The sequence below is a fragment of the Cricetulus griseus genome (assembly GCF_003668045.3).
Source record: "Cricetulus griseus strain 17A/GY chromosome 1 unlocalized genomic scaffold, alternate assembly CriGri-PICRH-1.0 chr1_0, whole genome shotgun sequence".
Lineage (NCBI taxonomy): Eukaryota > Metazoa > Chordata > Mammalia > Rodentia > Cricetidae > Cricetulus > Cricetulus griseus.
This window is the reverse complement of record NW_023276806.1, coordinates 259,547,139-259,617,290: the sequence shown is the minus strand read 5'-3', so window position 1 is coordinate 259,617,290 and position 70,152 is coordinate 259,547,139. Positions and strand designations below refer to the sequence as shown.

Here is a 70,152-nt window from a genome sequence, read left to right as displayed (position 1 = left end):
GTAAAGTTCCATCTACAACTGTTCCCACCCATGTCCATGAGGTTTTGCAGACTTATTAGGTTGAAGTTTTGATCTCTAGAACTTTTAAAAATCTACAGAATTGAAGAGTTGACACACGTCTGAAAAATAAAATTTACTATTGCAGCCCAGATACAGCAAGGAGGGCCTAGGCCCTCCCCCAAATGATACGACAGACTCTGAAGGTCCCTGATGGAGGGCCTCACTATCCCTGGGGAGGAGTTGTGGGATGGGTTGGGGGGGTTGGAACATGGGAGGATGGGAGGGCAAGGGAATGGGGGGATGGATACGTAGATATGAGTAATAATTAAAGAATTTAAATGAAATAAAATTGACGCATGTTGGCTCCAATCCCTGGAGAAATTATATGTTTGTGAATGTTGACCTCACAGTCCACTTTTGTTGAATTTGATCTCTGTACCCATGTCGGGAGAGCCCCCGTGTTTGTGCATTTCCCTGCCATCATGTGGACATCTTAGGACTTTAAGTGGGTGTTACTTTATGATTTACATGCAAGAGCTTGGGACTGGAGAGTAGTAAGGTTTGAAACCCTTGTCTCCTCCATCATCCTCAGCTTCTGAGGGACATGAGGAGCCTGAGAGCCGCCCCCCGCCCCACAGTGTCTTGGCTCTGCTCTGTGGCTTCCCATCTTGTCTGGCTCGTGTCAGATCTGTCTTCAGCTCTTAGATGATGCCACCGGTAGTCACAATTGTTCTGGTCAGGAATGGTGTCACCGAAAGGCTCAAGCCCCAGTTCAGAACCCATCTATTTCCTGTGGGCATTTAACATTCCAGACCAGATAATAGCAGTATTGATGACTTTGTCTTTTTGTACTTAAAATAGGAAAGAGGAGAAGAGGAGGAGGAGGAGGAGGCATTAGTGAGTATTGTTCCAAAATGGAAAGCTATCAAGATCACAGAATTGGCGCTGTGGACTCCGACCCTCTCTGAGGAGCAACCTCCTGCTGAGGGAGCAGGCCAGGAAGAAGCACCTGGAGCTGCTGGTACAGAACGCCCCGGGGTTGTCAGGGCAGGCATCCAGGGTTGTGAGGGCAAGTGCTCCTGGGTTGTTAGGGCAAACACCTTGGGGTTGTTAGGGACATGCCCACCTGTCCTCAGCCCTGATGTAGCTAGTCTCTCTGGGAAATGGCCTCTGGGTCAGTTTGAGTGGAGGATGCACTAAGGGCAAGTGTTTGGGGTGGGAGTCTCCCAAGGAATAGAGGGGAAGAATGCAGACCAGCTGGATGGAGGATGTGTCCAGCTATGAGGTAGACCTCAGCAACCTTGGAGGATTCCCCAGCAGCCAGAGTTCACTTGGCAGTGCTTCTCTGTGGGTGTGACTTGGGTTGGGCAGCCAATAGCAAATAGGGCCACATATCCCTGTTGGAAGAAGGATGGGGGCAGCATTTCTCTGTATCCATTTTACAGTGGTCTTGGGGAGAAAGTTGGGAGATGGGGCAGGGTGATCTGATGGCCAGGCCTGGGCTGGAGCCTGGGGGCTGGGAAAGGAGGCCCCATTCTCAGGAGCAGGAGACATTGCTGGGCAGACGAGGGGGCCCACTTGACACACATCTGCACTCATGTTCCCTGGTGACCTCACTTGACCATCCATCACTGTCTTCATCCCAGGTGCGGGTGAACCCTCAGATGAAGCCCAGGGTGTAACAGAAGGTTTTGAGGGCGAGATGGAGATGAGGACCACCGAGGAAGACTTAGACACGTTCAGAGAGGAGGGCCGAGAGAACAATTACGACATTGACCAGGGTAAGAATGTTTGCCCTGCAGAGTGGGCGAGCCTGTGTGAGGCCAGACACACACCTCAGGAGGAGCAGGCTTCTCCTTCCTCCACTGCACTATCCTCAGGCCAGGGCAAGGGGCATGAATGAGCCTGGGGAGACCAGCATAAGTCCACCTGAAGTCCAGCTTGTCTCCCAGTTGAGCCCGGCCACGGCAGGAACTGGCCTGGTGTGACCAGTTCTTAATGCTTTCCCCAGAGGGGGAAAATTAGATGTGGTTGGGAATAGTTCTGTCAAAGTGGTTTAGAGAGAGAGACAATCTAGAAACTTAAACCTCCACAGTCCACAGGGGGTGGGGGGGTGGGGGGAGTCCCACCTTGGGTTCCTTGGAATCTTTGCAAAATCTTTCCCCACCGGGGTTCCTTTGATTGAATCAGATGGACCTCTCATCTCCTAGGGTAAATCTGGTCTTGTTCTCAGGAGAGGGCTTAGGGACAGCCTGTGTACCCGAGGCTGCCAACTCCCCTGGCTACAGGGAGCAGCCTGGGTAGAGTTTCTATTGCTGTGAAGAGACACCATGACCATAGCACTCAATTGGGGCTGGCTTACAGTTCAGAGGTTTAGTCTGTGATCATCGTGGTGGGGAACAGGTGCTGGAGTAGGAATTCTACAATTGAACCAAGAATTCTACATCCAAATTGGCAGGTAGGCAGCAAGAAGAGTGAGCCACTGGGCCGGCCTTGAGCTTGTGAAACCTAAAAGCAGCTCTCCCCCCCCACTCCCTCCAACAAGGCCACACCTCCTAATAGTGACACTCCCTATGGGTCTATGGGGCCATTTTCATTCAAACCACCACTGGGCTCCTTTTGATTTGAATTTGGCTGTAAATTAAGAATGAGCATATTTCCCATTCTTTAAAAAATATTGGAAACAAAATCAGGCAAAACTAGTTTTCTATGTAACGCGTGGACTTAGACTTTTCCCAGCAATAACTAATGTGAACACTGTAATACCTAAGAGGCAGCATCCGTTGAGCAGGCTCTGACAGGTTACACCTGCACAATTGCATACACCCCTGGGTGGTTGGCACACACAGTGTGGGGTGGAGGGGCAGAGAGGGCATCCAGAGCTGTCCCTGTCCACGATTTCACTATGGAGTGTTAAGGACCGTCACCATGTTTCGAGGAGAGGTGACAAATCATCCAGGACAAGAACTGGAAATATTTCCAGGAGGGATCAGCTCCAGATGATGGAGAGGCTGAGAGGCAGTGAGAAAGAGCAGAATGGGGGTGGGAGGAGATTCCTGAAGTCTGGGGGAGGGGGTCCTGGGGGAAGGGGTCGGGGTCTTCTCCTGCATCCTCTCTCGACTTCTCATGGTGGACTTTGGACCGGATCCTCAGATCTGGGCGTGTGACTGAGGGGCCTTGGGGAGCATTCAGGCTCGAGAACCAGGGGGACCAGTGGAAGATGAGCAACCCAAAAACCAATGTAGGAGTAAGAAAGAAGGGGTGGAAATAAAGATGAAGAATGCTTAGGACCAGGTCCCGGGAGGCTGAGTTTAGTGGATGATGTCTGGTCTCTGATAGGAGGAGGAGCCTTAGCTCAGGAGCTTGTCCCTGAGTCCTTTGCCCAGGGACCCGAATGCCTGCAGGAAACAGGGCTAACTGCTTAAACAGCTGTAATCGTTTTGTTTGTTTGTTTTGTTTTGTTTTTAATCATTAACTTTTATGTTTCTCTTGCGTTTTCCTTTCTTCCCAGGAAATGTGACCCTTGACGAAGAACAGTCAGACCTCCAGGACTAAGATGGAGGGGGTGAAGAACACAAACACACCAGCCGTGCCTTAGTTAATCCAGTCAGCTGGGGTTAGCACCCGACCAGCTGGCAACCTTTCTTTCTCAGTTGTTAGTTTTGTTGTTGTTGGAAATAAATCTCCCAGTGTTCAGTGTTTGCGAAGGAGCCTCCGCCACAGCTTCCGTGGACTGGTTTCCAGCGGCTTGTGGGCATCCTCCTCGGAGGGGGTGAAGGGGTGTGGACTTCCGGCGTGCCCCTCTCTCCCGTGTGCATCCAGAGTGTGCCCCAGACTCTGTAAGAAGGCCATCTGCCTACATCCTCAGGCTCTCTCCTTCCCAGGATGGTCCCTGCCATAGGCTGAGCAAGCCACTCACAGGCATTGGTGGTGAGCGCCCCCTTCAGGTTCAATGGCAAAGTGCAGTTCCCTGCCTAGTTCATCTTGGTCAAGGGCCTTATAAACTCACACGTGGTGTCTCCCTTCCCTCCCTTGAACTGTTGTTCTGTTTCCTCAGCATTGTTCCTGGGGCTAAAGCAGAAACCTCGAATCGCATCCCACACAGTTTCACCTCCTCTTCCCTCCAGTTGCTCAGAAGTGCTTCATCTCGCCCAGTGAGATGGAGACAGTCAGCTCCAACACTGAGCCGTGGCTCTACGCACAGCAGGCTCCGAGCTCTCCGGACTGCCCAGCACATTTCTTCTCATTGTCCCCTAGACTCTGCGGGACAGGGTGCTAGGGAATGGCAGCATCTGCTGCAAACAATCCATCCATTCCCGCATCTCTCATTTCCTGGAGACATTGCTGCAGAAGTGTGAAGCATTCTGGGTTCACCAGGGTTGACTCATCCTTGCTCAGACCTCAGTCAGTAAAATGGTGACTGATTATTGGAGTCTCTCAGTATTGGAGTCACACAGTAAGTCTTAAATCCCAGGTGAGGACGCCACCTCAGAATAGCCTACCCCCTAGCTCCTCAGGTCCTCAGCCTCCTAAAATCACCCCACCTTGCCTCCTCATAGTGTCTCATGGAGCATCTGCTGGATAAAAGATTTATTGCAGAGGAATTTTCTACTATTTGGGTTTTTAGGAATATAGAGAAACAGATTACACAAATTTCTGGATTTTATGACCTTTATGAAAAATGCAAGACCGATTTTTTTCATAAGTTCAAGAAAGTTGTGGACTTAACAAATTGCAGGCTGTGTTATCAACATCATAAAGCGTGTTGTAACTGGGCTACAGGAGTTTCATTACCACATTAAAAACAGCAGCTGAGACCATACATTGTGCAACGATACTCAGGGATTATCCCTATTTGCTTATTCTATGAACACGGTTATTAGATGGGCTGCCATTAGAAGACTGTTTGGAGTTGGGGCAGAGGGCAGACAATCCAACAAGGTCAGCACGGGGCATCCTGAGACTGTGCCCTGGAGAAAAGGAAGGAGGGCAGAACGATGGGAGGAGGGAGGTGGGTGGGGGCCCAGGAGTTACTGACAAGAACTGAAGAGAGGGGATGACTCACCTGGAACTCGTGGAATGACAGCCCTGGACTTCTGGTGCCACAGCAGAACCTGGCTCCCGTGAAGGAATCTGGCTAACAACACCTTTCCCAACTGCTCCTCCAAATAGCCCTTAAGCAGGGAGTCAGTCATTCAAATACTGTAATAGTCACGTGTGCCGTTTTACTTTTTGGCTTTTTGGCAGGCGCAACAACCAGCTCCCAAATAAATCACACGTGGAGGCTTATTCTTAGTTATGAATGCTTGTTTCTTGCCAGCTTTTAACTTAAATTATCCCATCTGTCTTTGGCCTTGGAGCTTTTCTCTCTCTCTTTTCTGGTATACCTTTTCGTTCCTTCTTACTCCATGTCTGGCTGGGTGGCTGGGTAGCTGGGTGACTAGCTCCTGAAGTCCTCCTCCTTCCCTCTCATTCCCAGATCCCTTTCTCCAAGATTGCTCTTCCTCTCTGCCTGCCAGCCCCGCCCATTCCTCTCTCCTGTGTCGCTATTGGCCGTACAGCGCTTTATTAGACCATTAGGTGTTTTAGACAGGCACAGTAACACAGCCTCACAGAGTTAAACAAATGCAGCATAAACAAAAGCAGTACACCTTAAAATAATATTCCCCATCAGTCATGGACACAGCTGAGGAGCTCCATCACTGCTGTTGGTCATGGGACCATGGAATAAACCTCTCTGTGCTTCTTCTAGTCAGAGGCATGGATCATGCTAAAAGCTGCCCTCTGCTGGACGCACAGGGAGACTTGGGTCAGTTACCACCTGTCCTCCCCCTCAGGTACCTGGTTTCACAAAAACATCACTGTACTGCCCCTTTGTCTCTGCCCCCAAGCTCTGATTGGCAAGCATATGTATGGTCCATACCTGCCCTCCAGTTATTTCCCTCTGTGAATGTGGTTAGCTGTGTCCTTAGAGTTATGATAAAGCATGTGGGGGACCTTGGCAGAGGTCATGGCACCAACGTTAAGATAAAGCTTAAAGGGAAACTTGCATGGATTCCATGGTGGGGAGGATGACCAAGACAGGGACAGACAGGCCAGGCAGACAGAACTTAAGTAAGAAGTTTATTAGAAAGGAGACAGAAGAGAGAAGGAAAGAGAAAAGACGTAAAGAGACATAGAGGACAGAAGAGAAGAGGGAGACAAGAAAAGTTCTGTCTGTCCCAGGGGAACAGTGGGGAAGAGAGCGGGAAAGAGAAGAGTGGAAAAAGAGAATTGGAAAAGAGAGCATATGTGGGCAGGTGTGTGTGTGTGTGTGTGTGTGTGTGTGTGTGTGTGTGTGTGTGTGTGTCTTTCTTTTAAAGGGGTCCTTTGCACCTGTGTGCAGACTGTGAAATCATGGAACCCTGGGCTGACCAAGGCACTGCCTGAGTACATTCTGCCAGGTGACGGGGCAGGCCAGCATAATGCCTGAGTCCTTACACTTAGGGGACTGCCTGTCTCACTCAAGTGCCTGGTTTCTGTTCAGTGTTATATTTTCACATCTGTGATCTCAATGGCGATGCCCCTCCCTGGTTTTGATGATTTGGGCCATGTCTCTTTAGCTCTGATTAGACTGGCTGGGGTCTGGAAGTTTTCTTGATCTTTTTGAAAGCACTAGCTTTTGTGTTGTTTGATTTTAACCTTTTTTTTTTTCTGTTTTCTATTTCAGCCCTGGTCTTTGAGAATCCCTTTCTTTTGCTCATATTGAATTACTATGTTTTGCATGTTATTTCTAGTTAGGGTAAGGCCAAATATTTCCGGTTTCTTTCCAATAATGACCTCAGTGTGGTATGAATTTCTGTCTAATCTGTCTATGAATTTCTGTGGCATCCTGCAGATTCTGATAGGTTGTATTCCTATTCTTGATCAGTTCAAAAACCTCGCCAGATGAAACAAAAAGATTTATTTATAGTGTGTGACTGCAAATGTGTGTTCACACCATGGCATGCCTGCAGAGGTCATAGGACAACGTGGGAGGCGGTTCTCTGCTTCCACCAGGTGGGTTTCCGAGATGGAACTCAGGCTGTTAGTGCCGCTGGCAAGCACTTTAGTCCTGCTGGCAAGCACGGCTGACGGCTGATGGCTGATGTATTTTACCCACCCCTTTTGCCCCTTTGGTTTGGCCTCTGACCCAGGAATTAGCTAGAGATGTGTCATTAGCTTGCAAATATGTGGGTCTTATTTTTAAGTTTTCTGTCGTCATTTCTAACCTAGTTCTTTTGTGGGCAGAAAATATATATCCCACAGTTCAAATGCTTTTACATTTATTACCATTTGCTTTATAGCCCAGAATGCGGTCATTCTGGCGAACAGGCCGTATTGTGCTAGAAAAGAAAGTGAATTACACTGCTGTGTGGTGCGGTTCTCCCTAAGTATTGATTAGGTCAAGTTGATTGGTAGTACTGCCGGGTCTTTTATGTATTTATCGATTTTCTTTCTGTGTTTAGTGACTTCTGAGAGCTATGAAAACCCATGAAACACAACTGCAGATTTTTCTACAGGTGGTTACAGGGTTTAGCGTCTTCTATTGCCCGTTGCACATTTCTTGAAGACTGTGATGGATGCCCTACTTAGCATTAGCCATCATCTGGACACAGCGCAGAATCACTGAAGAAGGGGTCTTGGCTGAGTAACTGAGTTTATCGAGTTGGTCTGTGGGCCTGTCTGGGTGGGGATTGTCTTGATTGCTAATTGATGTAAGAGGGCTCCACCCACTTTGGCTGGTACAATCCCAGGCAGGTGCTCCTGGGCTGTGTAAGAAAGCTAAGTGTGAGCCAGCAAGCAGTGTCCCTCCAGGTTTCTGCCTCAGGTTCCAATCCTGACTTCCATCAGTGATGGGCTGTGACCCAAAAGTGTAAGTCAAACACCACTCTTCTCCTCAAGGAGGAGCTATCAAGTGTTCAGACACAGCCTGAGGGGGCTCATTCTAGAGTCAAACCTTCCAGCATGTGTGGCAGAGAAAGGGTTTCCCTTCTAGATCACTGAAGAGTTGGAGGGACATTGGCATGGAACATGAGGATCCAAAAATGTTAAATATCTGAACAAGGGTGGAGAAATGCAAACAGAACGAGAAATGGATAAATAGTTCAGAATTCAAAACACCAAGGGCTAGGAGTGTTTTCTCACAGCAACAGAAAAGTAACAGCCGCAGGGAGCATGTCTCGTCTTACTTGCTTTATTGCTGCCCACAGAAAATGGCAGTGGGTTTGCGTTATGTTTCCCCTCAGGGTTTGTGGCAATTTCACAACAGCACAAATCTATTGAAATCTACGGACACCATTTCCCCAACAGCTCAGATGGTTGTTACTGTTTCCTTTTCAGCAATACTTTAAAGTATATACATTGTGTTTTAAAACACCTCGCTATCATACACTTAATAGAGGACAGCATGGCATAGCCTTTGTGTATGGAGGGGAACCAGAAATTCTGTGTGGTTCACTTTATTGCTTTATGGTGGTGGTGCGAGAGTGAACCTGTAACAGCTTGAAGTCCCTGCCTACTGTTGCTGGTTTGATACCCAGTGTTGCATTGTAACACTTTGAAAAGTGTTGGGGGCTTTTTGTGGTTGTTTTTCCTATACTTAAAGTTTGATGTGTGTATGTTGTACATGCTTGCATTCATGTATTTGGCAGGCTTAAAGTACATTTTACTTCAGGGTGACTCAGTTTCTTGGCATTCATCCTCCTTTGAAACTAGGTACTACTTTTTCCTTCTAACAGTAATGTTATTTATGTATTGCTTTTATTTTTTAAATTAGCATGTGCGTATGCGCACTCGCGCCTGTGTGTGTGTGTGTGTGTGTGTGTGTGTGTGTGTGTGTGTGTGTGTAGACGTGTGTATGTGTGCGTGTGTGGATTCCAAGGGCATTTTCCTTAAATGCCACCTACCTTATATCTTGAACCTGGAACTCACCGATTACTAACGTGAGGTGCTCTTGTCTCACGGGTAAGGGTTCTGGGTGGAACTCAGGCCATCATACTTATATGGTTGGTGCTCTCCCCATCTCTATAAATCAGATATTTTTAATCAGCCTGCAAAAGTGGACTTCAGTACATTTTCAAGCATAATCTGTGTGTATTACCTCTCCCCTTCTCTCTTCTTTCTTCTCCCCTCTCACCACCTCCCTGTCCTCCTTCACTCCCAGCAGCCCCCTTTCCACTCTGGTGACACACAGCCTCATCACTCTGTCCCCCTCTTGTGATCCCTTTCTATGGATATTAGACATGTTTCTTTCTCCCAAGCAGCCAGCTTTGCACCAACCAGTGGTTGGTGCAGGCTGTTTCTGCTCCCAGCCATTGCAGCAGTGTGACTGAGGTCCGGCCTGCTGCTCCCATTTCATGAGGAGCTAAAAGCATGATTGGAGAAAAGCAACACCAGGACACCAGGACCTAGAAAAGTCATCCTTGGTATCCGCCTCTTTTCAGGAACCATTGCTGAATTTCCTTTCTTTTCCTTTCCTTGCCCTGACCTTCTGACGTCAACAAAATCGTTATTTTATTTTATTTTTTGATATATGATCTTCTTGCACCCCAAGATGTAGAAAAATCTATTTTAGTCGATTTTCTCAAATCCCAGGTGGTACAGCCTTTGCCCTCCACAGAATTCATACCGCATGCTGGCGTTTGGTCACACTAGACTTGACGCACCTGTGCGTGGGCCAGAGAGGCACTCTGGAAAGTTCCGGGTAATCCAGCTGCTACACGAACAGCAATCGAGCTGTTACTGCAGCTAGACCCATCCCACGGCTGGCTGATCACTACTCTGCAGCAACCCACTGAGAAGCTTCTGATGTTGGCCCATTTTACAGACAAGAAAGTGGAGTTCAGGGGATCAACAAGTGTAGGTGAGGGCCAGGCTCAGAGCTTTCTGATGTTGACATGTCTATTCTTATGGCAGTAGAAGACCATGTGTTCAGGTATAACCACTTCCTGTTCTCAGAATAGCCTTTGCTCTCTCTAGTCAGTAACTGGACAGGTTTCCCTGACTCCAGTGTCTGCTCTGTGCTCTCTCATCACTTTTTGATATTTGTTATGCACAGGCTCTTGGATCCTTATAGATATCAAGGCCCTGGGATGCACAAGATCTTTATATAGAATGGCACCATCTTTGCATACAATCAGCACGCATCCTCCACGCAATGCAGATTGTTTCTACAATGTTTACAATGCTTAACACAACCCGAACACTGTGTAGACTGATGGCACTGCTCCATATGGAGCTGTATAACCTGCCCAGTGTCCAGCTCCTGGGCGGGACAGGTTTGGTGCTGTTGGCAATGGTCTTCATGTAGTGTAGCTGTTATTTGCAGCTCCAATACAATGTACATAGACTAGATGGCTTAATCCAAAGGAAATCCAATATCAAGATGCCACAGCCCGCTTCCTCCTGAGGCCTCTCTCCTTGGCTTGCAGAAGGTGTCTTGCCGAAGCCGTGTCTTCACAGGCTTACCCATCTGTATGCGTATCTTAGTCAATGTTCTATTGCTGTGAAGGGACACCACAACATGGTAACTCTTATTTTTTTTAAAAAAAGTATTTAGTTAGGGCTTGCTTATAGTTTCAGAGGTTTAGTCCACCATCCTCATGGTGGGAACAAGGCGGTACCCAGGCCAACAGAGTAGCTGAGATTTCTACTTCTGGATCTGAAGGCATCGGGAAGAGAGAAAGCCGCTGGGCCTGGCTTGGGCATCACACTTCCTCCAACAAGGCCACTCCTCCTAATCCTTCTCAAGTAGTGGCGTTTCCTGATGAGTAGTGGCACTTGATGACTCCCTGATGACCAAACATTCAATTATATGAGCCTATGAGGGCCATTCTTTTTTTTTTTTTTTTTTAGATTGTTTCTCTTTGAATCTTTTATTTTATTTTTATTTTTTTTTAGTTTTTATATATGTGAATTACAAACAAGATTGAATTACATGATGATCCCAGTTCCCTTCTCCCTCCCTTCCTCCTCTACCAGCTCCCCAACTAAAATCCTACCTATCATATGTCCTTTCTTCTAATCTACACCTGACTCAAAATTTCTGCTTCCTCATGACCTCTGCATCCTTCCTTTTCTTCCCTTCTCACTCTCGTGGCTTCCTCCCCCCTCTTCCCTTGTTCTATGAGGGCCATTCTTACTCAACTGCCACAATGTGTCTGTGTTTGTATCTCGGCTTCCTTTTGTTATACAGTCAGATCAGATTGGGCCCATCCTGATGACCTCACCTCAGGTGCCTCTTTCAAGATTCTGTCTCCAGGTCAGCAAATGGCTCAGGAGGTAAAGATGCTTGCTGCTCAAGGCTGGCCATCTGACTTCAATCTCCAGAGCCCATGTGTCCTGGTCTGAATGAGAATGGCCCCATAGGCTCACATGTTTGAACGCTTGGTCTGCAGTTGGGAAGGACTACTTGGGAAGGACTAGGCGGTTGGAGGAGGGTGAGCTCTCAATAGCCTCGTGCCATTCCCAGTGTGCACACTCTCTGATTCACGCTTATGGATTGAGCTGTGATCTCTCTCAGCTATCCCCGATATAACACCTTTGCCTCTGCCATAAAACTCTCTGAAACTGCAAGTCCAATCCAGTGCTTTCTAAATTGCCTTGATCATAGTGTTTTGTCAAGAGCAATAGAAATATAGCCAAGGCACTATATAAAGCTGGCTGAAGAGAACCAACTCCACAAAGTTGCCTCTGACACCCACACATTCCCTGTAGCCTGTAAATGCTTACACATAATTCTCTCTCTCTCTCTCTCTCTCTCTCTCTCTCTCTCTCTCTCTCTCTCTCTCTCTCTCTCTCACACACACACACACACACACTTTTTTTTTTCTTTTCTAAAGATCCTGTCTCCAGATGCCGTCTTACACTGAAGTAGGATCAGGACTTCTGTGTGATTGAAGGACTGATTCAGCCTTCAGCAGTGAGACTGTGCAGCTCTTCAGGTGGCCCAGCCCCCAAGTTACCCCCCAGCCTTTCCCAGGAACTGGGGGTTGGGGTGGGGTAGGGGAGCGCCTGGAGCTTTTGAGCTGCCCACTGATGGGGTCATTTTCTTTGTTTGCACCTCTGAACCCTACAGAACTGTCTACTGGTTGAACTCTGGAGGAAAGAACATAGCTATGTCCATGACACATGCTTTAGGAATCCTATTTAACAAAAAAACCTCAAATTGGCTCTGAAATGAAAAAGTCAAAAGACTATGGATTGAAAGGTGGGCCCAGGCAGTGCCCAGGGGAAGGTGTCCTTCCCAGATGTTGCCAGCAGGGGTCAGATGAGCTCAGAAACATCAAGGACCAGCCCTGGAGAGGAAGGAAAAGAGCCCTAGGACGTCTCCTCCCTATTCTCTCCCTTTCTCCCTCCCTGAACCCCCCTTCCAGATCCTCCCTGTCTTCAACCACAGACCACAGCCCAACAGTGAAAAGTAATGACAATGTTGCAACAGGGTGATAAAAAGAAAGACCCTTTTAAAAAATGATCATGGTGTGGGGATGGCTGCAGTGTAGGACACTTGTGCATGGGCTTTGGGGATGAGGTGGCCTCTGTAGTGTGAGGTGGAAAGACACTACACAGAATCTCACTTACAGTTGGACCAAGATTTCCCAAGCCAAGGACCCCCCCCCCAGTGCTGGTGAAGCCAAGGGCCCTGTTTGTTGAGAATAAAGCAGAAGCCAAAAATGACCACACAAAGTGTGAGTATAGGGTTCAGATCTTTATGTCTAAACCCGTGTACAATAGCCATGATGTGCTTGAAGGACAGAGGCTGAGGCAGGCTGAAAAATAACTTCAAAGACATCCTAATTCTGGGACCATGAACATGTGACTCCGTGGCTCAAGGACATTGCAGGCACGGTTGTCAGAATCTTGAGACGGGAGAAGATTCCTGGTCACTGAGAACAATTTGTCGTAGGGTCTCTTCGAGGAGGAGGCAGGAGGCTTGGGGCAGGGGCTGTGTGACCATGCCTCAGAACCTCCTCAAAATGATCGATCGCAATAGGACAGCATAAATATGATGGCAGGAAGTAGAAATGCCTCTTGATTCTGGAAATGGCCGGGCAGGGGTCTTCTAGGATCTGTGGCAGAACACAGCCCACGCTGATGTCCAGAACCACACACCAGTCCGTGTGCATTAGGAATTTTGTGTTGCTTCAGTTGCCACTATGTTTTCGGCAACGCGTCCCCGAAGCAGCACAGAGCCAATACACTAGTGCAGGTGGCAGCAGCTGACCTGGTTTTCATCTGGCGAGCTGTTTCTTTTATTGACTACTGTTCCTCTTTCAGCTGGTGTGGCCCTGACTAACGAGGGATTGCTATAGAAGGAAGGAGGGTTCCTTCTTCATACAAAATAGGAGGGTGGCATCTTCCAGGGTGGGGGTGGGGGGGTCTTTAGTTCCTGGAAGTGAGGCAGTTCCTCCGTTCTCTCCAGTCCCGCACACATGTTGCAACGTGGTGTCCTAATCCAGACCTCTGCTCTGGCTTCCACAGTCAGGCTGGCAGGGCAGCAGACCCACAGTGACGAAGGCATGAGCTGTGGCAGTACCCTGAATGTCAAGTGTATTTTATGCTTCTCCAAGTCATGGCCGAGAGGGGCTAGGATGCCTTTGTATTCATATTCACAGCCCCTCATGCCTTGGCACGGGGCAGTCACTTCTTGCTGACAAGCCGAGGTTGGGCTCAGTTGCTCGAGATCCAGTTCTTCCAGTTAAAGGCAGAGTTGGCCCCATGTGTGAGCGTCTTCACTGGCGGGTTCACCAGCTCCCACTTCCCCTCCTCTTTGTTTTCTTCACAGAAGCACATTCCCAGAGATGGGATCTGGAAGAGGGTTTAGAATGTTTACAGTACTCTGTCACATGTCAATCAACATTGGAGTACTTCATAAGCCTACCGACAACGCTTCTACATAATGGAGGGGACCAGATGGTCCCAGGCTGCCAGGGCACCATGGAACCAATGCCAACCTCTACCATGTTACTTCCACCTGGGATGACCCTGCATCTGCTTTCCTCTGGGGTAAAAGAGGAATAACAGGGACACATACCTTTCTTACCAGTTGGGCAAAATCACCACATTCCCTGGGTGGGAGCCTGAGGAGTGGCCTAGTACAGGAGTCGAGCGCTGAGCTGTGGCTCACGATGAGGGTGATGCCCACTGTAGACAAAATACCCCAAGGTCAGAGCAGGCACACAGAGCATTTTGCAAGATAGAGGGTCTCCTCAAAGTCTTGAAGGCCCAGCTACCATGCCCCTGTCAGGTGGTGGCATGGGAAGATCCAGACATTTGTTCATGATTCGGAATGCATCACTTCCCACCTGGGGCCTGCGGTTAGGCTACAGCATCTGTGTGCCAACTTCGAGGATGGCATAAGGGTGATCTGAGCCACTATCCTCTTGTGGCTGGCTGCCTAGGTTCTGTCAACCACAGGTGGGGTGTGTGATGGCTGTCACCTAGACCCGATCCAATCACTTTAGCTGGCTTATCACTGTGAGCCTGAGATGGTGCCTACTTTAGATAAGGGTTTGTAGTGTCCGTGGGCTCAGGGAGCCTCCTCAGGTGATGTGATGGGCTCCAGACAGCTGGAGAGTGGTATGGGATCCAGCACCTCTGTGTGAGCTTTGTGCTGGGCAAGAGGAGGCTGGGAGAGCTGGGAGGGTTTGGGAGCATGGTTGGTGGTTATGGGTCAGCCTCACTTTCCTTAGACATTGGCTGCCCCATCTTTCTGTCATTCTGAGTTTCTCTTGTTTGGTTCAAATTAACTCTAGTCTTTTGGACAAGAATAGTTTGTGAAGACTCTGATGTCTTCAGGGCCCATCAGTGATCAGCACCAGGGCGCGCAGGCCTGGGATACGTGTGTGTGTGTGTGTGTGTGTGTGTGTGTGTGTGTGATGCATCCATTCCCTGCCATGGTGGAGATGAGATAACGTCTTGGCCAAAGTGTGGGGGTGGGGAGGAGGGAACATTAACAGTTCAGAATCAGCCAATCCCATCAGAGAGAAACCTGAGGCTGTTCCTCCTCAAATCTGGGGGACACTCACTGTCCTGTGGGCATGTGGTGATGATCTGCCCCATGCTCACGGCGCACCTTTCCACGTACTGGTCATAACTCTCGGCTGGCATGAGGGAGCAGCGGGGGAACGCAGGTCTGGAAGAAGGATGGAGAGAGACATGACTGCTGTCCTAGAGTCTTTCTGGTGACCAAGAGTGTGTGTACTGGAGCATCTGAGAAGCACCATGATCCTCAGATGTCTTGCCAGGCAAGGCTCATGGATTCACGGCCAGCAGGGACTCCTGGATGTGCTCCACACCAGCAGAGGGCTATGGTACCCCCAGCACGGATGCTGACTGAGCAACAGGAAAGCTGTACATCTCAGTTGCCACCCAGGGAAGGACAAAGGCATGCCCCTTCATAAGGACCATTTTCTGGATGAGGTCCATCTATGTGCATCCTTTCAGGGCCAGTTTTAGCAGGAGCATCCCCTCTCCCATGTGTGGTCAGGTTCCCCAGCCTCCATCGTCTCTAGGTGATGTGTGTAGCTGTAGCTGCCTTCACCAGGAGTCTTGTCGGTTTGGCTGAGCAAGACCACAACCCTCAAGCCATTTCCCATTGCCTCCCTCCTGCTCGTGCTATATCCACAGCTCAGTTTACCTCCCTGACTAGATGTTCTTAGACAAGAACCAGAGACCCCTCCATAGTAGAGAATCGCAAGGTGCCTACCTGTAATCGGGGTCAACATTGAAGTTTGCCTCCTTCAGCTCCTCCAAGGTCAGGAAGGTTGGAGTGGCCTTGCCGGCTTCCCACTTCATCCATTCAAAGACTCCAGGCTCAACTCGTATCTTCAGCTTCTTCTCCAGTTTGAGTTCTGGGGTCAGTGGGAAGCAAGCATGAATGCTACCTAAAGAAGTTTCTTCCTAGCTACATCCCCTATGCTAGTTAGCGTTTTTTTGTCAACTCGACACAAGGTGGACATCTGGGTAGAGGGAACCTCAGTTGAGAAAGTGCCTCTGTTAGACTTGCCTGTAGGCAGGTCACTAGCTGTCCTGCAACTCACTGTGCAGAGTCCCTGAACTTACAGAGATTTGCCTGCCTCTGTATCCAGAGTGCTGAGACTAAAGGCGTGCACCATTATACTCATGTCCTTGATTAATTACTGGTGTGGGAGGGCCAAAGGCACCGTGGGTGGTGCCATGCTTGCACAGGTGGCCCTGGGAGCTATAAGAAAGCAGACTGAGCAAGCCTCGGGCAAGTGGCGGGGGGCAAGCCAGGAGTAAGCATTGCTCCTTCATGGCCTCAGCTCCTGCCCCCAGGTTCTACTTCAAGTTCCTACCACACCTCTCTGACTGACGGACATTGATATGAAAGTGTAAGTCAAATATGACTCTTCCTTCCCCAGTTGGTTTTGGTCAGTAATGGAAAAGCAAACTAGGACACCAACCTATACATGAGTCCAGGGAAACCCTTCACAAATGGAACTCTTCCCTGACAAACGCTATCTTGGGATTTAACCACAGACTGCTGTCTCTTGAGACCCAAACCACCAGGCAGCTGCAGAAATCCAAGGATTGACATCATGCTGCCCACCAGGGGGGACAACGCTGCCTTGTTAGGGGGACACCATACTCAGCAGGCCCACCCTAGGGTGTCACTCTAACTTCAAGTACAGCTCACTCAACCCATGGCACAGCCTCATCCTTGATAAAATGATATGGTGATAGTGACAGGCAGTCCTAATAGGATAGGAGGTAAAGAGTTGGAGAGAAACATCTGGACCATTCTGATTCCTTACAGCTCAAGGAATTGTATATCTTGACTCATCAAGTAAGGCTGTGAATGGGATGAAAGTATAATTGAGAGGGGTTCAGATGGGGGCAGGGCCCCTGCCTCCTAACTGCTGACCTTTGACAGGACAAAGGGGATTTCCATGACCCCCTAAGTATGGGCAGAATCCGTGTGACCACCAGCTGCCCACATGGCTATATCATCTTGCATAGCTGAGAGGATCCACTAATGGCTTCCTGACAGCCAGGTAATGCAGGACAGCTCCCTTCAAGCACCCACCCTGCTCTGGGATGTCATGCATGTTGGATCTAGAAGGGTCCACAGCCCCAGCTCTCCAGGCTTGTGAATGCTCCTTGCTAAGTACTGAGATACCTGGCAGAAAGGAACCACAGGGACAAAGTATGACGACAGACGTGACACCAGTTCCCATAGGTCCTACAACCCTAGTAGTTATGGGATGTTAGTGGCTCATTTCTTCCAGCAGCTCCTAGAAGGCAGTTTCTAACTGCCTTTTGGCTTAGATGTGGCCATTCCCTGCCCATCATCTCATTCACCCCACCCCTCTGTGCACCCCATGGAGAGTGGCCTCAAGATCAAGGCAAAAGGTAAGGGCTGCTGAGCTTCTCACCCACCTTCCAGGATGTGTTTGGCTGTCTGCACACAGCGCAGGGCTGGAGACACAAAGACGGCGGTGACTCTGATGCCACTGTCCAGCAGAGCCTCTCCTGGAAAATGACAGGTAGGAAACACCCTTCATGCATCAGCTCAGGGTGAGGGCTTGCCTTGGTGGCAGGGTTGTATGAGGTTCCTACCCACTGCTGTACACACCTGTGGGATTCCCCCACCAGGTTAGTGTAGAAACTGCAACTGTGACCAGCAATTCGTCTTGGGACTACATTATATTGTAAGGTGGAGGGAGGTGGCCTGGGGCCAGTGAGCCTGTAGGTAGTGGAGGTTCCTCCCAGCTGGCCACAAAGCATGAATGAAAGGAAACCATGACATGTCCCCATATTCCTGGGCTGTGTTGAAAGATGGAGGGGCCCATGTTACAAGGCATGTTCTTGGCCTCAGAAGCAGAGAGTGGCCAATGGCAGCCTGGGAAGGCCCCAGTTTTTCATCCCTGAGGACCTGAGTTCTGCTTATAGCCTGGATGAGTCTGGAAGGAGGCCTGGGCTCCAGATAAAAATGACACTGTGGTCTAAGAGCCCACCTTGTCCTGAGAACCCACCATGTTCCTTCTCAAGTCAAATCCGCACTGAAGGCTTATCATGGGTATTGCTCTACACCTCCATGGTCATTTAGTTGGTCACTTCAAGGCCAGCCATGGCTTACAGAATGGCAAGCTGCAATCCAACTGTGTTATCTTAGTAACACCAGAAGCCCAGTTGGTGGCAAAGGAAACTCCATGGCACAAGAGTGACCTGACATGAAGGCCAGGAAGCTTGGGGGTTGTCACAGCCAGTTTTCCCAGATAGGTTCTGAGGAGACAGGGTTTCTCTGTGTAGCTTTGGAGCCTATCCTGGCACTCGCTCTGGAGGCCAGGCTGGCCTCAAACTCACAGAGATCTGCTTGCCTCTGCCTCCCGAGTGCTGGGATTAAAGGCATGCACCACCAACGCCCGGCTGAGGATCAAGCTTTTGTTTGCATAGTAAACACTTGGCCGACTGAGCCACCTCTCCAGCCCAGCTTTAATTTTGTAAGTGACACTCTTGGTGCATACAGTGTTTATTGATTTTTCCTCTCCCTACAGTGCCCCGCCCCTTCTACATTCCCTTGCTTGCATCACCAACCATCTGTTACTAGATCAGACTGCTCTACTTTTGGTCACTAGCTGTGTGACCCTGGGTAAGTCATCTAACATCTCTGTGGTGATTTGAATGAGAACGCCCCCGCCCTCAAACAGGCTCATATATTTGAATATCTGGTCCCCAGTTATTGGAACTGTTTGGGAATGACTAGGAGGCATGGCCTTGTTGGAGGAGGTGTGTCACTGGGAGTATGCTTTGAGGTTCCAAAAGTTCATGTCAAGCCCAGGCTCCCTCTGCCCCCTGCCTGTGGATCAGATATAAGCTCTCAGCTTTTGCTCCAGTGCCATGCCTGACTGCCTGCTGGCATGCACCCTGCCATGATGCTCAAGAGCTAACCTTCTGAAACTGCAAGCCAGCCCTCAATTAAATGCTTCCTTTTATAAGTTGCCTTGGTCACATCTCTTCATAACAATAGAACAGTAACTCTAAGACAATCTCTGTGCCTCTGTATGGGCAGATTATGGAAGATGCCAGTACCAATGTCAAAGGATGCATGGCAGGGGCTCAGTGTGCACAGCTATGATCATTATTGTCACTGTAACTCTTCGCTGGGAACACTTTTAAACATACCAGCAAGTCTGGCCTGGAAAATTCCACAGGATGATAAGGGCGGATCGTTTTCAAAGTCTTTGATGCCATTGCTCCTCTTGGGCAGGCTGTGGGGGAAGTTTAGGTCTGGCCTGTAGTATTTTCCTAAGGTAGAAACAAGTAGCAGACATCTGGGATCATTGAGTCAGTTCCATTTGTCCCTCAAGACCCCATAACCAAGATCCACACAGGAAGATTATTGTCTAAGTCCTTGACAGTGTTGTCTTTTCTAGAATGTTCTCTGTGATATGGACTCAATTCATGGAGCAGATATTGCTTTGCAGGCCTGTAACATGTTCTCAGATGAAAAGCACATGGGCTAGAGCCCCAGGGACTAGGAGCCCACTTCATCTTCTCAGCCCTCATCACTCACACAAGGGAGAGGAAGTGTGTCTCTCCAGGATAGGCTTCTGAGTGGGTATCAGTAGGTGGGTAGGGTGTGAAGCCTTTCATGTGTATTGCTGCTACAGGGACAGTACATACTTGGCTGGAAGTACCTTAGCTTGGGAACTCATCAGTCAGGTGCTTAAATGTAGGACCAGACAACAGGGGCTGCATGACAACCTTGAGTTTGACATTGAGCTCTAAGATCTGTCGATGTGTTAGAAATTCTAACCCTTAACCCTTAGCTGTGGGACCGGAAACAAGTGGTTTAACCTCTCTCATCAGAGAAAAGGGGAAACCAGAATTGTTACAAGTCACTGAACTGATGCCAAGGGCCTGGCTCAGATATGTGACCAGCGTGTGTGTGTGTGTGTGTGTGTGTGTGTGTGTGTGTGTGTGTGTGTGTGTTTTCATATCCACACAAGTGACACCAAAGCCTTGGGGCACTGGCATCTCCCAGCAGTGGGTATATCATGGTTGCTCAAAAGGACAGTACTGTTGGGACCCAGGGTCCCTCAAAGACACAGAGACAGTCTGCCTAGAGTCATTTGGACTCAACTTACCATCGGTGGTAGTGCACTGCTGTAGCCAAGACTTCCCAAAGACCTGGTCCACTCTCTCCCCATGGCGTACTACCAACACGCCTCTCCTCATGATGGTAGCCTGGGGTGGGAGCAAAATGGGACACAGGGTTATTAATCAGACTCACTCTACAGTATCCACAAGTCATTGCCTAGAGACAGAGCCTCTCCCAAGTTGTTCAGCAACTGGGGTCAGGCTGCTAGTCTTCACAGGGATGAGGCTGGGGGATTACTTCCATTTTTCCTTAATTTTCTGGGCACCATGACATCATAACAGATGAAAAGAGGACTTATCCCATCACAAACATGTACATTTCAACTAACTTGTTTGTCTCTTCCAAGTATATATGTATCTATCTTCCAAATATATATTCCCACCTGTCAGACTGTCTAAATTTGTATTATTTGTCTGACTTCCTTCCTTTCTTTCATATATGTATCTATATATCTTTCTATGCATCTATTTTATCATCTATCTATCCATGTTCTAAATCTATCTATCTATCTATCTATCTATCTATCTATCTATCTATCTATCTATCCATCCACCTACCTACCTACCTTTGGTGGTTGTATAAGCCTATAGGGGGGCACTTGGTCCCCAGTTGGTAGTGCTGTTTGGGGGAGGGTTTAATAAGTGCGCCCTTGTTGGAGGAAGTACATCATTGGACTTAGAGGGATGAGGGCCTTGCCTCACTCCCAGTTTGTGTTCTATATTTCATGCTTGCATTTGAAGATGTGAGCCGTCGGCTTCTAGTTCTTGACAACCATGCCACTGCTTGCTGCCACGCCTTCCCACCATGATGGACTGAAGACCAGCAACTCTCTAGGAATCCTCTGAGACTCCAGCACCAGCTCGAGACTGCTGGACATCCAGCCTCCTGGACTGAATACCTACTGGACTCTTGAGCTTTCCACTGGGAGATAGCCATTGTTGGACTAGCTGGACCACAGCCTGTGACCCACCCTAGTAACTCCCCTTTTAATACATAGATATTTATTCTATTAGTTCTGTTTCTCTAGAGAAATCTGACTAAATTGTAAGCCAAATAAACTTTCTTTTGTAAGTTGCCTTGGTTGTAATGTTTTATTACAGCAATAGAAAGGTAAACTATTACATAATCACTTATCTACCCATGTACTATCTACCATCTATTATCTATCTATTCACCTATTACCTTCCAATAATCTACCTACAAACCCACCATCTATCTACTTATCTATCTATCTGTCTGTCTGTCTGTCTGTCTGTCTGTCTATCTATCTATCTTCCTCCCTCCCTCCCTCCTTTCTTTCTCTCCCTCTTTCCCTACCACCTTCCCTCCCTCCCTGGCTTGCCCCTCTTTCTTTCTTGATATGTCATTCCCTTTCTATCATATATCAATCTATTTATAGTCTCCTGCTGTGCATCCTTTTCTGAGGAGCCCTCCAGGACCACCCAGGTTTGAATACAACCCAAGGCAGCTTTCTCATAGTGCCCAGGTGTGTGCTTTGCTTCTGAGCACCCAGGTAAAAAGCCTTCCTTATTGCCTTCCTTCAGCAGCCGATCTCTGCCTGCCCAAGTGCTCTTAGTGAGTAGGGCAGTCACGCCTCAGTGCACCTGAGGTGGGCCAGAGACCCCTGCAGGTACCAAATCTACAGATGCTCAAGTCCCTTGTACAAAATGACATGATATTTTCCTGGAACATAGACACATCCCCTGTGTACTCTAACTCATCTCCAGACAACTTAAACACCTAATGCCATTTAATGCTATGTGAACAATAGCTATGTTGGATTGTTTGGTTGCCAGCCTATGTTACTATGGAGACAGGGACCTTTAGGAGCCAGGTCTTGTGGGAAGAAGTTGGGTCACTAGACTTGTGACTTTGAAGAGTCACTGGGACCCAGCCCCTTCCTCTCCTTGTTTTCTAGCTTCTGCCTGGTAGCCAAGTCTCCTCTACTGTCTGCCTCCATCATGGCAAATTGTACCACCACAGGCCCAAAGCAACAGGGCCCAATGATGATGGACTGAAGACTCTAAGACCATAACAAACCAAAACAAACCGTTCAATTTTTGAAGCAGGTCATTTTAAGTATTTTGTTGCAATACTGAGAAGCTGATTAAGACGAGATGTAGCCTTCTATAATGTTTTCCATCCTAAGTTGGTTGACTCAAGGGGTAATTAAAAACTATGGTGTAGAAGTACAAAGGCCATATTTTATTTTGTTTTAATTGTTTGCCTGACAGTGTCCAGCAGCCTCAGGTCACAGGAGGCAGCACCTCTCTGGAACATTCCTTCCTTTTCAGGCTGTCCTTTGTACTTCCCAGCCAGGGGTATGTACCCACCATGCTCTTGGGGAGACCTGTGCTTTGGGGGAACAGTCTGAAGGTCCTTAGCAGTGTGCATCATTCTTCACGAGGGGCTCCTGTGTGTGTGTGGGCTCATCCTCACTTGGGAGAAAAGCCAAACTCCAGCAGCTAATGTCTACCAAGGGTGTTAAACCAGCAAGCATGGTTTACTAACAAAAAACAAAACAAAACAAACAACAACTAGGGTCCTGTTACCTGTAAAGCCTGTATGCTGCTAATGTTCCTTGACACTGATGGAGTGTGGAATTCCCCATTCCTCCTGCTGCTGGCTTCACCGTCCTTCCTAGAGTTCAGGTCCATGGCTAGACTGAATGTGTATGTCCTGTGGGGGACAAGGAGAGGCAGTGAATAGAGGCATAACATGTCATCACCATGGTATCTGATCATGGATATTCCTGAGAATATCTACCTCAACCTCTGCAGTAACGGTCAAGACCACAAAAATAATGTCAAGTATGTAGAGTGCTTAGGGCATGCCTTGTGAAACCTGCGATTGGCTCATCGCTCTAGCAGCACCACCATGCCAGACCTGCCTCAACACCGTGCCCAGGTATAGTTCAAATGTTAGGTTATTTTAGAGATGGCAGTTTCTCCATGTGGCCCAGGCTGGCCATGAACTCTTGGCTCAAGACAGCATCCTACCTCAATCTTGCACGTAGCTGGAACTGCAGATGTGTGCCACTGTGCCAAGCTCTGCTTTCAATGTTGCTAAGAAGGTACCTTTTAGACGACACTAGTGGTGAGGTCTTTAGCAGACCTTGAATAAGACAGTGCCTATGTGTGTAGGGTAGAGTGAGCGTCTTATGACAGGATAGATGGAGGTCTCCGTGGAAGAGGGATTCTGTCTCCAGGTCACCTTTAGACACAAGCTGTAGTCCTGAGTCTTTCCTGAGCCCTGCCTGCTGGGCTGCCCTGCAGACTTCAGATCTGCCAATCAAAACTTTAGCAGATCCCTCCCTACTGTACCCTACGCCCATCTCTACATCTTACTGGTTCTGAGCCTTTGGTGAATATCAAATCTGTTTATCTCTCACATACCATCCTCTGATTTAACATCTGTTCAGGTAGAAGTCTTTGGGAGACTAGACTGGTGGCCAGACACCCTCAAGAGCTATGGGAGCATGGGAATGTATTCTGTGGGTGGTGGGTACTGATGGCACCTGACGACTTGCCAGGTAACCAGGAAACTGTGAATTAGTTCAAGTGTCACTAGGCAGACAGGCATTTGAGAGCTCTGGGGATAGGTGGGGCAGGGAAGAGTCAAAGCAAACTGGAGTGAGAACCCCAAGATATGAAACAGGAAAGGGTGTTGCACCCACACGGTAGGCAGGTGGCAAGAGAGAGGAGGGTGAATGAGCTAGGCAGAGCAATGGTCATGTGACCTCCTTGGAGCAGAGGAGGAGTGATTTCTCCAGGGCAGAAGCCATTTCCTACAAGGAAAAGTTTCCGTAATTGATTCAAAAATAGTCCCCAGCCCTGGTGACAGCCACTTGCTTATGCAGTTCTTAGACAGACATTCTGGGCTCTTCTTTGAGAAATTCTGCCTACCACCCTTTGTGTCTAAGAATCTTTGTTCTCACTTTCTGTTGACCCAGCAGAAATCTCTGATTCTTTAGGGACAAGTGTAGGGAGACACTGTAGCCCCTAGGAGACGCTACAGGTATGCCTGGCTACGCCCTTGGGGGCGTGATCAGGGGAGGTTCAGGATGACACATGGGGAATTCGTAAGGGGCAGCAGACACGTGGGGGGCCCCTTCTCTCTGGCCTCCCTAGCTTGCTGCCTCTGGGCACACTCTGGCTTGTGCTTGGCCAGTGTTACTTGAATAAAGATATCTTAACCTGTAACTTCACATTATAGACAAGGAACATTTTGATTCTAGCCATTATTGGAGACACGGAAAATGGTCACGGCACACCGAAAAAGAAAAGGCACCCATGATCCTGTCAACTGCTGGAGTCAACCACTTCTCCACATCCACCCACGTTTATACTCTGACCCACTGTTTGGGGAAAAGCAGATTGCACAGTTGAGTTACAGAAGGTGGAGTATATGGGCTGCAATAAGGCAGGGGTGACCTGGATGAGTAGGCTTCTGGCTATCTGGGGGTGGGGACAAGACCTCTCAGGGCTGTGGTTAACACAGCAGGTAGGTGGGTGGGGATGAAGGCAGGGATGCAGGGGCAGGCTGAGGAGGCAGACATGCCAGGCCTCAAATCTCTTGATGGTTTGGGGAGCAGCAGAGGCCAGTGTGGCTGGAGCAGAATGAGGCAGGGGAGCAGAGGCAGTGACGACACAACAGAGGAGCTTCTATGGGGAGCAGAACCCAGATACTGCAGGTTCCCATGCGGTCTGTGCTCCGGGCGTGAGGAGCAGTTAGATTTGGTGACTACATGAAAAGCAGCTCTTGATGAACTAGATACAGAGCCTAGGTGATGGGGAGGTTTTCACACCAGGATTCTCTCCCTTCTTCTTCTCCCTCCCCTCCCCCACTCCTCCATCATCATCCTCCCCCCTGTGGAGGCCCACAGAAGTGGCTCCACTCCATCTTGACTTAAGGTTAGAGAGTTCGAGCTTGTTATTGCTCCTTCAAGGTTAAATCACAGTATGTTTGGCCTAAGGTGTTGCTACTATATGTCTTGCCTAGACAACAGGGTGTTTGGCCTAAGGTGTGGCTACTGGATATCTTTCTTACCTAAGCAACAGGATATTTAGTTTAGGGTGTGGTTACTTGATGTTTTGGATATTAAGGAGGTAATTACATTTGTTTGTTCCTTGTATCATGGTAAGGAAGTCTTTGGCCTTCCCCACTTTGACTAGGGTATGTAAGAACTTGGAGCAAAAAACTTGAAGCCGATCACAGTATTTACTGGATGCCCTCCTGACTCTACTGTTTCTTTCTTCAATCCACAGTCCTCCTTCAGGCATGGACCAAACAAGTCTGCTGGACTGGCCATTTCCCCACATCCTCTCTCTGTGTGTCAGGGATCATACCCGGGCTTCACACATTGGGCAAGTGCTTTACCACTGACACATATGTAAGCTTGACTCCCGACTTTCCAGCACAGCGATAGGAAAGAGTGAATTGCTCTTGAATGAGATGAGGAGTCTGTGAATTTCGACTTGGCCTGCTCTAAGTCTGGATCTCCTCTACTGAGCTGGCTTTGGGTGAGTATGGCCCAGGACCACCTGGGGCCAGAGTCACAGCCATTTTAAAGGAGAGGTTCAAGCAGAACCTGCTCAGACAGATGACTCTCAGAGGAGCGTGGAGTCAGTCCATAATGCCTTGTCCTGCTGTGGTGTCCCTTATCATTCTGAATATATAAAGGCCATGAATGCCAAGCAATGACTTTGACAGTCACCATCAAAGACAGGCCTACTGAGCGCTCTGAGATATCCTGCTGCCTCCACACCATCAAAACTCTCTCAGTCCAGAAGCCAGGGACACGCTTTCTGTCTCTGCCAGGCATTGACTTGGGCGAACTATATAGATGGGTATAAATACCATGATGTCATTCACTCTTCTCCACCAGGTTTGCAGGGCTGCCAGACATGGATTTCCCAGGTTGCAAAGGAAGCTTCTCCATCACTTAATACCTGGTCTGTCTCATTAATCTGTCTTCTTTCCTTCAAGCTAAAACCCTATTTTGATTTTAAGTGTATTATACCATTTGTGTCACCTTTAAAATCATATTTTTTGAGACAGGATCTCATGTAGGCCAGGTTGGCCTTAGACTAACTGTGTAGCCAAGGATAACTTTGAACTCCTGATCCCACTGCCAAGTGCTGGGATTGCAGGTGTGCACCACCACATCTGGGTTTACGGGTTGCTGCAGATCAAACCCAGGGCCTTGTATGTGCAGGGCAAGCACGCCACAGGCTGTGCCGCATACTGATCCCTCTCATGACTTTGCCCCGAAAGTCTTCTCTGAGCTTCTCTCCCAGTGTTTGTTCTAGATAAATGCTTCATTCTTTCCGAGACATTCAAACAAATGATGGCACCAGGATTTTGTCTAAGTTTCATAAAACCCAGACGTGACCCTGAAGTTGATAGGTCCCTGTGATGTACTTTCCTCATCCGCCCATGCGGTAAGATTTATTTACTTAGCCCTTTTCTTACAACAGATTATCATATGGCAGCCAACTGCTCCCCACGACTCCAGCCTATCTAGAGCTACATGGCGTCTTTCACCCTGTGTCTTGGCTGTGGCTGACTACCTGACACCTGTGACCAAGCCCTGGGCCATCTATGACCTTTGTGCCATTTTGTCACAGTTCGTGCATTTAAATGTTTTATATTTTATGTATATGAAAGTTTTGCCTATGTATATGTCTGTCCACCATGCATACGCCTGATGTCCATGGAGGCCAGAAGAGGGCATCAGATGCTCTGGGACTGCAGTTACAGTTGTGAGCCACAAAGTGGGTGCTGGAATTGAATCCCGACCCTCTGAAAGGGTAGCCAGGGCTCTTAACTGCTGAGCCATTTATTTACTCTTATCATGTATTTTTTTTTTGATTACTCATAAGTTATGGTCCTCTGTCCCTGTCATTGTGTCCTGTCCTGTAAACTTTTATGGGCTCTTCCAGATGGACTTGGGCTGGAGAGATGGCTCAGCCATTAAAGGCTGGGCACACAACCAAAATGACAGAGACTTTCTTCATGCATCCTCACACTGTGGATTGAAAGGCATGCTTCAGTAGATGCCACAGCTGAAGAGTGACACACATTGGCTCCAGTGACAGTCCCTCTTCAACAAGCATGTCACACAGAGCAGGTACCACTGAAACATCCCTGCACAGGAAGTACTGGTTGCTTCCTTCTTCCTGAGGGCAAGGCAGGGACATCTGTGTAAGCAGGGGCTCACGATTCAGACAGTAAAAGTATTGTTATCTCTGAATGACATCTGTGAACTTTACAGTCAGAGAGGAAGTCTCGGCTAGTCTTTCAATTAAAAATGCAAGCATTGGTGGTGAAGGGCGAGAGGGAAGCGGGTGACATTTTTGTCATTTTTGTTTTTCTCATGGACTTAAGAGAGTCACTTAGTGGTTAACTTGTGCCATAGAAATTGATGTTTCCATTCTCCTTTGTTCTTAGAAGGGGATCACCCCAGTGTGTGTCATTTCAAAGACAAAGTCACTTCATTAATGTCCTGGGGTTACTGTCACACAGACTGGGGCTTCCATGACAGAACAGGGTTCATTTTCTCACTGCGATGGAGACTGGGAGGTCCAAGATCAAGGGGCTTGTGATTCATCTTGGGGATTCTTTCCTGGGCTTGAGAATAAGATGACATCTTCCCCTGTGTCCTCAATAATCGTCCCTCTGAACAAAGTAAGATTAGATGAGGGGATCATAGTAAGACCTTATTTTACCTTAATTTTAAGGCCCTTCTTTAAAAAAAATAAAAGCCCACCTGGACTTCAGCATATGAGTTTTTGGAGGGATACATTTCATCAAGCAACAGTACCCTTGCTATGTCAGAGTCTCCTGCCACCAGCTTGCTTGTGGGGTTTGACGACTTCTGGGATAGAATGTCCTCATGTGGTTGGAAGATAGCTTTAGCTCCTCCTGGGCTCGAACTCTCAGCCCCGATCTACAGCCAGGCTGTATGCACACCCCGTGAAGATGCCCGAAACTGAGGTAGCTCAGGAGTGTGTCCTCCCCTGCAGACACCTTCCAGTAACATGTGATTTCTAAGTAGCAGCTGGGTGCCGGATCAGGACTACTGGGCCCTCAGAATCCTGTAGCCACCATCTTAAAGGCCGAAGAAGTTACACTGGTGCTGGTTAACAGGGAAGCCACCTCCAGGGCTGGGAAGGTGTCCTCTGTGCAGGGAGGGGCCTCTCCCACATGGTTTGCAGATCTTTCCCTGGGCGGTGGCATAGCAGCGATTCTTGCTGTTGGTACCAAGCATGCCCTGTGTGAGTCCTGTGGCCTTGGGAGGGATATATCAAATGTCTATACAACAAGCTGTCTCCCCACAGGTCAACTATCTGTGTACCCAGGTGTCTGGCTACCTTCCCCACTACTTAACACTTTCAAGATACATTCAGATATGCCCTCTCTTGACACAGGGTCTCACTGTGTAGCCCTGGCTGCCTTGGAACTCACAGAGGTCTGCCTGCCTCTGCCTCCTAAGTGCTGGGATTAAAGCTGAGCATCACCAAGCCCCAATTTTAACCACTTTATACTTTTCAAAGAATGTTTAGCAGCTTTAGAAGCAATAGACCACCCACTGCTACCTCCCAGACTACAGTCACCCCTCAGTCAGCCTGGGGCTTGTTATCCTGTGGGGAAGGGGTGGTTCTGATTCGGGGGCACCCCATCAGGTACACCACAGCATTCAGCCAGAACTTGCTTTTTCTTGCATTTTTTGTGAATACACACTGGTTCCTAACAGAAACCGGTCTCTCAGGATGGTCAGCATCACAAGGTGGGACATTTCTGTAGGTGACACATTAACAATGGAGTGAGCTCTTGCTAGCAGAGACCCTGCTGCAGCTGCAGAACCCAGGCTTGTTTCTTGCCTGATGGCTCCTTTGCCACAGTGAGATTTTCTCCACTTGGAGTGGAGAGAAGGGTGGGGGCTATAGGCCACTTACCCCCGAGCCTCCTGGAGTCTGATGCCAACATCTTTTGTCCTGTGTTCTGCGAGCTGTTTCTAAAGCAGCTAACTGATCACGTGGTGTCTGCAGGAAACCAAAGCTTCCTTGGTTTTGTGACATTGCTCATCTCTTCACCATCCAAGCTGGGAAACTCAGCTTTCATGGGAGGATGTGTTCAGCTCTCTCTCTATACAGGCCCTGTGGCTTAGTGGATCACGAGCTGACAGTTGATATAAAAGACCTGCAATCATGCATGGCCAAGTTTTCCTTCCCGAGTTTGTAGGTATGCTTCTCAGCTCTTACGAATTAGTGTTATGAGGCTAAGATGACATGGAGTGACACACTAGAACTGGCTGCATCCATGCATTTTAAATGCTGTTTTATATTAGTGTATATGACAGATCCCTAATGCATATAAGAATCCATGGTTAGCTCAGTTGCCTAGCATACATGAAACCCATATGCTGATACATGCCTGTAATACCAGTACTCTGGAGATGGAGGCTGGAGGATCAGAAGTTCAAGGTCATCCTTGGCTATACAGCAACATAGTGAATCCCAGGGCAGCCTGGGTTATATGAGCTCCTGCCTGGGTAGGGGTGGTGGGGAACTTACTCTGTTGTCAACTGCATTTGGTGTGGGGGCCAAGGGCACAAATGCTGTCCCTGACTTGTCATGCAAACCCAAATATAAGCTTAATTTACAGGAAGAAAGAATAGCATAGAGTTCATCTGATCTTCCTTAATATTTTCAGGAAAACCTCCATTAAAAAAATAATTTCTTGCAAAGTCATTTTCCCCATGAGCTTCTGCCAGCCATGGCTACACTTTAAAAAAAATGGTTTGGTAAAAATGACCAAAATCAACCATTTGCTTCAAATAGTCAAAGTATGTTGCTTCTTAATTTATTCTAAACAGAAGTTTTAGCTACCAGAACTTTTACTACACTCTTTAACTAGCTTCCAATAGGCACACAAATAACACAGTATGGTTTCCACAGCTTTGCCCTGTGAGCCAGCTTTGGTAGAAAGAGGTACAGGAAAAAGCTCCCTGGATATAGAGAGGCTGGAGAGACAACATCCAGCAAACATGCATAGCACACACATGCACAACGCACTTGCATACGTGTAAACACACACACACACACACACACATACACAATGGGAAAAGCAAATGGAAAGTCATGGTTATTACTGGCAGAGTGCATATAAGAGTGTGAAGGCAACAGCTGCTGCCCAAGGATGCCCACAGGGTCGAGACACAGACGTGGAAAGTTGGGGAAAGGTCTCTGTGTCGCAGCAAAATGCTTAGCAACATTGCTCCTGGGGAACAGAACTGGTAAGGGATGAAGTAGCTCAGGTTATCTCTAAGCATAGTGTCAAAGCCATCACCAAGTTTCTCCCTTCTGGTCATAGCAAAATGGGAGACAGATACACTGGGGGAGGAACCAACACTTTTAAAACAATAACACCCTAGTTTTGAAAATCCTTAGCCTTGACAGATGGTGGGGATGCTAAAATAGATAGGCCAACTGAGCTAGAAAAAAATAAACCATAAAGAGTATGCCAACTTCCAGGAAATATATGTCACCAACAACCACATGAGCTTAGGGAAGGACCCCGGGCTTCAGATGAGACCCCAGGGCCAGTCATGCCAGGGTCATAGCCTTGTAGGACCCCAAGCAGAGGACCCAGTTAAATTTGTGTCATTTTGCCATAGAACACTAGAAAATTGCTAACCCTCCTTAGAACACTATGAGGTTCATTTCTGACCTCTGTGTGCACTGTGTGATGCTCCTAAGAAGGAAGTATTTCACAGTACTATCTCAGAGTAATTGAAGCAATCTGATTTCCAGAGGGCTATCAGTAGAAACCATAAATAGATTATACGTTTACTGTGTGCATAGAGGGATAATGTGGCCACTATGGGGACTGCTTTTCTCTTCTCTTCTTTTCTTTCTTTCTTTTTTATTTTTTTGAGACAGGGTTTCTCTTTGTAGCTTTGTAGACCAGGCTGGCCTCAAACTCACAGAGATCTGCCTGCCTCTGACTCCTGAGTGCTGGCATTAAAGGCATGCGCCACCACTGCCCTGCTCGGGACTGTTTTTTATAAGGACAGAACCATCTAGAAGCCCATCACCACTGTGCCACTGTTTCAGATGACAACTGACAGAGAAAGGACAGTTCTCACCTGTGCTTAACCCAGGTGTCAGCCTCATTGGCTCGCTCTGTGTAGTTCTCTGGCAGGAAGCCCCGGCAGCCAGTCCGATGTGAGATCCCAATGGCCCAGCCCTCACTAGCTTCCTCCTGCTGTGTGGGGTCCACGAAGATGTAGTCGCCTCGACTGAGCATTAGCTCATCTGCATTCTGGGGTTTGTACTGGAACAGCGCCTTCAGAGTCTAGGAAGTAGAGCCACGTCTTAGTGAGGGTTTGTCTGGGAAGCAATAGCATCAGGAAGCCAGAAACCTTATGTCTAGCCTTCTGGCTCCTCCAATGTGTCTTATGCCTCCAAGGCCCCATTGTGCCTTTACCTAGTGGTATGCAGTGTGGAGTCAATGTGAACCACTGTGAGCCAGTGTCAAATATCAATAAAGTTTACTGTTTGTCTTCCACCAGTCTACCTACTAATCCACCAACCACTTGTCCATTCATTTATCAGCCCACCAACATGTTTGCTCATCCTTTTGCCCACCTACCACCCATCCACTCATGCATTCATCTTTCTATCCAGTCATACACCCACCCACCCATCCATCCATCCATCCATCCATCCCTTTTCATTCATCTGTCTGTCCATCAATCTACCCATTCATTTTCCCATTTATGCATCTATTCAGTTGGCCAGCTGTCTGTTTATCTACTCATTCATCTACCTGCCTATCCATCTATCAACCCATTCATTCATTCATTCATTCACCCATTCCTTCCCTCATCCATACATCTATATATCCATCCATTCAGACATCTATCTATCCACCATTGCATTCTTTCACCCATTTATCCATCCACCCACCCATCCATCCATCCATCTATTCACCTATCCATCCATCCATCCATCCATCCATCCATCCACTTATTCACCTACTCACCCACCCACCTATCCACTTATCCATCATTTATCCATATATCTGTTTCTCTTATGGGAAAGACCTTACAGTGTGACCAAATGTGTATAACCACCTTCCTTGGTGTGAAGCTATTCATAACTTCTCTTATGGCAGGGAATTGGTGGTTCTCTCATACTTATTCTCTGTGCAACATACTTTCTTCCTCAACTAATTAGCTCTTAGGAAAAGGAACCTTGAAACGAAGCCCATCAAAATCATTACATAAGGTGATTTAACAAGCAAACCATTTATTAACACATCTTGACAATGGGCTTTTCTAATACCGTGGGAGAGCTTTCACTGTCTTTTGAAATGACTGTGCATGCCCAACTCGTCTATAAAGGAATATAACTTCTTAACTGCACATGAGGAGAGAGATCTAGCAGAAGGGAGCCCCCTCTTCTCTTCAGGGAGGATTGTAGAAGTGAACCTCCTACCAGCAAGGCAGGCTGGGCCACTACTCTTACCTGGTAGTGCACAAACCGCATGTCCCGGGAGTACAGGGCAGCCGTCCACTGGCAGGTGTGGCTGGGCTGGATGGCTCTGGCCAGCTGCTCCAGGGTCCTTTGATGGTGAGGGTAGAACTTATGGGCCAAGGTCAGGTGCAGTTGCTTAGTGCAGGGCTTGACGGTACAGTCTGTGGAGTTAAGGAAATGCCGGATGCTGAATGTCCAGTGAACATAGGGTGTTGGGTACCCATTCTGAATGTCAGGTGAGAACCTGTCCCTGAATGTCAGCCCTGTCTGCCTGGAACAGGCAGACATCCTTTCTAATTATGCCTGCTCCTTATTGTTGGTGCTTTCTTGACAAGGCAAGGACTGGGCTCTCCCTCTTAGAAAGGATGTGGTTGGATGCTTGCAGAGTTTCTGAAGAAAAACAAAAGGTAGGCACAGAGATGTGGCTCAAAATCTTGAGAGCCCTTAGTCTGCAGCTAGTTTGAATGTTAGAAAAGCAGCAAATGGCCCCTTCATTCTCTGGTGCACACATGGCAGGGCCTAGACTCTAGGTCTAGGTTTGCTTTGGTTTTGGTTAGAGACAGAATCTCATGAGTCCTAGACTGCTTTGAACTTGTTATGCAACTGAGGATGACCTTGAACTTCTAATCCTCCTGCCTCTATCTCCTGAGTACGAGGATCAAAAGTGCGCACTCCCATACCTGGTTATGTGTTTCTAGGGACTGAACCTAGGGCTTCATGGTTGCTAGGCAAACACTCTACCCACTGAGCTACATCCCCACCCCAGACCAAAGCCTTTTGCTTAAAGAGGGGTCACAGGAGGAACATTTCTTGAGCAGTGAGCTGTAAAACCTGAAGCTTGTCTGACGTGCATTTGACTTTCCTCATTGGAAGCCCTGGTAGTGCTGAGGCCCGGTGCTTTGTGACAGCCTCTGACCTTGAGAAGCCCTTGGCTCCTGGTTGGCCTTTGAGTCTTTCAGATAAACAAGAGACACTGGCATGCAGGAACAACCAGCTGTGGTGACAGCTGGGTGGTAAAATCTCTCAGACTCCGAGGAGGCAGTTCCGTGTCTTCACAGGAATGGCAGACTTTGCTGTAGAGGGACCTGACTACAAGGCTCTTTTGTCCTTGTCACCACAGGGGCCTTGACTGAGAGTCATGCTCTGACTTAGCTTCCTTTATGACAGCTGGGACTTGAGGACAAAGATAGCTGGCTCCAGGACTCTGGAGTCCTCGGAGAACTTTCAGTGCCCCAAAACTGCCTGCCACGTCTCCATGCAGGGCAGGAAGCAAACAGGACTTGCTATTCCCCTAGTGAAAGTTCTGGAAGGTGCAGGCGCCATGACATTAGGTTCACCACAGCATTCTCCACACAGGGGACCTTTAGCACCAGCTAGACCCTGGCCAGGCTTCTGTGAAGGCAGTCAGCACAGGTGGCATGAAGGTGTGTGTAGGTGATGGGAATTTCCTTTTGTGACTCTTTTTAGCAGTCGGGGAGGTTGGGTTCCCTTGTGAGTCAGCACAGCCTGGAAAAGACCTGGTCTGGCTTCCCCAGAGACAGGGGTGAGTCATGCTGACTTCTGAATAGGCTTTTGTTTTTCCTCTGTTGTTGCCCTGTGTACCTGGGTTCAGTTTCACCCAGAGGGCTGGTGTGGGCAGGGAGGGACTCCAGACACTCCTGAGAGGAAGGACTGCTGCTAGCCTCTCAGGTCAGACTGAGGCATAGCCCCAGAGGGCAAGAAGAGCCTGCTCAGGGTCAGGAGATGGATAAGAACTCAGGGCCAGCTCTACCAGGAAGTGAGGCCTAACAACACAGAGCCCTGGTAGTGTTCAGTGAGGCAGAATGCTCATTTCCAGGCCTCCAAGATGGGTGAGTATGGCACTCACTTCCTGCTGCAACAGGATATCAAAACTGGGCTGCATAAAGCAACAGGAGTTTATCGTCTTAGGAATTTAGAGGCCAGAAGTTCAAAATCCAGGTGTGGGCAGGGCTACATTCCTCCTGAAGGCTCTGGGGTGTGTCCTTTGGTGTCATCCAGCTTCTAGTGGCCCCAGGCATCCCTGGGCTATGGCTGTATCCTGCCCATCTCTGCCTCTGTGGTCAAGTGGCCTCCTTGTTATCTCCATGTGTCCTTTAGAGGGAACCAGCTATTGATTTAGGATCACTTTATTCTAGTGTGACCTCATCTTAACTAATTGTAATGTTAAAGAGCCCACTGTTGAATAAGGTCCCATTCTGAGGTTCCTGGAGGGAGGGGACCATGTATAACCCAATACAGTGATGCCAGACAGTCTAGTTTCCTCATCTCTTTCTCTCTCTCTTTCTCTCTCTCTCTCTCTTTCTCTCTCTCTCTCTCTCGCTCTCTCTCCCTTCTTCCCTCTCTTTCTTTCTCTCCCTCCCTTCCTTTCTCTCTCCCTCTCTTTCTCTCTTTCTTTTTTTGGGGGGACAGGGTCTCATGTAATAAAGGTATGATTCACACTTTCTCTGCCTCCCCTTTCTGGATTACAGGTATGTGGACCTCATGTCTGAGATATGTAGCACTGAGGATCAAACCCCTCACCCTGGCAAGCACTCTTACCAACTGAGGTACACCCCTGGAACTTCCTTACCCCTTTTAAGGTGAGGCCTCTAAGACCTATCTGGGAGCATAGAGACGGGTGTCTGTCCGAGGGCAGTGTCTGGTGTGCTGCTTCCAGACAAGAACCAAACTATTCCTCGGAGGATGGTCATTAAAGAGCCATCATCACGGACAGGAGCTAGTCTGTTAGGGCCTTAGGTGTGGCTCTGCTGGGACACAAAGGGAAAAGTGTATCTGCCCACAGCTGAGATCCCCACCTGCTAAGACTGATGCCTCCGTGGCGAACGCTGTGGCGAACTCCCTGATGACGTCTGCGGGGCTGTCGTTGATGAAGAAGCCGAGGTAGCTGATGGAAGAATGGAGGACAAGAGGCACCAGGGTAGGGAAGGAGTTCAGGATCCTGTCCCCTGCACGCCTCAGAGCCTCATACAAACACTCCACCTTCTGGTCTTCACACTAAGGGAAGACGAACAGAGAATGAGTGTCCACCTGTTGAAAATCAAGGCTTAACCACTATGGGCTGCTCTGTATCCAAGGCACGGGATACTCCTTACGCAGCCCCTGCAGTTATAAAGGTTTACCCCCATATTTTCTCTTCAGTTATTTGAGGCATCTCGGGTAAGGGTCTTTCTGTAATATAATCCCCCTTACGTGCCTAGATTGGAACTCCCCTGTCACTGTCTCCCTGTCACCTCCCCAGGCAGTCTTCTTTCCTTCTGTGCCCCTTGCTTGTCTCAGTTTTCATGGGTTAGCCTCTGGGAGTCGCCAGTCAACTCTGAGGAATCTCATGGGGTCCCATGGGATCCCAGCTCAGACCTCCAGGAAGCAACAGTTTAGTTCTGTCCCCAGAGACCTCTTAGTCTCAGGCACACAGAGGTGCGTCATGGATGCTTGGGAGGTGTTGTTTTTCCAGGGGACAGCTTCTAGAAGCTTCTTTATCGACCACTGTGCTTTATACTCCTCTAGCAGTGTGGAGTGGCAGGAGAAGGCTCTGCCTGCTGTCCTGAGAATAGATGGGCCCTTCTCTAACTCATCAGGTACAGGTATAGAGGAAATGGCTCAGGGGCCTCCTTGTGCTCAGGCTTTCTCTTTGTCCACCAACTGTGCCTCTGCTGACTTCACCAATGGTTTTTGTTTTTCTCAGAGGGCCAGGCCCTGGCATAGGAAAGACCCTGGTCATGCCCAGCCCAAACCAGCACTCTTCAGGATTCTCATCACACAGGAGGCTCTTGCTCTGTTCAGGACTTTGCTAGTTTCTGGGTAGATAAGGACCAGGGCAGCATCTGTCTTCCTATAGGGACATGTGACTTTCATAGCACCCAAATGTGCTCCTAGAGATACTGACGGGAGCCTGGGGTTGTACCTCCTTCTGCCTGGGGAGCTGAAGGCTCTAAATGAATTGGGTCCTGAAGGCTAGAGGAAGGAAAAGATTCCCATCAAGGAGCCACCTTTATGCTAATGTCTTGGTTAAAATAAGTCAGTTGACAACTGGCATCAGTTGCAGTGGTGAGCATCTAAGGCCTCTGGAGTGGACTCACCGTGAAAAAGTCGCAGAGTGTCACATGAGGGAAGACCTCGTGAGCTCTGTTCTTCGCACACTGGCGCTTGCTCTCCCTCCAGAACTCTTGGAGTTTTTCCAGCAAGGGCCCCGTGGGGCAGAGGAAGAGCGCATACTCCTGGGGGATGGGGTCATCCAGAGAAGGGTCACTACAGTGGCCATGCAGCCTGCAACAGAAAACACTGTCGTATCAACTGGAGCTGTGCCCATTGAGGACACGCAACAGCAGTGACACCGGCCCAAAGTTAGTCTGGTCTCACACAAACACATCAGTGCCGTGGCCATCCCTGTAAGATGGTGCCCAGTGGTGGGGCTGTGTGGCTCTAGGCTAGACCAATGCATCCATGTTCTCAATCCCATTAGTCTTCCAATGCAGTCAAAGACAGAGGGGCTCAGACCCCTGTCTTCAGGAGAGTGCTCGTCTAGGTAACTTTGTGGTATTGAAACACAGGGAAATTTTTCACATTTTTACTTCACCGTGGACTTCAAATTAAATGGAAAAATTGAAACCACAAAAGATTGGACAAAATTTAGGTGGATGCGGGCTGGAGAGATGGCTCTGAGGTTAAGAGCACTTGCTCTTCCAGAGGTCCTGATTTCAATTCCCAGCAACCACATGGTGGCTCACAACCATCTGTAATGAGATCTGGTGCTCTCTTCTGGTGTGCAGGCATACACGCTGGCAGAACACATAATAAATAAATAAATCTTCAAAAAAATTAGGTGAATACTATCATTTTCTTTTGACTCAAGAATATTTATTTATATTTTTAAAACTGTCTGTCTGTCTGTCTGTCTGTCTGTCTGTCTATTGAGACAGACCTGTCTACACCCCAGATGGGCCTGGTGGTGATTTTGCTTGTCTCGGCCTCCTCATTGCTAGGGTTACACATGTGAGCCACCACACCTGGCTAAGAAAATCACTCTAAATACAAGAAGAACTGATGTACAGCACTGTATGCAAGTTCATTACAAAACAGATAAAAATGGAAAAGCCACAATTTCTCTTTATTGACCAAGGTAACATGGGCATCTATTTCAAAGGTCCAACGCTGTTTTCCATTCTGTCAAAAGTGCAGCAAGACCTCAGGCTGCAGCTGTGCAACCATTATTTAGAATGACCTGTCAGCATGTGCAGAGGCAAACTCTCAGCGTCTTAAATAAATAATTTTACTCCAAGACATTTGTTCCCTGGGGAAGAGCAGGAACATAGGCCAGCATTCACCTGGGAACATCTCTGGAAGGCAATAGTTGAGCAGTAGTATTACAGCTCTGGAGAACTCCCTGTGACTGGCACTTGCCTGTTATGTCACAGTAGGGCTAGGAAGTGTGGTGCTGTCACTGGGCCGACACCTTGTGTGTAAACAAATTCCCTTGATGGTGGATGTGCCAAGGGGCGGGGCCTGCACCTCTTTGGCTCCCTTGGTGCCTCTTTCCTGAGTTCACCCCAATGGTGCGTTTGCCCAGGGGGAGAATAGACATGTTGGTGCGTTTCCAGTGTGGGTCTTTCCAAGACTGCCTCACAACCCATCTTACACATATGGAACATTGCTTCCATCCACTTCCAAATCCGGGGATGTTTTAATTGCTTTCATTTTCCAAAGCTTCCAGCACAGTGATCAAGATCTCCATGTGTATCTGATTTTTTTAAGATCTCCACATAGAGGTGGAACTGTGTGGAGTTCCCAGTGCTGAGGGCACTGCACACTGCCTCCCACAGACACGGGCAGCTCCCACCTCCTCCCCCTAGCATCAAAGGTACTTTTGATTGAAGCCTGTGCTTAGTCTGGGCTTCCTTGGTTCCTGTTAGATGTCAGGATGACTCTCAGCTACGTGTAGGGGACCTGGCTTCATCCCTCTTCCTTGGTGAGTCTCATTGGTTAGGCTGTTACTGGCAGGTGATACCCAGGCCCCTCCCATCACTGAGCTTGGCTTATAGTGTATAGTTTGAAACTGGAAGCTGCCTTTGAAGTCAGATTGCTGGGACTCTAGGCATTCCCCACGTTTGCAGAGACCCTGCCTATCCATCCTCAGTCTGCAGTCAGACTGCCAGGACTCTGGGCATTTCCCTATTAGGTGGAGGTCTTGCCTGTGTGCCCTCTGCCTGTGTGCAGGGGAAGCTGTAGCCACGCCTATTTAGGGGCTGGCTACAGGTGTGTCTGACCATGCCCTCCCGACACCTGTAGCCAGTCCTTAAGTAGGAGTGGCTACAGCTTCCCCTACATGTGTGTCCCTTGCCTGTGTGTCCCCTGCCTGTGTCCCCTCTGCCTGTGTGCCCTCTGCCTGTGTGTCTCCTGCCTGTGCACTCTTGGCCTATGGTCTTATAGGAAGAGGTTCTCCTAAAACACAGACCTCTGAGACCATTCATATGCTTCTACCCAGTGCTGGAAGAATTTTTGTTTCGTTTTGGTAGGGCGGAGATTGGAACCCGGGATGGAAAATACCAAGTGTTCATTCGCTGGAGTCCAGGATCAATCCTAAAGACAAACCACCGGCTCTTCCTTCCTCTCGCTGGGTCAACTGAGGGAGGAAGGAGACTCCACCTGAATGAGTGGCACCATCCCAAGGTCAGGGGTAGAGGGCTGAGTAAAATGGAGAGAGTGAGCTGAGCACCAGCGGTGTGTGTGTGTGTGTGTGTGTGTGTAAGGCGGGGAACCTCTGACTGTGCTTCATGCACCAACATTCATTATACTCAGCTTTCTCACTGTGGATAGAAAGAGAGAAGCTGTCTCACGTTCCCGCTGCATGGCTTTCCCGCCATGATGGAGTGCACACCCAAACACTCCCAGATAGACCCTTCCTTCTTTAAGTGGCTTTTATCAGGCATCTGATCTCAGCTACAGGAAAGGAAACTAACACAGAACCCAGGTCCCCATGCATACTCGAACTGCAAGCCCTCCACAGCAAGGAGTCACAGCCAAGCCCAGGATCTGCCTTTTGCTGTTTGATTTCCATGGTGGCTACTTCAGATAAGAGCAGGAGGGACTTCCCAGTTGGGTGGGGAGGAGCTCCTAAGAACAAGGACCCCCTCCCACCCCAGGAGGCTGAGGGTGACAGACAGGTGGCTGGAGTGGGAGTTCAGGAGCGTCATCTTTCCCTACACCCCTTCCGGGTGTATCCTGAGATACCTTGGGGATTCCCAACCGTCTTTAAATTCTCTTCCATCTTCAGTGACCTGAGAGTATGGTGAATTTCATATCAACAAAAACGACACCTTCCTACTTGTTTAACATAGATCATAAACAAGAACCTCTTTTATGAGTCAAATTTGGATTAAGTCAGTTTTGTTTTGGTGTGTGTGTGTGTGTGTGTGTGTGTGTGTGTGTGTGTGTGTGTGTGTGTGTGTGCTCTCACTAATGCATGAATGTTTATGCACCAGGGGTGGAACCCATGCTGGGCAGGATCTGTCTAGAGTCCTAAATCTGGCTTTTAAGTGAGAAAATCTCTAGATTCTCTCTTAATGTCTTAAGGAGAGTTTTATTACTTTCCTGGGCTGGGTGGAAATGGATGCCATTCTACTTCACTTCCACAGACACCCGGTTCCCCCCAGAGGACCCACCCAGGGAATAGAGTCCAGGTGGTGTCACCCCAGCCCCCTTAGGCCTGCAGCTCCCATCCCACTTACCAGTCTGCAGCCTCCTCCGCTGTCTTCCTCCCTGTCGCTGCTAGCGCTTTGAGCCTGCGGGTCATGAACACAGGATGGTCAAGGCCCAGTTGGTTTTTCCTTGGAAGGGGTGAGTTGTAGGAGTGAGGAAGCTACTCATCCATGCTGTGTCCTAACAGGGCCAAGCTGCGGGACATCCCAGCAGGTACCCTTATGCCAACATCTCCATCCTTCACACAGAGATTCATGCTCCAACCCTCACCCCCACTCACTCCCCTCCTATGACCTCTTCTTCCTGGGCCCCGGAGTCCTAGAACTCAAGACCTGACTTCTGTCCTCTCTTGCTTTCCTCTCTCCGCACCCTGCTACCCTAACAAAGCCAATCCTATGCACGTGTGACTGCTGAGGTCAGCTGGGACAGGCTGCACTCCTGGCACATGCTTCCCAGACACATGAAACCCCACCCCAGTTGCTCAGCAGGAAGCGTCCCTTACCCAACCACTGGGCAGACTGGTCCACATCCCTCTCCTGTGTCCCCCACTCTCAAATGCTCATTGGTGCTTTCCTCATGGCTCCATGTGTTTTATTCATTCAGGGACCTGGGATGTAAATACGTTGACTTGTATTTGGCTGAGCTGGGCCAAACAGAGCAGAGTGGGCCACACACCCAGCCATCATTAGCTGATACAGCAGTCCCCATTGGAACCCCGAGTAGTGCTGCCCAGTACTACACCCATTTGTGTGAAGAGCAGTGGGGCTGTAGCCACCCGGAGAGGCCATGACAATGAGGCCATGCCATGAGCCCTACTCTGAGCCCTGCCCAAGTAAGAGCTTTAGACCCACAGGTGTTTATTGTTTGAGCTAGCGGGGATTTTGAAGGGGAGCCCACCAGCTTGAGCAGTAAAACAGAGTGGGTCGGGGAGGCATGGGGAGCTGGCTCCTGACCTAGGCTTGCCACAGACTATTGTTTAGGCCTTGATGTTCTCATCTGCAGAGGGATGGTGAACATATCACTGATGGCTTCCTGATGGTCTGGGTTCTGTTCCCCATTTAGTGACAACAAAGCCCTGATATTGGGAGCAGACTGGACTAGCTTCAATACCCTGTCCTCCACAGTGGCCAGAGTCTTTTTTATCTCATCGAAGGAGCGTTTGGCTCACTCCCCCAGCCCCCACCAGGCCTGGGCTCCCTGAAGCATACTTCTTACTTATGTCTTTCTGGGAATAAGGACTACAGCTAAGAAGCGGGTTTGCAATGGATGATGGGACCACGGTCAGCAGCATCTGTGCCCTCTGAGCCTGGGGACTTGGATGAGCCAAGTGGTGCTGAGCCCCACTGTCTCTGGAATTTCTCACTCATTCTCTTGTCACCTGAACATTCCAGAAACTTTCCCTAGAGACAAATGGCTTTCCCTGGGCTGCTTAGAAACTCGGATGGTAGTTCTCTCAGGGGGTCCTATCCGTGGAGACTCAAATATCAGAGTCACATACCTTGAACTGTCTGTCACTTTTGGTGTCACTGATTGGCAGGAGAATTGGCATCTGCCCTCACTCTCCTCCAAACCCCACAAGTGGGCCTCCAGAGACCCACATGGCTTCTATGTTTCAACTCTATCAGTCAGGTAGAAGAGATGATCTTTCAAAGGTCAAGACCATTCCATGTATAAACAGGAGGAAGGGGCCTCTTTGGAGACACCATCTCACACTAGTGTGACCGCTTTAGCAGGAAGTCAGCAACACTTGCTTATCCAGGGGGTGGCAGGTGGAGCAGAGGGGTCTAACCAGGCAGGGAAGCCGGGCTGTAGGGCCCTGGCAGCTGCAAGTACTCACGCGATATGTGCGGGGAAACCCATGGTCAGGAGGGGGTCCAGGAGCAAGGAGGTGTTGCGGCCCTTGAGCTTGTTGGAGACCTTGGCATAGAGCTGGGTCTCCCCCGCAGCCATGTCTTCCTGCTTGCCGGGCAAGAGGAGCCTGCCTGCTCACTGCAAGGCACAGATAAAGTGAGAGCAGAGAAGGAGGCAGGCTGAGGCTGTGAAGAAAAACCTCAAGGCTTTTTTGATCTTTCTGACACAAGCGAATATCCTGTTTGCACAATGATTGGGCTTGAATTCTCCTTGTGCGTCCACAGCAGCGTCTTCTAAATCCACCTGCTTCCATGGGGGGGGGGGGGGAGAGGGACTGCCCTGAAGCTCATCACTGGGGTTTGCTGGGTACTTGGGGAGCTTGAAGAGGAGGAACACCTGAGAAGGCTGAGGGAGCAGGCTTCTCTCGAGGGTTCTGCTGGCATCCACCCTGGACCTTAGCCTCCTTAGTCTGCATTCAAGACACTGAAATTCACTCTTTGCATGGTCCCTGCTTGCTCTAAAATCTAGAAAACCTAGTCTTTTTTAGTTTTTATTGACCTTTTTTTTTCCCCAAGAACTTTTAAAGTCCAGTGGTATGTGTGCAGCATGAGGAATTTCCATACAGTGAGCACATTCTCTGACCCAGGACTGATGAAACAAGGGTGTAAAACCTAGGGCATTTTAGTTTTACACCCCTCTCTAAAGGGACAGTTGACAGTGTCTGGAGACATTTGTGGTTGTCAAAAATCTGGGAGGGGTGGGACATGTGGCAACTAGAGGATGTCAACCACAGCTGTCATCAGCTGCACAGCACCCAGGACAGTCTACAGCAAAGGGTGAGCTTGTCTCGTGTGAGCGACGCAGGTTAAGAGACCCCATTCCATGGATGTCAATAAGGAGTACTCTGCACCCCAGGAAGCCTCTGGTAGTGGATTAGTATTTTTCCCTGGTGTAAGAAGGGACTTTGAGAGCCCATCCCATGTGAAGGGATACACTCTGGCCCTGGACACATGGGGAAGGGCCCAGGCCCAGCACAGGAAGATTTGGTGGACTTTGCAGAGCCCCTGTTGAGGGCCCTACCCTGCCTGGGGAGTGGTGGGTGGATGGGGTGGGGGGTAGGTTGGGTGGGGGGAGGAGGGATGGGGGTGAGGAAAGGGAGAGGGAGAAGGGACTTACATGTGAAACAAGCTTGTTCCCTAACTTGAACTAAAAAAAAAAAAAAAAAAAAGAGACCCCGTTCCAGAACTTTCCATTCCCTAGAGGACCTGCCCCACCTTGCCTCTTCTTGTGGGTGCCCCTCCCCTACAGATCTACTTTAATTTCAAGTCTCATGCTACTAGAACACTGTAACACATGCTATGTCATGACACACTTTTCCTTTCTTTCCTTCTTCCTTTCTGCCTGCCTTCCTTCTTCCTTCCTTCCTTCCTTCCTTCCTTCCTTCCTTCCTTCCTTCCTGCCTGCCTGCCTTCTTCCTTCCTTCCTTCCTTCCTTCCTTCCTTCCTTCCTTCCTTCCTTCCCTCCCTCCCTCCCTCCCTCCCTCCCTCCTTCCCTCCTTCCTTCCTTCCTTTCTTCCTTCCTTCCTTCTTTTTTTGTGGTGTCAAGAATTGAACTCAGAATCCCATCCATGCTAGGCAAGTGCTTTAACCCCTTAGCTCTTCATGTTCTGATTTTTGGTCCAAATTATGTCTATGGGATTTATTCACACTGTTGCTTGATCTGTAGTTCGTTCATTGCCATGGCCGAGCACCATCGTATTAAAAGGTATCTTGTTCCTCCATCTATTTCTTTGCTGCTGCACATTTGAGCAGAGGCTGCTCTCTAGCCAGCAGAGGAGGACGGAAGGTGTGGTGTTTACAGCCCTCTGGTCTGTATACAGAAGCATCTCACTGCGGTTGTCATTTGCATTTCTCTGAAGGACTGTTGTTACCAGTGCTGTTTCATAGGCTTACTACCACTGGGGAAGAGTCTGCTTGGATCTCTATGTTCATTTTCCCCTTAGGTTGTTGGTCCTTTTTATTTTTTATTTTTATTTATTTATTTATTTATTTTTGTGGAATCTTTGGTTGGCATCTTCTGCACCGTGTTTGAGAAATCGTTGTTTATTCTCATTGGTGAACATGGTGTCTTCCTCTTTGTTCTAGAAGGTTCGCTGTTGCTGCCATTCCTGTTTAGCTCAGTGTCGGTTAGAAATCACTTTGTGTATGGCGTGAGGTCGGGCTTAAGGTTCTTTATTTTCCCATTGACAAGACCAGTTCACACCAGTGGACTGTCAGCCACATGACTGACAGATGTAGTTAGCTTCTGTCTCTGTCTCATTGTCTCATCTGATTTATTCATTTTTGTGTTTAGTCACTGTGGTGTCAGAGTGTTCTGATTTTGTGTCTGTGAGACTGTTCTACCGTCTTGGATTTTTTTTTTAATGTAAATTCAAAGAGCAGAAAGGGTGTGTAGCATGAAGGGTGCAGATGACTCACACATACACTGTCAACTGTCAATAATCGGGCACTGTAATTCCCCAGGAACGTCTGCTGTTTCACCAACAATGCCCGGGACCTGCACAGCATATGTAGCGCTAATCCAAAATGGAGGACAGGCTTAAATGTAAAATTGGAGACTTCAACCCCCCAAGAAACCTAGAAGAAAAATGTGTGTTGTGTTTTAGGTTATAGAACTTTCTTGGGGCATAACAAGCATAATCCATGATCTTTGGGCTTTATCAAAGTCATAAGCGTTTACTCTTTGAAAAGTATGGTAAAGGAAACGAAAGAAAAGGTAAGCCACAGAGTGGGAGAAAATGTTCCCCGCCTACAGGTTTTGGTCTGATACCTAGCATATACAGTGTTTGTACGAAAGTCTTCATTCTTACAGTTAATGAGAACACCAATAAGCATGCTTAGAATTGGGAAAGTATCTAAATGACACCTGGTGAAGAAGATACGGGAAGTTGTGAAAGGTGCCTAACCTCATTCATAACGTAAGGACGTAAATAAGGAGCATAGCCCATTGCCACAGTACCGGTTAGATTTGGAGCTGAGTCCAAAGGACCGACAAGGTCAAGCTTTACCCAGGCAAGGGAACTTGTGATTGTAATTTGTCCAACCGATTTGGAAAACAAGTTGACACGTGTCTCATAAAGGTCAACCAACATACATTGACTCTGTGACTAGTTCTGATCTTAGAGTTCACCGGGGAAAAATGAAAACTCGTGCCCCCACAAAAACCCATCTTTAAACATCCACGGTGGCTTTCTTCCTCATAGTCCCTAACCGGAAACCATCCAAATAGTCCAAGTGAGATCTGACTGTGAACAGACTCGGGTTGTGAGCTCAGGGAGTGGTGCTCTTTGACAGGAAGCAGGGCAGCCATGCTTCCTGCATCACCAATGAACATAAGAGCTCACCGAGCTAGTGCCAGGCACCAGGTACCATCACACTGGCTTTTCAGATTTATTTAGATGCCATTTTAGACAAGATAAGATTGAGCTAAGTTTAGAGAGAACATCAGTGGTTGCCTGAGTTAGGGTGGGAGTGAGTTAGGGACTGAGGGACCAGACTGAGTGGTGTTTGTACAAGTGATGCTTTTTTCAAGACTACCAAACTGAGTATTTAGAATGGGCACATTTCAATAAAACTGATTTTAAGAAAAAAATGAAAGGAATTCTAAAGACAACAAAACCTAATACATTAATTAATTTATTTTTTTTTGCCAGAAACAATCTGTGTGGTTAGACTGAATATGTCTTCCATTCCACGAATATAGTATATCTCTCCACTTAATTTCTCCCAGGGATGTTTTGTAATTTTCAGGTTTTTTCATAATTAAAAATATTTTATTTATGATTTTTTTTGTGTGTGTCTCTTGTCTACCTGTGGGTGCATGCATGCCGTGGCTATGTGTGGAGGCCAGGGGACAACGTGGTAGAGTTGCTTCTTCCCCTCCATCTTTGTGTATGTTCTAGAGATCAAACTCAGGTTATCAGGGTTGTATGACAAGTACTTTACCCACTGAGCCATCACTAGCCCTTTCATTTGTGTTTTTGATGCTATTATAAATTATATATCTATATAATCTATACAGATATACATTTGATACAGGCTTTCATTATGCAGTTAAATATGACCTTCAACTCCTGATCCTTCTGTCTCTATCTCCCAAATTTGTATGGTAAGTGAAATATCCTGGACCTAGAAGTTTCTTTGTTGGCAAGTTTTAATGTATGAAATTAATTTATATAATCTCTTTTTTTAAAATGCTTTTCAAGGAATTTACCCTTTTTAATTTTGCCGGCATAGGCTTGCTAGTCTTTATTTCTTTTCACTTCTGCTGCAGGGGTCTCTGGGTAGAGGTCATTCGGTATGTATTACACTATCCTTAGGTAATGGGCAATCCTTGGTGCCCCAATAAATTACATCTTTTTGAGATATCCATGATCATGCTTTATTTTTTGTTATTGGTAAATTACCACCACATTTGTACTGTTTCCTACTGGCTTTATATCTGAAAGTCCTGCTGGGTTTATTTATTGATTATAATAATTTATCTTTAGAATTCTAGATATTGTCTGAGAGTGATGATGACATTTTATTGTTTTTAAAATGTTATTTTTATTTTGAGATATGGTTTCACCAGGTAGCCCTGGCCAGCCTATGTAGATCAGGCTGGCCGTGAGCTCACAGAGCTCCTCCTGTCTCTGCCTTCTGAGCACTGGGATTTAGGGTGTGGGCCACCATCCCAGCTTCACGTCCTTATTGCTCACTGGTTCTTACAACGTTCCATGTATCCTTCTTTTTCATCTTGTTTATCCCCCTTTCCTTCCAATCTTCTTCTTTTCTCTGTCTCTCTACTTAATATTATATAATGCTAACCCCCAAATAAGATGCTAAATATCTATGTCACTCTCTACTGCACTGGGTTTCATTTAAAAATGTGAGTTCTTTCTATTTCTTCTGTATCTTTAAACTTTAATTTAATCAGAAATTCCCCACTCTCTGTGACTTCTCAAATACTCACATTCTTTAATTTTAATGAAAAATTTTTATTTGGGGCCTGGAGAGATGGCTCAGAGGTTAAGAGCACTGGCTGCTCTTCCAGAGGTCCTGAGTTCAATTCCCAGCAACCACATGGTAGCTCACAGCCATCTGTAATAAGACCTGGTGCCCTCTTCTGGCCTGTATGGTTACATGCAGAGCACTCATACATAAAAATATAAATAAATTAAAAAGATCTATTGGTATGAATGTGCACACATGTGTGGGGGTGCAAGAAGGTGTTGGAGACCCCCTGGAGCTGGAGTTACAGACAGTTGTGAGTGTTCCTTCCAGCATGGGTGCTGGGAACCGAACTCCATCCTGCAGGAGCCAACAAGGGCGCTTTGAAGTCGGCTTTCCAGAATTCCCAGCATTCAGTGCAGAGCTGTATCTGTGAGGTGACACCTGACTCTGGGCTTGCTCATGCTACATGTCTAAATCTGCACCCCTGGATTCACATCTCCCCCTTCTTCTCACTCCACCCTGACCCCACAACCACCATTTTGCTCTCTGCTACATTCTTTCTTTTACATTTTCCACACCGGAGGCACAGCTGCGGCCTCTTTCTCTGCCTGGCTGGTTTCCTTTGCCATAGAGACCTCTGGGCCTCCATTGGTTCTCCCTGAGGGATTCTCCAATCTATTTATCTTGAATGTGGGTGTTAGAAATAGACAGAGCTTGCTACCATCGAGGCAGAACTTATCTCTTGCTCCAAAGGGAATTAAGAGATAGTTCATTGTGATCATTGTGACTGGGAGTCACATGGGTTCGAGTGGCCCCAAATGACAACAAAAGGCAGTCTAAATGAAGGCATTTTCAAACACATTGCCAGGGACATCAAATAGATGGGATGTGGGAAAGCGGAGACATCGTTCCCATAAGTCTCAGATGCTATCTGAGGGCATTCTTAGCTTTAGGATTGGTAGAAGCCAATGGTCTGCTAAATTAATACATCCCAGGGGCTTTACTTGTCAGTCGAAAGGATGTTAGGTCCGACAAAGGGGGGGGGTGATAAATGGCCATGAAGGGATTAAAGACAGCCTAAGGTAATTTGGTTCTTGACCTGCAACATTCCAACACACACACAAACACACACACACACACACACACACACACACACACACACACACACACACCATAAAGTTCATAAAGTTCTATAAAATCTTCAACACAGCATGTGGTGTGTGCACAGGGGCTTCAGTCTGCATTACTCAGAGGAGAAAAAAGTGAATATGGGGCATGAAATATAGCTCACTTCAAATATGATGTTTTCTCATTCAAATAATAATTTTGAGCAATTATGTTTATATCTATAATATATTAAAACACAACCTGTTTCTTCTACTCATTTCTCTGTAATCCTAGAACTTGAGGCTGGGGCAGCAGAATGGCGAGTTTGAGGCCAGCCTGGGCTATGCAATGAGACCTTGACTTGGAAAACAAAAGGAGGCAAGCAACCAAGAACAAAATGAAGGAGAGAGGGAGAGGTGAAGGAAGGAAGGAAGGAAGGAAGGAAGGAAGGAAAGAAGGAAGGAAGGAAGGAAGGAAGGAAGGAAAGATGGAAGGAAGGAAGGAAGGAAGGAAGGAAGGAAGGAAAGAAGGAAGGGGAGGGGGAAAAGGGAGGAGAAAGCTCAGATGGTCAGTCAGGAAATCCTCTAGCTGGCTTGCTCCTTTCCTCATACCTTAAAAAGTTGTCTTTCAGGTCAGACAGAGGAAGGAAACCTCGTGCATAGTTCTTTTCCAACATTTGCTGAAGAGAACTCGCTCGTGTGCAAGAGGTGCTGAGGGTGACCCAGGTGACCTCAGACTTGCCCCCTGTTGGTTATCTGTGTATTTATTCAGCACTGTCCAAACACTTAGGTTCACAATCAGCCCTTCATGGCCCTGGTCACTGTGCGGGTTACGGCAGAACATTCTAGATGACAATCTAACATGCTCCAATTAAGAGGTAGTAAAGAAAGTTTTAAGAGCCATGTCTGCTATCACCATCTCAATAAGTGTTCATCCCGGGATCGGGAGAGTAGTCAGAGGTAAGAAAGGACCTACAGCATGGTGGACTTTAGTCTGTCTTTTTTTTTTTTTTTTTTTTTTAATGGTTTTTCGAGACAAAGATTTTCTGTGTAATAGCCCTGGTTGTCCTGGACCTCACTTTGTAGTATAGACTGGCCTGGAACTCACAGAGATCCACTTGCTTCTACTTCCCAAGTGCTGGCACTAAAGGTGTGTGCCACCACTGCCTGGCTGTCTCTATTTATTTATTTATTTATTTATTTATTTATTTATTTATTTATTTAACAGCTTGACCACTTTTTCATTTCCCTCCTCTCCTCTCACTCTCCTCCTCCTCCCCCATCCATCCCTCCTCCGTTTCTATTCAGAGGAGGGTGGGTCTCCTATGGAGAGCAACCAAATGCGGCATATCAAGTTGAATGTTCATAGCAGCTTTATGTGTAGTAGCCAGAAACTAGAAACAAACCTAGATGTCCCTCAACTGAAACATGGATGAAGAAATTGTGGTATGTTTACACAATGGAGTACTACTCAGCTATTAAAAACAATGACAACAAGAAATTTGCAGGCAGATGGTTTAGTCTCTGTCTTTTGCCTTCAGAACAGCTGTAGGATGGCACCTCCCAGCAAAGTGCTGATCTGCCCTTTTGTGGGGCTGTCTGCTTGGCACTAGGTGTGGCCCCTTTGGTCATCTTACCAAAAGGAGTGTCCTTGGGCCCTACATTCTTCTGTGACACTGCTGCCATTCTGGCTCTGCTCATTTGCAAGCTGTTCTCCCCATCTCCGTGGCCATACCACTAGGGCCACCTGATAACCACATCCAGATTGAGTTACAGAGGCGCCACGGTGATGCCGCTGGCTTCAGTGACAGAGTCGACAAGGCTGAGTGACTCGGTGGAAATATTTCCCTACTGGACTCCCCTTTGCCAGCTGCTTCCCCTCCTGCTCATTTTTATAATGAAAAAGGAAATTATTACTGCTCCAAATGATGGCGGCTCCAGAAATAGTAAGAGGGCTGGGCGGGGCACGGGGTCGGGGGACACTTTGAGGGTGCACTCTAAGTAACTTCTCAGCTTCCCCAGGTGGGTCCTGCCAGCCTAGGCCTGCTTGGGAGGGGATACTCTCCCAGGGCTGATTTTTCCAGAAAGCTTAGAGTTTACAAATATTGTGAGAAACAAGATTGGTTGTTAATGGTGAGTAGCTCCATTTGGAATGTGGACAAACACAACAGGTAGCAAGCCGGGAAGGAGGCAGACAGATTCATGTTTGTTGCTTACAGCCTTCAGGGGGTCTCTGTGGACCTCAGTGTTGATGGAAGCAGAGTTCTAAAAACCCTGGTTGTATAGTTGGGAGGACTGACCTGGGACTCACCGGGGAGCACCCTACATGGCTGTGCTTGTTCAACCCTCTCTGGAAAGTCTCTACTGTAGGAAACAGAGCCCTGTGTGGGTTTGGTCTGAGGCTCCCAGCCACTCCTCACTTGGCTGGGTGGCCTGGGTCCCCAGGGCTCAGATACTTTCATTTTTAATTAGGTCATGCCTGTAGGAGCCAGGAAAGGACTGGGTTTGTGGAAAGCTACTGATGCTACTAACGGCAGGACAGTGCCCTTTCTCTGGTGCTACCTACATTTTGGGACACAAATATTGAGTATCAGAACATCTTATGTCTATGACAAGTGAATCCTATGGCTAGAAAGAAAAATCAAATGTTGAAGGACAGGGGAGAACAGTCTCAGAAATCAGGTAGTTACCGTCTTCTAAAGAAGAACGACACAGTGCCTTCTGTGTGGCAAAGGGGCTTATCTTTAAAAGGGTCACTTGATTGGTTTTAAGATTGGCTACACAGAGGACACCGTCATCGTTGTTATTGGAGAGGAATTAAAATTCTGCTCATTTGTCAACTCTAGAAGTCCAGGGAGAGTTGTGCTCTCAGTAGACGGGTGTTTGGGACAAACTCACAAAGTCTTCAAGTCTGACAGAAAGGATTTAAAGTGGGACAGAGGCACCCCTGGTGCCCATACTTCCCACAGGGACCAATCCTGCTCACCCCTGGCTAAGCAGGTGGAGGTGGAGCCGGAAGCCAACATCAGAGGCGCTGAGATAGTCACCATGGGAGAAAACGATCCTCCGGCAGCCGAAGCCCCCTTCTCCTTCCGATCACTCTTTGGCTTGGATGATTTGAAAATAAGTCCTGTGGCACCAGGTAGGTGGGATTTTGTGATGTGGGCTCTTTGCAGAAGTGGTGAATGTGGTCAAGTGTCTGTCTGTGCCCCGTGTGCCCCGTGTGCCCCGTGTGTGTGTGTGTGTGTGTGTGTGTGTGTGTGTGTGTGTGTGTGTGTGTACGTGTGTGTGCCTGTGTGTCTCTGTGTGTGGGTGTGTGTGGGAAATCTCCTTGTATATTCTCTCACTCTCTTTCTCTCTCCCACCTTCCTCCTTCTGTCTTTCTCTCCTCCCTTCTCCTCCCTTCTCTCCTATACCGGGGATTGAACTAGACAGGTTACTCTGACTTTGCTATGTCTCCCGCTTTCCCTGGGTATTTTCACATTAGTAGTCAGACACCTCCCTTCCCCAATCTTGCAGTTGGAGGGTGCTCAGGAGGAGCCCCTTGTTAGGGGCAGTTGCTAACTTCCTGGAGGCAGTGTTTTGTGTTTGTTTGGTTGGTTGGTTTTCTTCTCTTGGCGGTTTTCAGAGACCCAAGATCCACATTGGCTCAGGTTCACTCAGAAAGAGGTTGAATACTGCCTAGGAAAACTCTGAGCCCTCCAGGGAGTCCTTAGAAACACTGGCCACAGCCCTTCTAGAAAACTCAGGCAAGCTGTATGTCACTAAAGGTTAAGTGCCTGGCTAAAATGATAGGTGTAGCCACCAAAAGAAAAGCTGGTTCCTTGAATCACATGTCTTCCAGGTGAGGCATTTGTTTTCCCTGTGATGCCTGTTCCTATGGTGAGAGCTGTCTGTGGCTTGCTGGTTTGGAAAGTCCGACTTGGGAGCAATGAGAATGATGACCCCCCGGGCTGGGCGAGGGAGGGAACTTGGACAGTTCAGGCTGTAGCTCTGACCAACCTGCATCCCAGATGCCCCAGGGATTCTTTTTAAGTCTTCTGGATTGCTGACAGAGTATGAAGGACAGGGTGGGAGGAATGGGTTCATGAAATTAGAAAAGACCCCTTAGGAATTCCATTCCACGTGCGCCACAGTGATGTTGAGGGTTTCCTGCTGCCCCTTTGCTGACTGTTTAGGCTGCTTCCTGTTTGCTGGTTTCAGGAATGGCACCCTCAACAGGGTGTGTGGAGACAGACATCTGTGTACACACCCTTGACAACATTTAGGATCCATTCCTAGAGGTGACATCACTGGGTCAAAAACTCCATCTGCTTAAGCCATGTAGCTCCATCTCCAATGTCACACAAAGGGTGTTGTAATGTAAAAAGTGGCTTGAGACAGAAAAATGCCATGCGACAGAGATCACCTGGAGGTTTTTTTTTTTTTTTTCTTTTTATTATTAGGGGAAAGGGAATGGTGAGGGGGGATGGCCTCTGGGAACAGGAGCAGCAGAAAAGAAAAGAGAGGCAGTAGGGGGAAAGATAGGCAGAGAAGGAGAGAGAGAGGAAGAGAAAGAAGGAGAGAGAGGGAGGGAGGGGTGAGGGGAGAGGAGGAGGAGAGAGGGAGAGAGAAAAGGAGAGAGAGAAGGAGAGAGGAAGAAAGAAAGAGCCCTTTTAAAAGGGAACATAGTGAATGTGCACAGGTAGTGCTCTTAATGGCTATAGCTGAGGACATATCCTGTCAGAACCTCATGGGTAGGCCAGTACAGATGCCTAAATACTAACAAAGGGGACTCGAATGCATCCTGCTCCTGTGCTGTGTGAGAAGCCTGTGGTCTCTTCCGCTGTGAGCACCAGTGGGTATGGTACCAGCAAAGTCATTGTGATGTCAGGATGAATTTAGGTCCATTTTTCGTTTGTTCATTTCCAGGGAGGTTGGGAGGTTTTCCTGCATGTCTGTCCTTTGTGGGGCTGCTCCAGAGAGATGCCTTTTATTCACCATCCCCAGTGTCCTAGTCTCTATTGCTATGATAACATCATGACCAAAGCAAGTTGGGGAGGGAAGGTTTATACCAGCTTCACAGCTCATGGGAAGCCCAGGACAGGAACTCACACAGGGCAGGCACCTGGAGGCAGGAACTGAAGCAGAGGCTATGGAGGGTGCTGCTTACAGGTTTTTTCAGTCCACTTTCATATGTCATCCAGAAGCAACACTGCCCCAGTGTGACACCGCACACAATGAGCTAGGCTCTCCACATCCAACATTAGTCAAGACAACACTCACTATATATGCTCAAAGGCCAATCTGATGAAGGCATTTTCCCAACGGAAGTTCCCCTTTCCCAGATGATCCTGGCTTGTGTTGAGTCGATAGAAAACTAACCATCAAACCAAGTGTGTCCAAGCCATACCAGAGAGGAGAGGTGGTGATGCTGTACCTCTGCAGCTAGAGTGTGAGTGTTCACCTTACTTGCAAGCTAACCGGTTAGCCTGCCAGATTTCATAGACGATGTAGCCAGAAGACATGAAGTTTCTGGGTCAAGGACAGGGATTTGTCACTCCCTGCACAACAGGTGGCCTCATCACCCTGGTGACTGCCAGTCCTCTCCCCAGTGGGTATTGCACAAGTGGGTGGTTCCCATGAGAGCCGAAGAATCCAGAGCCTAGGAACCCCAGTCTTTAGGAGCAGCAAGCAGAGTTGTGGCAGCTCTGACCTGGAAGAGGACATGAAATGTACTAAACTGGACAGTGTGTGAGCTACTGGACAGCCCCACTCTTGGGGATCTGCTGCCTATGTGGTGGCCTCTGCTCACATGTGTTGCATGGCCTGGAACAAAGGCTGAGGGTGACTCTGTGGGGAAAGGCCAGCTTGGGATAATTTGAGAGAGCCCAGCGCCCTCCTTGCTTCAAACATATGGCATAAAATCTCCATGTCACACTACCCTCTCTGAACATATCCTTGGGACCTGGAACTTCCTTCAACTGTTCTACCAGGGCTGGGACAACATGTCACAGCTGGGTGGCTCAGTCAACAGACTCTCCTTGTATCCTTTTGGGGGGGCTGGAAGCCTAAAAGTCTGTTGACAGTAAGGCTCTGTTCCCATGGATGCACACAGGACCCTCCAGGCCTTGTGCAGAAAGTGACCTTTGACCAACAGCCTTTGGGACTCCTTGAGTTGTCATGTCACCCTGCCCCGGCCTTCATCTTCATCTTCTGTTCCCTTAGTCTCTTGTTGTCTTTCTTCTATGCATGTCTGTGTCTGTGTTGGAATCCCCCCTTCCCAGTCATACAAGAGTAGTGCACTCTCTAAGGACCTCATCTTAACTGGCACTCTCTGTGATCTCCAAGTAAGATCCCATGCTAGGCTGCTGGGAGTCAGGGTGTCAAAGGCTCCTTTGGAGGATACTTTTCAACCCACAACAATGTCTCCTAAGCTGGGATGAGAGCTGGGCCATAGCTGGGAGGGTGAGACTGACCTAGACAACGTGGCCATTCATTCAATGAAGTCAGCTGTCTTTGGGCTGGTACTTTCTCTGCACAGAGAGGACAGAGGACACATGGCTAAACTTTAAGTTTTATGTCACTCAAAGTCAATGGTCCCTGGCTCCGCCACTCCCCACTCCTTTGGTTCTCAGATGCAGACGCAGTGGCTGCGCAGATCTTGTCCCTGCTGCCCTTGAAGTTTTTTCCGATCATCGTCATTGGGATCATTGCCTTGATACTGGCGCTGGCCATCGGCCTGGGCAGTGAGTACCGTCCATTATTTAGTAGGCGCTCGAATACCTGCTTTGGCATTTAAACTTGCATGAGTGACCCCACCCCCACTCTGTCTGTACTTGCTGTTGCCTGGCCTTAATTACTGGTGGCTGGTGTCCTTTTGGTTTGATGGTGATGGGTTTTATCTGCTTGTGTGAATATCAAGCCAGTGTGGGAACAGGCAGGGGCTGCTGGCTGTGCTCTGGGCTCTGCCACTAGGATACCTGCACAGTTAGAATTACTCAAAGGTAGCTGGTGAAACAGGACTCTGGGATGGGAAGGGGGAGTCTGGGGTGGAACAGACAAAGACTTCCATTCAAGCCATACCACGCACCCTGGCTATTTTTATAGGGAGGTATGTGAGGCTTTTGAGAAAGTGGGTCATAGGGAGGAAGGGGCGCTCTTAGAGTATATAGTTTCTCTTTTTCTCCTCCAACTAACTGAGCACAGGGCAGTGTAGTCTGCCTCCTGCTCAGCCATGTGTTCTATCGTTTATTGGCTTCAGGCCCAGAGTTGAAGGAAGCAGGATGGTTGAAAAGTCTCAGTTGAGGCTCTTGCTGGGCCAGGTGGGTGTGTTGGTCACAGCCATGCAGTTTCGCTCTTGACTTTGAACCTTGAGAGTCTGAATACACCTTGATCTGTGCTTCCTGGAGGTAGTGATACTGTGGGTGCAGCAGTCCTGCCCCCTGGAGTTCAGGCCAGAAACGGGGCTGAAGGGAACAGGCTGCTGTCAGGGATGCAATTTCATTGCAGGTTTCATTATTGATGGGCAAGTTCAAGGCCACATGGCAGGTGTGCAGCTCTGAGTGCCGCACACTGAAGGGGCAGCTTGCTAGCGGTCTCCCTTTCCTCCCTGTTCCCAGTCCACTTCGACTGCTCTGGGAAGTACAGGTGCCATTCATCTTTCAAGTGCATTGAACTGACAGCTCGATGCGATGGGGTCTCTGACTGCAAGGATGGGGAGGATGAGTATCGATGTGGTGAGTCGCACCCTTTCACTGGAGGAAGTAATAGAGAGTGACCACAACCCAGGACTTGCCCTTCCCTTCTGTGAGATGGATCCAAGGCATAGCCATCGAAACCACCTGTCCTCAGCTGCCATGTGTCTAGCTAGGTTCTGGGATGACTGTTATGTGTGTTTGCATTCACTTGGGTTACTAGATAGGTTCTGGGGGGGGTGTCTCATGGTCTAGGCCATGGGAACTGCAGAATCTTATGGGGAGGGGCTGAGCAAGGGGGCAGGTCAGGTTGGGAGAGGAGGTGCGTGCAATGAGTGGGGCTGTTGTCAGCTTCTGCTTGGCCTCAGCCTGCACTGGTCCTCACTGCCCTTCTCCCCGTGCCTGGCCAGTACGAGTGAGTGGCCAAAGAGCAGCGCTCCAGGTGTTCACGGCCGCTGCTTGGAGGACCATGTGCTCCGATGACTGGAAAAGCCACTACGCCAAGGTTGCCTGTGCCCAGCTGGGGTTTCCCAGGTGAGTCAGGGCCAAATGACAAGGATGACAGGATGGGGGCAGTAGGAGCTCTCCAGATGCTTTAACATGTCACACTTCATCCTTATGACAACCTCGTGGCACTTAGCTCTGTCTTCCTTCACAGGGAGCAAGACAAGGCCCAAGCAGCCAGGTGACTCCAAGTCACACAGAACATTGTGTGTGAAGGGTGAGGCCAGGGCCTTAGATGCAAAAGCAATTGAGATCCTTGGGGCTGGGGCTCAGCTGGTAGAGTGCCACAGGTTCTGTGCCAGCACTGCAACAGCCAGGCATGGTGGCACACATGTAATCCATGCACTGGCGAGGCAGAGACAGGAGCAATGTGTGTTCTAGGCCAGCCTGGGCTACATGGAGAGTTTGGGACCAACTTGAGCTGAATAGTGAGTTCCTGTCAAACAACAACAACCCAAGCAATCAACCAACCAAACAAAAAAACAAGACAGTCAAATAAAACATGCAAACCATAAAAAAAAGAAAAACAGTAACAGAAAGCAAACAGTTTGTAAGCCCAGGACTTCTGAGTGGAAAAATAAAATACTCTGCCCCAGTGTCGGGATGCTGTTGCACACAGGTGCTGGTCACACCCATGTCTGCACACACATCCTCAAGAGTCCCAGAGGATGCTGTTGTTCGGAAACACCCTTAGCCTCAGGAGACCATCTAAGACAGTGTCTTTCCATCTTCAGTCTTGGGAGTTGGCTGCTGGCTGTCCACATGCTATTGCCCAACTGAGGACCCCTCTCCTTCATGGCTAGCCCTCCTGCCTTATTTCCCAGGGTGCCATTTCCTTTTGGCTTCTCAATACTGTAGGTCCCAGTTTACCACAGGCAGGTTCCCAAGTCCCCCCTAGCATCTTAGGATCAAAGGTGGAAAACTCCGAAGTACAACTTAGTTTGTAACCAAGGAAGCAAGGTCCTCAAAACCACATGGCTACAACCGTCGTGGAGGATCTAAGCCAGTGGGATCCTAGGTACCCCACAGCTGAGGTCCCCCAGACCTGCCTCCTCTGCACACCATGCCTGCCTGGGTTCCTAAACAAGCTGCAACTAAAATTCAATGACAGCTGCAGAAGTCATTCAGAGACAATGTTGAGAATTATGTAGTTTTAATTATTAGAGAAAAAGAAAACAGAAAAAAATGTACTCATGCATGCAGATGCGTGCGCGCAGGCACACGTACACACACACACATATGCACACACATGCACACACTCGCACATGCACGAACACATATGTACATACACATACACACACATGCACACATATGCATGAACACACACACACACACACACACACACACACACACCAAAAAAGCCTCAGTTCCTCCATCATTATCTGCCATTATCTTCTTTCTCTTTCCTCCTCTTTTCTTCTGGAGAATTCTCCCTTTCCAAATCCCTGGCCTTTGCCATATTGCCCGGGTCTGAGAGGATGCTAGGGATACAACTTCTCCCTGTACCACTTTCTCCCGCACCATGAACACATCACCCTCCTCCATTGCCCCAGTCTCTCTGACTTCATTCTGTGTTCGCGTTTATCTTCTCTCCTCTCTCCTTAGAAACTCCGTCTCCTCTGCCACGTCTATCTCTTATATCTGGAATAGCAGCAGACAAGCAGACAAGTAAGCAAGCAAACAAACAAACCAAAAACCCAAGTCAAAACCAAAACCAGACAGTCAAGCTAGTTGGCTCGAATCTTGGTGCAGATTCAGGGCAGTCTTGTGAGACTTGCCTAGTCTCCGCCCTTAGAATGGAGAATGTCAGCACCTGCCTTCAAAGCACCTGCTCAGTGGTCACTAGGGTGTCATCACGGCTGTGGTGGGGGTGGCTGCTGCTTTGAGGTGATCCGTGGGCTCCACTTGTGACACTTAGGCTCCTTCTGCATTTCATGAGCCCCCAGCTCATCACCCTGCCATCTTTCCCATGACCTGACATCCCAGCAAAAGCTGACTCCATCACATCTAGGCAGCCTACTGTGGCCTCCCCTGGGAGGATATGCCTGCAAAACATCTTGATAGCATTTCCTTCAAACTCATGGATGGCTGAACACTGCCACTGTACCTACATGAGTCCCTGAGGCACTTAACAGCAATTGGATGGCACCCTTTGTGACAAACTGCCAGGTTAGTGAGAAGTTAGCCACCTGCAGTACCCTTTGCTCCCCCACCTTCATTTGGGACCCTTTAAATGCTGCATTTTTTTCTTTTTTTATTGCTGGGTATATGCTGAGCTATTCTACCCAATTCTGGTCTCTTTAAATTTCTCTTCTTCACCATGTCTGCCTGTCTCCTGACACTGATCCCATTTGCTTGGTCCCAGGGTCCTTGAGTCACTCCTTCCATGACAGGGCTAGACAAAGTGGGACAGGTGCTCATATTCCCCTAACTCCTGACCCTCAGGAACTAAACATCTAGCTGCCTCCCCTGAGGCTTGGCTCCAGCCAAACCAAGTACAGAGTGAGGTGGGTGGGGACTACCTAACGGTGGCAGGAAGTGGTCTTTGTGGCTGGAATTGGGTGGGTGGGTAGGCCAGGCTGTGGACTGTGGGACAGCAAGCACGTGTCCAGACCATAGGCAGCCTGGAATGCCTGGCTAAGGTGTGTGCATTTCCTCAACAAAATGAAGCCTTTGATGGTCTGGGGAGGAGCAAGTGAGGTCTCCAAAGTGTGATGCTTGTAACCTGGTGAGTGTGTGTGTGTGTGTGGGTGACTGATATTTCAGAGTCACCATGACTGTTGGGTCTGGGTTTCCAATGTGCCTGCAGCTATGTAAGCTCAGACCACCTCAGAGTGGATGCGCTTGAGGAGCAGTTCCAGGGCGACTTCGTGTCCATCAATCACCTCTTGCCGGATGACAAGGTGACCACGCTGCACCACTCTGTGTACATGAGGTAAGTGGTTAGATACGTTCTGTTGCTGTCGACCCTGGTGCTGAGTCACAGGCTGCGTTTGTGAAGCCGTGGGGCACTCGATGAGGGGAAAGAATGTCATCTCCATGAGCCAGGGTGGAGCTCACTGCTATGGTCAGAATGGTGGGGCATAAGCCTGGGTGCAGGGGTGAACCCCCAACCCTGGCAAGTATGGTTGTGTCAAGGGAGGGAAGGAAGTGCAGTAGAAGAGAGACAGTGACACCCAGTGACAGGCAGTCATCAGGCCAGTGCCGGGTCTGCCTCACCGCAGGGAGTGTGTGTGTGTGTGTGTGTGTGTGTGTGTGTGTGTGTGTGTGTGTGTGTGTGTGTGTGTGTAAGCAAATAAGCAGGGAACAGACAAGTTAGACAGCATCCTTTACAAAGTGCTTTCATATCTACCACTTACCCCCCCCCCCCAAGCCACAACCTCAAAACCCCGATAAAGAAAAACCAGGTTCCCTTAGCAACAGTCAGGTGCCCAGATCTGAGACATCTCCCCACTGGGGCTCAGGCTGAGGCAGGGAGAAAACGCCACAGGTGCTCTGCAGTCAGGTTTTCCTCTGGACACCCAGGACCCCAGGTCCAACGCATATGATCCTTGCTCTGCAAGCAGCAGCTTTTTTGCCCATCCATGAACTGTTTTGTTTTGTTTTTGTTTTTTTTTTTCCACTGTAGGGAAGGCTGTGCCTCAGGCCATGTGGTCACCTTGAAGTGCTTGGGTAAGTGTCTTAAGTGTTTACATAGGTAGGGAGCCACATGGAAGCTGCCCTTGTAGAGTCATGTCCTCCTCCCTTTGGGGACAGCTCAAGACCCCTTCTCTTAGATGCCACTGTGGGGCTAGGCACCAGGATGTCATTGATGAACAGGGTGAGCATGTCTGCTCTCTGCAACAGCCCTTCCCACTGCCTCCCACAAACCCGGCATACCTCTGAGTCTTTTGTGTGCCTGATCCCATGTGTTCTTGACTCCATGTGTGCCTAACCCTCTCCTGTAGGGTTGGGGACAAGGATAGTGCTAGGTAGGAGGTTTAGGGTGCTGACAGCATTACCCATAAGCCCCTCCTTTCCTTCTGTAGCCTGTGGCCTGAGACCTGGCTACAGCTTCCGCATTGTGGGTGGAAACATGTCCTCTCTCGCCCAGTGGCCCTGGCAGGTCAGCCTCCAGTTCCAGGGTTACCACCTATGTGGGGGCTCCGTCATCACCCCTCTGTGGATCGTCACCGCTGCACACTGTGTTTACGAGTGAGTGCCCGGACCTGCCGCTGTGGATCTGCTCTTCCCAGAGCCTTATCTAGTCCTGGGTCAGAGGGAGATGGGGTGATCTGTGGGTAAGAGCAGGTTAGGAAGGCAGGAAGCCAGTCACCATAAAGCCACATGTAGGAGGGAATGCCTGCCTTCATCATAGTGGACCTGTCTCTGTGTCTGGGAATGACATGAGCTGGGCAGGCACAGAGAAGGTAGAAAAAGAAGGAAGGAAGATTGGGTTGGAAAGAGACCCTATTGAAATAAGGATCCCAGGCCTTCCTGTGGCTCACTACTGTCATCTATTTGATGGCACAGCAGGGTACCATGGGGTGTAAGTGCAGGGTACCCAGAGAACACCGAGCCTCCACCAAGCTGGATCTGTCAGGCATTTAGATGGCAAGGAAGTCACAGAAAGCATCCCAGACCTAGCGGCTGATTCTCTTTTTAACTTGTGTTTAACTTGGTCAGTGGAGAAAGACTTGGGCACCCTCCACAGGGAGCAAAGCTGCTCTCAAATGTCTATCTCTTGGGTGGTGTGGAGAGAATGGCTTGTCTGGGATGTACATGGGGTGTGGTCAGTGTTCCTGCAGGACTTGGGAATGTGGTCAATGTGGGGCAGGGCACAGATGTGCAGGGCATGGGTCCATCTCCCACCTGGTGATATCTCTCAGTCTCCCTGGGCTCATGGAACAGTGGAGCCCAGCATGGTTGGGTCTGTCCTGAGCTCCGCCTCTCTGCATTTCAGCCTATACCACCCCAAGTCCTGGACTGTCCAGGTGGGTCTTGTGTCCCTAATGGACAGTCCTGTGCCCTCCCATCTGGTGGAGAAAATCATCTACCACAGCAAGTACAAGCCAAAGCGGCTAGGCAATGACATCGCCCTCATGAAGCTGGCAGAGCCACTCTCCTTCGACGGTATGCTTAGGCTTCTGCACAAGACAGTTGCTTTTAATTTGTTTCAAGAGAATTGGTGGTTGCTTGTTGGAGCATCGTTATAATGGCTGCTGTATTATTCTTGCCAGAAAATTCCAATGTTTGATTTAGCTGGGTGTTGACACCAGCGCACTGTCCTTTGCTCATTAAAGTTGTGTGTGTGTGTGCACGTGGAGGCCAGAGGCCAACACCAACAACAGCCTTCCTGGTTCTACTCTGGTCTCTCAGTCTGGTGCCAACTGAATGTAAGGGCTTCTCTAGGCCAGGCCACCTGGTGCCTCTAGGTGGCAGAAGAGAGTCCCTTAGGGACCGTGAGCAGAAAGCACATTCCCATCTTGGTGTTGGTTACATAGAGACTCTGGTGGGGTACTTCTGGTAGAAAGAGCAGGGGCAGCTTGAGGGCTTGGCAGGAGCCTCCCTCTTCCTCAGCATCTGGAAGGTTCTAGGAATCATCAGCTCCCTGGGCGTTCTTAGAACCGACCTCTTCCCTTCTCTCAGATTCTTATCACCTCTAGTGACAGAGGTTGAGTTCCAAGCTCAGCCCTCTGGCTGTTACAGAAACCCCTGCAGAGTCGGCCCTGCTGGGGCTCTCCTGCATTCTGTTAGTGGCACAGAACATTGGCTCCATCACTGAGAGTCCTGACCTTCCAAGGATGAGAGTGCTGGAGGGCAGGCAGGGCTGTTTCCAAGGTGGACCCCCGCTTCTCTGCAGCGAACCTGTGTGATTTCTAGCACAACAGAGAGAAAAGACTGCTGCGGTGGAGTTGAGGGCTGCTGCTTACCAGCTACTTTTGGTGGTATTTGGTTCTAGAGAAAGGAGTTATCTGTTGCTGTACTTGGCTAAAGAATTAACATGTCACCCCTCCCTTCTTCCTTCCTTCCTTCCTTCCTTTCTTTCTTTTTCTTTTTTCCTTTAGGTTTTTCAAGACAGGGTTTCTCCGTGTAGCCCTGGCTGTCCTGGCACTCGATCTGGAGACCAGGCTGGCCTCGAACTCACAGAGATCCACTTGCCTCTGCCTCCCGAGTGCTGGATTAAAGGCGTGGACCACCACCTGGTCCCTCCCCACCTTCCTATCACCACCATTCCGGATGGCGGTGGCATCTCAAGTGCTGCTCACATGAAAGCCCTGGGCACATGTAGCTATGTGGCTTTGTTAGGGTCTCAGTGGCACAGCCTAGGCTCACTACAAACACCAGGGGCAGCGGGAACATCCCCAGTGTGATGCTCTGTGCATACACTCAAGGTCTGGACCAGGAGTGGCCAATTGTGGCCCAAGTATGACTCAATGCACATTTGAGCAATAAAATCTTGTCATCAATCCACCAGCCCCTTGTGTTTACATCTCTTATGGCTTTGGCACCAGTGATGACATGTGATCACCTGGTCCGCAAGCCTAAACTGTCTACTGTCCAGGTTTTTACAGCCAGGGCTTGCTGCTGGGCTCACACCACATTCTAGTCTACACTCAGGTTATATAGACTCTGGGGGATGAGTGGGTGGGGTCTCTGCTCTGAACTAGCTGACTTCAATGACCAAGGCCCAACCCCTCCCTAGGAGATGGGTTCAACACAAAGTCAGTTCATTTCTGGGACCGTGGCTTCAGGGATTTCATATCATTGCTTCCTTTCTAACAGGGACCATCCAGCCTGTCTGTCTGCCCAACTCTGAAGAGAACTTTCCTGATGGGAAACTGTGCTGGACATCAGGATGGGGGGCCACAGAGGATGGAGGTCAGTGGTCTGAAGCCAGAGGCTGGGAGGGCCCACTCCAATGTTCTGCTGTGAAGGTCCCACCCAGCTCAGGGTTAGTGCGGACCAACTGTTCACAACAGTAGTCTGCCGAGTAACTGTGGAGCGTCAGTCAGTGTGATGCTGTGAGGCTTCTCTGGAGAGAAATCGGCTGTGAGGGAGAAGTGTGGGTATTTGTCCATGGAGAGGCCTTCACACACCCTCCTTCCTGTCTCCTCTCACTCTGCAAAGCAAACGTATAAAGCACACCTTGATGATGCCCCACGTTTTATTTAGCTTTCAGGGTTACCCGGTAAAGAACGGATGTCTGTGAGAGCTGGCAGGGGTGTTCTATTTTCTCCTGTGAGCACAGAGTAGAAGGCGCTACCCAGGAGCCTCCACATCTGGGTCCCCTGCATCAAGGTAGACTGCTGACATGGTCTCGAGGCTCAGGGCAGTCTGCTGTCACTAGAAACTGTAACAAACCACCATGGCCCGGATGGCTCAAAAGGCTCAAAAGAGCAAGTCCTCTCACAGTTCTAAAGTCTGAGGTCAAGGAGTCTACAGGCCTGAGGTGGGGTCTATCCCAGTGTCTCCCCAGCATCTGGTGCCTCTAGCCATTCTTAGGTTCCTTGGCTGGCTGATGCGTCACTCCAGTCCAAAAGTCTAGACGATTGTTTTTGCCTCTCCACCAATGTGGATTCTGGGTATCGAACCAACAACTTTACCGGCTGACGCATCTCATCAGTCCCTTGAGTCCTGTCTCCATGACATAAGTTGTTGGATTTAGAGCCTGCCCTGCATGCAAGATGACCTGCCCTTGAGATCATACTTCAGCAGCCTCTGCAGAGGCTGTTCCAAATAGGGTCACATGTCTCAGTTACAGGCAGACAAATAAGAAGGGGGCTCTAATTCAACCCACGCAGGAAGTTCGGTGTTTTCCTTAGGGGACGTATTCATTCAGGGTCTCACTGCCACCCAGTCTGCCCAGGAACTCACTGTGTAGCCCAGGCTAGCCATCATCTTCACAGCAACCCTCTAGCCTCAGCCTCTCAAACTCTGGGTTTCAATGCCCAGCTTGTGTGTTTACTGCCTTCCAGTTATAACTCAGACGTCACCAGCCAGCCTCAGGGGTCGCAGGTGCTGGCAGTCTGGCTCCTCAGGTGGCTCTGATGACAGCTGTCCCCTTACCTATGCTTCTATATGCCTGGGCTGGTGGCCTCATCCTCATCTTCGAGGCCAGCAGGCTGGTCTGATGCTAAGCCCTGCTCCTCTGATGTTGCCTTCATTGAGTCATTGAGTCTTTGCTAAGTGCTTGTAGTTTTCATGAGTCTACCCATGATATCATTGAGGTTATCTCACACCTGTACCCTTGAGTGCATGCCTGTGAAGTTCCCTGGCTAATGGCACTGCCACAGGTCCAGGGCCCACACCTCTATTTGGAGGGACACACTCTTGCTGACCACATACAGCTCTGTCCAGATATGTGAGGCCTTCGGGAGCCTCAGTTTCCCTTTTGTAACATGGATTGACTGGGGTGGGTCCAGGGCTTGGCTGTAGGAAGAAACATTTGTCTACTGTTTCCTGCTTCTCTTCCACTTTGAGTCTCTTAGGGGAATAAGTGGCCCTGACAAAGAGATGGGGATACACAACCCATTCAGCAGGGACACTCTGTGCTCCCTGACAGTCTGCTATTCCAGCTACAGACCTGGTGTTTGTTATTATTGCTGTGTCAGGTAGCATACCCCCCCTCCCCTTTTCTCCAGTCTCTGTCTCTCTGTTTTCTAAGCTAGGCTCCTCACTGCACATTTTCTCATTATTTTGAGGCAGGCGACGCCTCCCCAGTCCTGAACCACGCGGCTGTCCCTTTAATTTCAAACAAGATCTGCAACCACAGGGATGTATACGGTGGCATCATCTCCCCATCCATGCTTTGTGCAGGCTATCTGAAGGGTGGTGTGGACAGCTGCCAGGTAAAGGACTGCCATTTACTCTGGGGGCCAAGGTAGCAGGCAAGAGTCCAGTATAGTGACCCAGCCCATGGGACAGGCCACTGCCAGCTTCCCTGTGACTGAACAAAAAGCAAATTTACATGGCACAAGGAAGAGATTTGCTTAAGATATCCCTGGCTTTCCTGGTGGCCCGGCCTGTGTTTACCCAGGCACTCAGTCTTCCAGGGCATGGGGTGTTGCCTTCCCTAATCCTCTCCAGCCTGATTCTGAGTGTATAGGGGGACAACCAGAGCAGCAAACAGGTGTGAGCTGATGGGTCTGGGCTTCCAAAAGCCACAGCGGGTGAGACTCAGCACCACCTGTGGTCACAGTGAGTTAGTTCTGTCTCATACAGACCCTTCCTCTTCCAGCCCCATGGGCTACACCGGCCACCCTTGACCTCCCGGGGTGGGGGTGTAGACACAGCTGGAAGGAGCCACCTCTTGACAACAGCGGAGTGCATTTAGAAGTGCACGGGGAGAGTTGTGTACCTGGTATCACTGGCTCGCAAAGTGAAAGGGAAGTCTGTGTCACCAGCACAGTATAGCTGCTCAATCCCCTTGACCTTTTCCTCCTTCTGCTCTCCAGGGAGACAGTGGTGGGCCCCTGGTGTGCCAGGAGAGGAGACTGTGGAAGTTGGTGGGTGCAACAAGCTTTGGAATCGGCTGCGCTGAGGTGAACAAGCCTGGAGTCTATACCCGAGTCACCTCCTTCCTGGATTGGATTCATGAGCAGTTGGAGGTGGGTGAAGTGCCCCAGTTGGAGGCTGATGTGACTTTCCAGCTCACGTGTTCCCCGCACCCAGTGTGACCACAGCTCTGCCGTGGGAGACAGGAAGGAATGGAAAGGATATTGATTCCGCAATGATTTGGTGGTTTTGGGGTATCAACCCCAGAGCACAGCTAATCCTACGGGTGTGATCCAGGCTCACAGGGGAGGGACAGGAAGAATGGACCCGCTTGACTAAGCAGGGAAAAAGCTGACAAGTGAATAAGGTGTCTCCTCGGAGTGAGGGTAGGGTTAGGATGCCATGTGTGCATGGAGCAGAGGGCAGGTGGGTTGACTTTAAATGAGGTAGAGGTAGGAGAGGGGATTCTCCAAATGCCCCTGTGAATTCGATGCCTTGCGGAGAGCCAGAGTGGAACAGAGTTCTGAAGCAAGATGGGCCTGGGCAGCTTTGCTTCAGGGAGGGGGAAGCAGGACAGGCCTAGAGAGACCCCTGGTCAGCAAGAGGAAGATAGGGGAACCCTAAGCCACCAGGGAACTGAGACTCACTGGAAACCAGGCAAAAAGATGTCCCGATTGACACAGGTCTTACTGTGATGAGAGCTAGATGTCCATGAATCCCCTCCCTCCAAGTGGGAAAGGGCGGCAGGAAGGCAAGGCCCAGCCAGGGACTAAGCACTAGGCAAATATTTACTAACTTTATTGCAGATTGGCCTGATACCATCCTCTAATCCAGTTTCAAAGCTATTTTCTCCTGACATAATAGAGGTGAAATTTATGTAACATAGACAAACTTTCAAAAGACAATAATCTCATGGCATTTGGCACACTAATGTGTGAGGCTACAACTTCTGTTTAGTTCCCAAAACCTTCTGATCATCCCAAGGGAAACCCATGTCCCTTCCTGGCCTCCAGTCTCCAGCAATTAGCTTCGGGCTTCCAAGCCTTGTATATTCATTCATTCATTCATTCATTCATTCATTCATTCATTCTCTCTCTCTCTCTCTCTCTCTCTCTCTTTCTCTCTCTCTCTCTCTGTGTATGTGTGTGTGGTGTCTGAAATGTGTTATGAAACCCAGATTGGCTTCTAACTCATTGTGTAGCTGAGGATGACCCTGGACTTCTGATTCTCCTGCCTCCACCTCCCAAGTGTTGGAATAACAGGCATGTATCAACATACTTGGTTAATGGGATTCTGGGGTTCAAACCCAGAGTCTGCATTCTAGGCAGATACTCTAACACTGAGCTGCACCGACTTTCTTTTTAAAAAGATTATTATTTATTTAACCAAATATCTTATTTTAGTTTTTTGATTGTGTACGTGTGTGTGTGTGTGTGTGTGTGTGTGTGTGTGTGTGTGTGTGTGCATGTGAGCACAGGGTCTTCAAAGGTCAGAAGAGGAGGGCAGATTCCCCTGGAACTAGAGTTACTACAGGCTGTTTTAAACTGCCTCATGTAGGTGCTGGGAATCAAACCAAGTCCTCTGCAATATAGAGTAGTATGTGCCTAAGCCATCTCAGCCACTGAGCCATCTCAGAGCCCTTTGAAAAGAGTTGCTGTCATTTGAAGCAACTGACTAAGAAAAGATGCCTTCAATAACTTCCTTAGCATCCCTCAGGTGTTAATTTCTGCTTCTTTCCTTTTTTAAATTTTATTTTTATTTTGTGTGTGGGGGTATACATGTATGCCTGTGTACCCTGTGTGTGCTTGATGCCTGTGGAGGTCAGAAGAGGGCATCAGATCTCCTGAGACTGGACCTACAGACAGTTGTGAGTTGCCATGTAGGTGCTGCAAATCAAACCCAGGTCCTCTACAAAGAGCAGCCAGTGCTCTTAATCTCTGAGCTATCTCTCCAGCCCTACCTAATTACTATTTCTTCATTATTGGTTTAGTGCAAAGTTTCCTTCCTTCCTTCCTTCCTTCCTTCCTTCCTTCCTTCCTTCCTTCCTTCCCTCCCTCCCTTTTTTCCCTTTCTTTCTTTCTTTCTTTCTTTCTTTCTTTCTTTCTTTCTTCCTTTCTTCCTTTCTTTGTTTCGGGATTTTGAGACAGGGTTTCTCTGTGTAACCTTGGTTGTCCTGAAACTCACTCTGTAGACCAGGGTGACCTTGAACTCACAGACATCTACCTGTCTCTACCTCCCTGGTGCTGTGATACCACTGCCTGGCTTTCTTTCTTTTTTATAGTACTGAGAACTGGATGCAAGGTCTTGTGTATACTAGGTGGGGTTCCACCACTGAGCTACACCCCAGCTCTCTGCTTCTTCATTTGAATTTTGGCCTTAAATGAGGCAGGACACTGAACATGGTTCCTGCGTTGGGGTGGGTGGGGCTGGGGTAGTGGCAGGTGACACCTGGACTTGTTCCAGTGTCAGCATCACTAGTCATTTCTGTAGCCTTGTTTTCATCTTCTGTGTATGATGGAGGCCCAGTGCAGGCCTGGCGGCTGGCTAGTCACAGGCCTGCAGGAAGCCACCTGGAGCAATCTGCTGGCACTATGCATTTAGTACCACAGGTTCTTCTTCAGTACAGAATTTAGCCAGAATTTGTGTTCCCTTTTCTAGATATGAAAATGACATTTGAACAGGTGGTTTCCTTGTGCAGAGTCCACTGCCATGGACTGGGATGCGGACAGGCCATGTGTGCATGGGAGGCGTGGCAAGCAATCCAGGAACCTCAGAAAGCAAGTGTGCCTTCCTGTGGCTGTTCTTGGGACACAAGTCCCATGTGACCAAGCCTCTTATGAAAGTCTAAACCACCAGAGGTTACAAAGCAAAGAAGGGCCATCCCTGGTGCTTCCCACTGTCCAGGGATGTGGGACATCCAGGGGCTCAGGCTGGGGAGCCATGACAGGGATGCTCTTCACACTGTGAAGGGTCCCTACAACCTTCCTCACGATAGACGGGGATCTTGGACAAGTGAGGACTCCAAATTAGTAAGGACACATATGAGTATAGCCAAACCCAGACCAGGACCTCAGTGTGACTCTGCCCAGGGGGATAAACAGATAGCAAACTCAGGGTGAACAAACCCTTGGCTGTTTGCTAAAACTGAAGATTTCCCAGGACCCCCTTCCTGCCACTCTCACTGGTCTTCTGGGGCAGGGACCAGGGTGATCTTCATGACATTGTTTTAGGAAGGCTGGCATACCAAGACTCCCTGGCAAATCGGGAAAAGGCCTGACAGTTTCTGGAAAGTGTCTGTTCTCTGAGGGGTTTTGCTATGGTGGCTGACTAGGCTTTCTTAGTCATCAGCTGCCTCTGACCACTGAGGACCTGCAGGAGATGTGATCTGTCAGACACACCTGCTTCCAAATCTCTTTCCAAGTAGCTCAAGCAAGAGCCCGAAGCCCCTCTGTTCTGGAGGAGGGTTCCCGGGTTTGAGTTGTCTCACTAGAGGCCCCTCCAGGAGTCCTGTCACCTGGCAGCACTGTCACACTCGTCAGACCCAGCGGTCCCCCCTCCATCACCGTCATTCTACTCCACCCCCCAACATTGCCCTATCTAGTTAGGGCAAAACCAAATTGTTCTGTCTCAAATTAGGTCTTCGGAACATGCATCTGAGACCTAGCACCTTCATATAGCAGTCTGGGGATAGTCTTTGACAGAGATGAAAAGTGCAGAGGCCTTTCTGGATGGGAGCCTGGCAGTGCTCTCCCTCAGAGACCCAACCCTCCTCAGTGACCATTGATAACATTTAATGGAAAATCTAGGTGCCCACGGAGTTATAGTGTCCAAGACATGGCTTGTAGGGGGACAAATGGTGGCCCATGTTTTTACTTTCAGAGAGACCTGAAGACTTGAAGATGGGAGACAAGCCAGCACCTGAGCTCCCGAGGGTGGACACAGCCCGAGCCTTCCCTGGACTCCTGTGTGGGCATGGTGGGTTTGAGAACCAGCATTTAGTGCTCTGCCCATGGCACCGAGGCAGAGCCAGCGGGGAGAGAACCCTGCCTACCCTTGATATTTGGAGCTTCCTGCTGCTAAAGCCTCTGTCCCTGGGATGTGGGGATGAAATGGCCTTGGAACTTTCTGTGCTTCACAAGG

General features: G+C 48.8%; 3 protein-coding genes across 5 annotated transcripts in view; 2 read left to right on the top strand and 1 right to left on the bottom strand.

Moving 5' to 3' along the window:
* The window catches only part of Rsph1 (radial spoke head component 1), a 15,970-nt gene extending 12,415 nt beyond the window's left edge, over nt 1-3,555 (top strand). For both annotated transcript variants that reach the window (XM_035450341.1, XM_027394394.2), the window contains 3 exons: nt 862-1,021; nt 1,647-1,781; nt 3,512-3,555. In XM_035450341.1, coding sequence (XP_035306232.1) covers nt 862-1,021; nt 1,647-1,781; nt 3,512-3,555 — 339 coding nt within the window. The remainder of the gene's footprint in view (nt 1-861; nt 1,022-1,646; nt 1,782-3,511) is intronic.
* A 10,134-nt stretch (nt 3,556-13,689) lies between these two features.
* Nucleotides 13,690-42,354, bottom strand: Ubash3a (ubiquitin associated and SH3 domain containing A). Of its 2 annotated transcripts, XM_027394395.2 has the most exons (14): nt 42,242-42,354; nt 40,434-40,487; nt 36,789-36,975; nt 35,508-35,706; nt 32,683-32,852; nt 31,299-31,507; nt 22,699-22,825; nt 20,133-20,232; nt 19,168-19,290; nt 17,422-17,514; nt 15,728-15,872; nt 15,048-15,154; nt 14,054-14,163; nt 13,690-13,827 (listed from the first exon to the last, which is right to left on the bottom strand). In XM_027394395.2, exons 1-14 carry the CDS (start codon nt 42,352-42,354, stop codon nt 13,690-13,692), a joined length of 1,875 nt encoding a protein of 624 aa, XP_027250196.1. The 2 variants fall into 2 exon arrangements, with proteins under 2 accessions (XP_027250196.1, XP_027250197.1); XM_027394396.2 differs by lacking the exons at nt 14,054-14,163; nt 15,048-15,154 and having other exon boundaries at nt 13,764-13,827.
* Nucleotides 42,355-50,283: 7,929 nt separating this feature from the next.
* On the top strand, nt 50,284-69,909 carry Tmprss3 (transmembrane serine protease 3). The gene is made up of 13 exons (XM_027394397.2): nt 50,284-50,301; nt 51,356-51,497; nt 54,973-55,083; nt 55,957-56,073; nt 56,442-56,565; nt 59,345-59,470; nt 60,164-60,207; nt 60,564-60,729; nt 61,478-61,647; nt 63,301-63,396; nt 65,224-65,366; nt 65,973-66,125; nt 69,892-69,909. Exons 1-13 carry the CDS (start codon nt 50,284-50,286, stop codon nt 69,907-69,909), a joined length of 1,428 nt encoding a protein of 475 aa, XP_027250198.2.
* The last annotated feature ends 243 nt before the right edge of the window (nt 69,910-70,152 follow it).

Coding starts and splice junctions, on each gene's coding strand:
- Ubash3a (XM_027394395.2), bottom strand. CDS start 42,354: ATGGCTGCGGGGGAGACCCAGCTCTATGCCAAGGTCTCCAACAAGCTC. Junction 15,873..17,421: donor AGCCAAACACATCCTGGAAG/GTGGGTGAGAAG, acceptor CACTGACCCCAG/AACTCAAACTGGAGAAGAAG. Junction 13,828..14,053: donor TTGCCCAACTGGTAAGAAAG/GTATGTGTCCCT, acceptor ACCCTCTTCCAG/ATCCCATCTCTGGGAATGTG.
- Tmprss3 (XM_027394397.2), top strand. Junction 55,084..55,956: donor GCTGGCCATCGGCCTGGGCA/GTGAGTACCGTC, acceptor CCCTGTTCCCAG/TCCACTTCGACTGCTCTGGG. Junction 61,648..63,300: donor AGAGCCACTCTCCTTCGACG/GTATGCTTAGGC, acceptor CCTTTCTAACAG/GGACCATCCAGCCTGTCTGT.